The sequence below is a fragment of the Furipterus horrens genome, unplaced genomic scaffold (assembly GCF_987537825.1).
Source record: "Furipterus horrens unplaced genomic scaffold, mFurHor1.1.pri manual_scaffold_3, whole genome shotgun sequence".
NCBI lineage: Eukaryota > Metazoa > Chordata > Mammalia > Chiroptera > Furipteridae > Furipterus > Furipterus horrens.
The window spans coordinates 179,695,409-179,767,497 of NW_028327173.1; the positions used below are offsets into that span (position 1 = coordinate 179,695,409).

At 37.0% G+C, this 72,089-nt stretch overlaps 1 protein-coding gene and 1 pseudogene across 1 annotated transcript; both read right to left on the bottom strand.

Annotated features, from left to right (window-relative positions):
• Window positions 1-2,846: 2,846 nt before the first annotated feature.
• CUNH14orf39 (chromosome unknown C14orf39 homolog) lies at window positions 2,847-55,784 on the bottom strand. Its single transcript, XM_090272066.1, has 17 exons — window positions 55,736-55,784; window positions 55,589-55,645; window positions 54,242-54,368; window positions 51,454-51,543; window positions 40,233-40,420; window positions 40,095-40,137; window positions 30,523-30,643; window positions 29,521-29,618; window positions 27,165-27,298; window positions 26,370-26,446; window positions 18,200-18,255; window positions 18,051-18,109; window positions 15,014-15,075; window positions 13,540-13,715; window positions 11,452-11,590; window positions 7,323-7,380; window positions 2,847-3,021 (listed from the first exon to the last, which is right to left on the bottom strand). Exons 1-17 carry the CDS (start codon window positions 55,782-55,784, stop codon window positions 2,900-2,902), a joined length of 1,656 nt encoding a protein of 551 aa, XP_090128192.1. The 3' UTR covers window positions 2,847-2,899.
• LOC150016865 (phosphoglycerate kinase 1 pseudogene) lies at window positions 19,623-20,967 on the bottom strand (annotated as a pseudogene).
• Window positions 55,785-72,089: the final 16,305 nt, after the last annotated feature.

The following is a 72,089-nucleotide window of genomic DNA, read 5'->3' on the forward strand; positions in this document are numbered from 1 at the left end:
GTCACATATACTCCCTACCTCCACAAATGCGTAACTTTCCCCATTATCAACATCCACCACCGGAGTAGTGCATTTGTTACAATCAATGAATCTACACACTGGCACATTATCACCCAAAGTCTGTAGTTACATTAAGGTCCACCCTTTGTGTTGTATATTCTATGGGTTTGGACAAATTAATAATACATGTATCCATCATTACAATATCACAGAGTATTTTCACCACCTTAAAATCCTCTGTGCTCTGCCTGGTCCTTCCCTCCCTCCTAACGCCTCCTAACCACCAATCTTTTTACTGTCTCCATAGTTTTGCCTTTTCCAGAATGTTGTACAGTTGAAGTTATACAGTATGTAGACTTTTCAGACTGTCTTCTTTCCCTTAGTAATATGCACTTGTCTCCTGTCTTTTCATAGCTTATTTCTTTTTAACACTGAATAACATTCCATTGTCTGCATGTACCACAGTTTACTTATTCATTCACCTACTGAAGAACATCTTGGTTGCTTTCAAGTTTTGGCAATTATAAATAAAGCTGCTTTAAACATCAATGTTCAGGTTTTTGTGCAGAAGTGTTTTCTTTTCCTTTAGGAATACACCAAGAAGTGCTATTACTGGATCATACAGTGGGAGTATACTTAGTTTTGTAAGAAACTGCCAAAATGTTTAAACGTAGCTATACCATTTTGCATTCCCCCAGCAATGAATGGGAGCTCCTATTGCTCCACGTCTTTGTTACCATTTGGTGTTGTCAGTGTGCTGGATTTTGGCCATTCTGATAGGTGCATAGTTGCATCTTGGTGTTATTGTATTTTAACTTACATTTATGATGACATATATTGTAGAGCATCTTTTTATATACTTATTTACATATCTGGACCATTGTAATTACCCCCTAATTGGTTTAACTTTAATTTTTCCTTTGACTGTATTGTCAATTTAATCTTTCTTAGCTAATCCTTTTCTCTTGCAGCTGTGGCATTTAAGATGAAAGTTCCTTATTGGCCTCAGAAATCAAGTTAAAATATTTGAAGATTCTTTATATATCAGTCTTATCATATCTCTTAAACTCAATTTTCTACTCATACTCTTTCCTCCAGCTAGGCCTATTCTGTATTTCCTCCACACATACTAAGTTTGTGGTTGCATTTTTCTTTGACTCATATTATTCCCCTTACCTAGAAAGCTCTTCCTACCTCCTTTACCAATCCAGTCAATTCTATTATTCAACAATCACTTAATGACATCCCACTAAACACTTTCCCCTAAGTTAGGCAATTAAAAAGTGCAAAGCTAAAAAAAGGCATCCATCTTACACTGAATAATTTTACAACCTATATACCTTTAAAGTCCTAATTCAAATTCTATCTCCTTAATGACTCCTTCTTGGCTTTCCATTCCATGATGACCCTTCATTTTCTGATTCTTAAAGCACTCAATCTCTTCTCTACCACAGACCAAGTTACAAATTATCAAATTTGATTACAAACTACCTTATTGCAATCTTTTTGTTTCATGTTTTTTTTAATACAATTTGATATGTTGTGAACACCTTGAAGAAGTAAGATAGATTCTCATCCAAAATTTGCCTCACATATTGAGATATAACACCAAACACACTCCAGTAGGGTATGAAAAGTCTTGTTACTTGCATGATAATGTTCTTCTGGGGAGTGAAGGCCAGGCCTTCCAAAGTGGTCTGAAAATGGCTTGAGAGAGCAAGGAAAGATGACTGACTTCAGGTTTTTTTATCATTAGGGGTGGGGCCGGGGCAAGAGTTTCCATAGATGGTTTTAACTTGGTGTCAAAGGAGGGAACAAAGGGGCTTTCTTATTACCTTGACCAGATGTAGGGGAGAAGGGAAAGAAAACAGGGTGAGGCTCTTAAAATTCAAAATATGGAGTCATATTCATTATTATTTAATAACTCAATACAACTAATTAAAAGACACAAACTACAAAGATATCGAGCAACATGTTTGTAAAATTTTATAAAATTTTGAATATCTTCATTTAAGCTATATAACTGATTAACAAGCAAATACTGCATAAAATATATTTCTGTTGCAGACAGAAAACAAAATTTTAAATGTTCTTCAAAAAAGCTTAAGCAAAAAAGAAATACTGTACATTAACAGTATCACCTTCAAGATAACAATCCAATTTTCAGAAATTGGTGTTTCACATTTCATTTTCTTCCACTAAAGATATTGGAAAAACCAATAAAATTAGAATTTTATCTCTTTTGTATTAGAAGACAACATATTATACACTATCAGTAACAAATTATTTGAGATTATTAAGATTTTACTCTTTATGTTTCAACAGTAAAGCATAAGTGAAACATAATAATTTTAAAAGCACTTTTTAGTAGCTAAAGAACTAAGTACACCTCAACATTAATTCTGCACAGTTACTGCTAAAAGGTCTTCTGATGGCCTGAAGGAGTTCTTGTTCTTATCAAAGCTCCTAAGACATTACCGTAATGAAACTTAGGTTCTGTGGAGAAGCAGACTTAATATTTATAATAAAGATTAATGGAAAAAGCATCAAATTCTATTAAGATTACTAAAAGTTCTGCTGAATATGGCTTGCAAAATAAAAACCAAAATAATGATAATAATAGCTAATACCACAGAAAAAATGAAATTAAATGACGTAGGCTTAATTTCCTTCAATATTTAAATAATATAATCAAATATAGAACTATGATAACCCATTATTGCTTTAATCAACAAAAAGGTAGTCTTCATACTTTAATAAGGAAAATTTATGCCCTAGAGGATTACAGAGCAGTAAAATAATTCAAGAAATTAGTAATTAGTTCAAAAAAAGTAAATTGAGTTGTATTTTGTGAGGAAGATGAAAAACCTTTTACAGAAGAAGGTGTTGAGTTTTGATCCTATTCAAATGAAAATGGAAAACTAAAATCATCTTTTCCAGCTCCAAATGTATGAGTTGAAGAATCTGATGGAAAAGAGAATGTAAAGGCATCTTCTCCTTCTGGTTTCCCAAATAAGTTTCCTGAAGAAAATATATATACAATATCATGCTATTTATGTTACATAATTTGTATAATCTACTATATTATAGTATATTGCATACAATAAATACAGTAACATTGGATCATTTATCTATCATGCAGATATTTAACTGTACTCCTCTTTTGTCCTTTGTACTATGAAAGGTTATACAGATTCAAACTTAAATTCTACTTTAACTTTGAACTCAAGTATAGATAGAACTAGTATCTAAGGTAGAAGGAGGGGTCAAAACCTCAAGTGGAGAGCACAGCACAGAGGCACAGAAACAGGTGTGCACTGGGAACAGGTATGCTCCTTGTCAGGACCAGTGAGAATAATAAAGAGTTATTAAAAGGGAATTAATGAAGGTGAGCTTGGGAATACTGCTGAGTGTCCAAACATAGAATCTGGACTTTGTTTGGTAGGTAACAGGAAGCCATTAAATATTTTCAAGCAGAGATATGACTGGATTTGTACTTCTTTACAGAAGGGTTATTCAGAAGAGAACATATAGAAAGATGGGAGCAGGAAAGCATCTAGAAGATGGAATAACAGAAAAAAAAGGATGAAAGCTTGCCTTACCTACAATCAAGCAAAGGGAACAGAGAAAGAAATAGTGGATCTAAGAGACATGGCATAAGTCAAAATTATTCAACTATTATTTAATGAATAACTACAATTACTGTTCATGACATTGTTCCAGGAAATTGACAGAACAGTGAAAAGGGTGCTATAGTTTTAAAAAGAATTTTAAAAATCAACTTTACATAAAAAATTATTTGGTTGATGAGTCCCAGAATTGCTAAGGAAAAATACTGTTTTTCATTCATTTTATTATTTAAGAATATATTTTCAATACCTTTATTATAATTTTAATTGTTAACTTAAATGTACAGTAATCTAAAGACTTACTTGAAACATGTTTTTTAAAGCACCTATATTTTTCCATAAAGAACCAATTGAATGAGTATATTAAGCAAAACAATTCACCTTATGCAACTTAAAATTTCATATAGTTTTTAACATCTGTTATTTCACCCTAAATAAATCTGAGCCAACCAGCAGTAGGGTGAATGGATTGATTACAAATACTTGAGTACTTGCTCTCCCCCTTTCTCACTTTATTTTCCATTGAAGTAAACATGATTTCAAATAACCTGTGATTAGAAGAGATTTTATATACAAGGCCTGTCCAGAAAGTATCCAGCCATGTAATATGAAAAATAGAGGCATTTTTGGAAGAAGATACAAGATACAAGAAACATTGTACATAGGACAATGATGCCTCAGTCCCCTTTGAAGTAGGCACCTTGGGACCTCACACAGTTCTCCCAGCATCATTGGTAGCAGTTTGAATTAAGTCATTAGAAACTGCAGCATGATATTCCTTCTGCTCTGGTAACAAAAGCTGCAGAACCAATTTTGCCATGACATGTTTCATGCCAAAATCCTGCAACAAAATCTCAGACACAGTAGTTTTTGGAACCCCCAGATCAGCTTCTAGTTCTCGCACTGTCAGTTTCCAATTTTTGTTGATTGCAGCCCCTACACGTTCAACACTCTCAAGTGATCTGCTTGTTGCAGCCCTTCTAGGCATGGATCACTTTCAACAGATTCTCGATCATCTTTGACATGTTTGTGCCACACTTTTATTTGTGCTGCACTCATTGATTTGTCCCTGAAAACCTTCTGAACCATCTGAAACGTTTCCCTGGAGGATTGTTCAAGCCTAATGCAAAATTCGATGCAGATTTCTTGCTCTACTTGCTCATTTTTAAAAAAAATTATTTGTTTATTTTATTTTTAGAGAGAGGGAAAAGGAGAAAGAGAGGGAGAGAAACATCACTATGTGGTTGCCTCTTACTCGCGCCCCCAACTGGGGACCTGATGTGCAACCTAGTCATGTGCCCTGACTGGGAATCGAACCAGCAACACTTGGCTTGCAGGCTGATGCTCAATCCACTGAGCCACAGTAGCCAGGGCTTACTTGCTCATTTTGAATGCAACAGCCACACAGTATACATGCTCACTCAATAGCGTGTACGGTTGTCCCTCGCTATATCGCGGTTCACTTATTGCAGCCTCACTGTATTGCGGGATTTTAAAAAATATTATATTTAATTATTTATCATGAATTTTTTGCTATATCATGGGATTTTGCTGTACTGTATACGTATGTTGTTAAAGTTACGTAAGTTTAAGAGTGTAGAATAAATGTAAGGTTCCTACTTCACAGGGGGGGAGGGGTCTGGAACGTAATACCCACGATAAGTGAGGGAATACTGTACTACTGACTAGTACAGTGAAGTTGTCATTGTTCATGCATGCACATTCCAGTCTGTTCTCCTTGATGCCAGATTACATTGATGTTGTACAAACTATTCTTGTTATGTTAACAATGGCTGAACATTTTTGGACAGACCTTGATAAATAATGACAGGTGGTAGAGGGTAAAAAAATATTTTAAAAAGAATAATTTTCAGAAAAGTGAAGGAGAGATCTTTTTAGAATAGAAGGTTGAAGAGGAAAATGAAAGATTTTTATGGAAGAAATCTGGGTCTTGAAAACATGGTTAGAAAGAGATGAAGTTGAGGATATCAGGAAGAACAAAGTGTAGACATGTTTGCTTTGCAATGAGTTCTTCAGTCTGGACAAAGTACAGATTACTCTTATAAAAAACAGTATGTTGGAGCTAGGTTAGGAAAGAAGGAGCATAAGTTGATACACCATAGGAAGTCACTAAATGTATTTAACTAGGAAGTGAGGTGATCAACACTATGCAAAGGAAGATTCATTGGACTGTGATCTATAGGTAAAGAGAAAGGATAAAAACACTAATTACAATGTTACTGCAATAGCCCAAGTGAATGGTAATAAGAGTTTGAAATATGATTTCAATGAAAATAGAAAAGAATGGAAATAAACATTTCAGAGAGAATTAATAAACTTGATGACTAAGCTGAATGCAGTTCACAGACATAGACAGAGTTAAAATATCATTGATGTTCTAAGTCTTGGCAACTAGAATAATGGTAGATCAGAGAATAAGTTTGATTTCAGATACTCTGAGTTTTTTTTTGTTTTAATTAAAAGTTTTTTCAATTACAGTTGACATTCAATATTATATTAGTTTTAGGTGTTCAGCACAGTGATTAGACATTTACATAACTTAGAAAGTAATCATCCTGATATCTCTTGCTTTCACCTGACACCATACATAGTTAGTACAATATTACTGACTGTATTAGCCCTGGCTGGTTTAGCTCAGTGGATTGAGCGTCGGCCTGAGCGTCGGCCTGCGAGCTAAGTGTCGCTGGTTCGATCTTCCAGTCAGGGTACATCAGAGAAGGAAAACTCTGACTCCAAAAAACCTCCGCTGCCTTGCGGCATACCTCTTCAGGGGAAAGGCTAAGGGAGTAAACCCCGACAGAAAATCCGGAGCCGGAGTCCCTAAGGCGGTTTGACGTTGTAGTCAACACCGGCAACTCCTGCGGCGCACCTGAAGCCAAGCTGTATTGACTCCGTCTTTCCCTTGGACCCTTCAGCTGCGAAGAGAGGGGGGGTCTGCTGCATGGGCAACAGCAGACCCTCCATATCACCCTGCCCAGGCTCTGTAGCTTCAGCGTCATCGCAAGATGTCGATTCAACACGGGAGGAGACAGATACCATGTCACTCCCGAGTCGGACTGCACAGCCATTCTCGGCGGTGCAGATGGACTCTTGAGAAGCTACACCATCGTCTCTCGAGACGGACGGCTGCCGATGACGACGACTGACTGTATTCTTTGTGCTGTACTTTATATCCCTGTGACTGTTTTACAACTACCAATCTGTACTTCTCAATCCCTTCACCTTTTCACCTAGCTCCTCAACCCTCCTCCCATCTGGCAACCATCAGTTTGTTCTCCATATCTATGAGCTTCTTTTGTTTGTTATTTTGTTTTTTAGATTTCATATAAAGGTGAAATCATATGGTAAATAAGTCTTTTTCTGACTTATTTCACTTATCAAATATAATGAGTTTTTAATACCAACAGATATCTTAACTATAAAGAGATATCAATAAAACAATCAGAAATAAGGTCAGATGGCTTCACTGGTAAATTTTAGGAAACATTTAAAGATGAATTTATGTCAACCCTGGCAAAACTTCCAAAAAATCAAAGAGGCAGGAACACTCCCAAACTTGTTTTGTAAGGCCAACATTACCTTGATACGAAATCTAGAAAAGGACAATACCAGAAAAGTAAAGTACAGACTAATATCCATCATGAATATAGATGCAAACTACAAATCACTTACCAACTTCTTGTTGTGATGAGTGAGGATTTAAATTTTCTGCAGAACAGTGTTCATTAAACTGAAAAATAATTTCCATTAAACATTACTCATGAAATCAGTAGAACAGTATACATAGCATTTATATTTGAATCTAACACCTGGTTCTTCCAATAAGCATAATTACAGTAGTTAAAATGGCAACATTCTATATAGTACACTATTGTACTTAAAGATCGATCTTCAAAATCTATCATTTACTTATATTAAAATAAGGCTTATTGATTAGATTCTGGCAATAGATAAAATATTACTAGGTAACATGTATTTTACAAAGGGAGTTTCTACTTTGGAATATTAATATAACCTAAAATTCTAGTTAACTTTTATTTTATTCTGAAAGTTTTTTACAAATCAGGTTCTTAGTATTGTTTTTCTGCCTATAAAAATATGATAGCTTCATGTCACTTCAGATCAAGTTTTGCTAGCAAAGCCTGTTTTCTCTGTAAAATAGGCTTTGAAGAAAGGGAATCATGACAACATAGTTTTCTGTTTTGTTTTGTTTTTAATCTTAATATTGCACTATGAGCATTTTTATGTCATCATTCTTTCAAAACCTGATTCTTTTTATGGCATTTTAATATTCCTCCATATTGACATACCATACAGTTTCAATCATTCTTTTATTTTGGATATTTGATTCCATATCTTTTTCTAATACAAAACACACCTGAATACTGTTAGTGCACAGATTTATTTACATTTCTTTGACAATTAAGGAAAGCTATATTTTCCCCAGAGATCTTATAAATCATTTGAATTTATTTTTCAGTGAATTATCTATTTACTATATGGATTTTGTCCACATCTCTATTGAGGCAGTAGTTTTTTTCATTGGTAGATATAAGCTCTTTACATATTAAACATTAATTCTTTGTCATACTATTACAAACATTTAATATCACAGTTTCATTTTACCTTTAAAGTTTTTAACATATAAAAATTTGTATGCAACTAGGTCCAAACTTTAAAATTTTTCTTTGGGCTCTTCCTCCATTGTTTTTGTACTTAGAGAATCCTTCCTCCTCTTAAAATCTGGTATTCATCTACATTCCCTCTGAAAAATTTTATGTGTAAGCACTTTTTTATTTAATGAATCTATAACTTCTGCTGTACAATGTAAGATGAGTGCTCAATTTATTCCTGCTCTTCTGTGATTTCATACTTATCACATCTAAATTCTTTTGTTTCATGATTTTCTAGCCCATACCATTGATGAATCTATCAAACCTTGACCCATTATCATACTATTTTGATTGTTCTAGGTTTATAGGAATTTTATTATGTTAAAAAGTGACGTTACCCTCAGCAGTGTTCTATTTCATGTTATTCTCTTATTATTATGGTATTCTCTTTTTCGTTCCTAATGTAGGTAAATTGTCTTATCTTTCTGTCAGTCTAGTAAGGAGTTTATGAATTTTGTTAATATTTTTCAAAGAACCAACTTTGGGCCCTGGTTAGTGTGGCTCACTTGGTTGGAGCATCATCTGGTAAACTGAAAGGTCACAGGTTTGATTTCTGATCAGGGCACATGCCTGGGTTGCAAGTTCAGTCCCCTAGTCTGGGCATGTTCGAGAGGCAACTGACCGATGTTTCTCTCTCACATTGATGTCCCCCCTCTCCCCCTTTCACTAAAATCAATAAGCATATCCTTGGGTGAGTATAAAAAAACAAACAAACTCTGGCTTTGTTAATTTTCTGTATTTGTTTTCTAGTTTTGATTTCTCCGATCTTTCTTATTTTTTCATTCTATTTACTTAGGTTTACTTTGTTCCTTTTTCTAGCTTTTCAAGGTGGAACCTTAGGTCACTAATTTTAGACCACTCTTTTTTTCTACCTATTTAATTATTAAAATTATTAAAATTATTAACTAAAGTGACCATTTTGCTCTGGTTTTGGCAGCATTCCACAATTTTTTATATACTGAATGTTCATAATCCTTTATTTCAATATTTTCCTAATTTTTCTCCTGATTTCTTCTTTGATACATAAGCTAAATATTTAGGATTTTCCTAATAGCTTGCTATTGATTTCTAATTTAACTATTGTGGTCTGAGAATATACTCTGTATGATTTCAGACCTTGTAAATTTATTAAGACTTATTTTATCGCCCAGGTTATGTTCTGTCTTGGTGAACGCACCATCAGCACTTGAAAAGAATATATATGCTATAGTTGCTGGATATAGTGTTCTGTAACCATAAATTAAGTCAAGGGGGTCAATGCTTGTTCAGCTTTTATAAAAGATATTTATTGACTGTTGTCTAATTCTAGTAATTCCTGAGGGGGAATGTTAAAAAACCTGCCTTAATTTTGTCAATTTTTGTTCTGTATTTTGAATCTGCTTTTAAGCATGCACACATTTGTGACTGTTATATCTTCCTTAAGAATTGACCCTTTTATTCTTATGAAATACCCCTCTTTATCTCTGTCAATATTCTTTGTCTTGAAGATTACCTAAAATGATATTAGTATAGCCATTGTGACTTTCCTTTGCTTAGATTTTTCATGATATATCTTTTCCCATTCATTTATTTTCAACCTGTCTTTGTATATTTAAAGTGCTATCTTATAGATAACTTATAGTTGGGCATTGCTTTTTATTCATTCTTATAATCTCTGTCTTTTAATAAAGTGTTCAGACCATTTATAGTGAATGTAATTATGTTAAAATTTCATATTTTCCTTAAACATTTTACTATTTGTTTTCTGTTTATTAGCTATGTATCTTGTTACACTGTTCTTTCTCTGCCTTCTTCTGGGTTAAATGTTTTTTTAGAATTCCATTTTAATTTATTACCAATCTTATTTTTTGATAAGCTTAGCAATTATTTGCCAATCTCGTTCCCCAACCCCACCACTACAAGATCAAAGCAAAAAAATTAAAGATAAATCAGCTTCCTGGGACGCCTATTAGAATTGATTTACATTTATAAATTATTTGGGGAAGAAATATATATTTACAATATTTTCTTCCTACAGAGGTATTTCATATATCTTTTGATATCATTTTTTCAATATATTTTTTCTTCATCCAAATGTACATGTTTCCTGCCCAGTTTACATACATTTATTTAGCATTTATGTTACATTGTAAATGAAAATTAAGTAAGTAAAGTCTATTTTTCATGGCCAGTACATGCCTTCTAGGAAGTACCTGTTTTTGAAATAAGCATTTAAGATAAAAATTGAGATAGACATTGAAGACATAAAACACTACAAAACGTACAATAATACTATATCATCCATCAATAAATTTATAATTTCAACAACTTAATATTATGTGGTAGATGTAGAAATATTCGAATCCACATAAAATTGGTTAACTGTAACTAATTTAAATGAGCAATAGCAATATATTATTTATATTATATTACATTGCTACTTATGGCATTAAGTGGTTAGAACTTTTCTAAGTGTTTTATGTACATAAACACATTTGATATTCACAAACCCTATGGTAAAAATTATTATTTCCATTTTACACATAAAAAAGAGAGTTACATACCCAAAATCCCACATCCAGTATACACCCAAGTAGTCTGGCTTCAGTACATAGTCTTAACCACTACGCTACGCTCTCTTTACTAATCAAATATTCTTAATTTTCAGTTTCAATTGCTAAATACAGAAATAAGTACTATATCATGATTTCTATCACTGAACAGGAGAAATCACTATTAGATGGAAATTCTTTAGGCCTTTTAAAATTAACTAATGCTAATGTTGCTATATATCACACATGTAGATGAAAAGACCAACTAATAACCTAGAGTTTTTACACTAAGAATATGGAAAACTTGTTTAGAAGTTAAACACATGAACTATAAAGCCAAAATAATTTTTAAATTGCCCTTAACTGCAGTTCAAATCATTCCTATTCTGAGATTCTGTTTTTAAAAACAGATGTCAAGTTGGGGTGCCTGAAGTTGAAAACAAGAAGATAATGGGTAAACTTTGCTGTAATATCAATATTCAGAATCTTTTAAAAAACTGCCAGTGCCCCAAGATAGTTTGGTACTAAAGAATTAAAATTACTTGAGATTCCAGTGTACAATTTTTTTAGAAATAAAACTTCAGTTTCTCATATTACCTTATCTGATGAGATTCCAGAATCAAATATAGAAGAATCAAATAAATTCAATCCAGGTGATCTAGAAGTATAACTCATAAGAAAAGAAACCCCAGGGGATTCCTTTTGTGTTTGATCTTCAGGCATTGTATTTCTGTTTCTGTTACAGAGAAATAAGTAATCATCAAAATGTTAAAAAATATATATCACTAAATATTGCAAACTGGTAAGTACCATAAGAAATGGCATAGAGCAGCAATTTTCAACATTTTTCATCTTATGGCACACATAAACAAATTACATACTAAAATTCAACAAATTACATACTAAAATTCAACACACCAAAAATACATTTTTTCCCATCTGACAAAAAATAGGTAGAATTTTGATTCTTTCACACCAGATGGCTATTGTGTTGGCTTTTGTCATTTTTTTATTTGACAATGTAAGGGGAAAAAAGTTCAGTGCCCCTGACTAAATAATCAGGTATTGCACGTTTTAAAAATTATTGCAGCACCGAAGTTGAAAATCGCTGGCATAGAGGTACAAATTGACACAGTAGGGAAAGGGAGAAGGTAGCTATTGATGTGACAAATCTATGGAGAAAAAGATGGTTTAGGTGGAGAATAATGTTAAATAAAGTAGAGTAATTAATTGTGGAATGAAAATAATTAATTCCTACTGAGAATACCCTATCAGGATCTATTCTAGGTATTTCCATCACCACTAACTTTATTAAAATAATCCTATGAAATAGGCACTATAATTATCACTTCCATTTTACAGAAGAGGCTTTTAATGCATAGAAAAGTAAATGATTTGTTTAAAAGAATATAAGTGCTAGAGTTGGGATTTGAATGCTGCAAACCAGATTCAAAGTCCAGACTCTTAACTGATTCTATAGGTCTTGAGAGGCAGTCACAAAATTTTAGTCTTGATGAGAAGCCAGTCATTACAGATTATTGAATAAGGGAGTTAAAAAATGAAATGATTTGGAAAAAATAATTAGACAAGACAGTATATAACACAGTGATTAAAAGCATGGATTCTGGAGGCAAAACTGCCTGGGTTTGATCTCAACTCTAATACTATTGAGTTGTACCATCTGGAATTCTGTTTCCTTATCTATAAGAATTGTAAGGTACTTATATCTCATAAAGTTGTTGAGACTTAAATTAGCAATGTTTATAAATTCAGACACAATGCTATTGTTTGTTAAATATCACAGAAGCCTGACAATAACTTCCCTAACTACCTCCATGACCATTAGAGTCACTTAATAGATCAATTTTCTCATCCATAAAAAGAGGTTTTAGAATATGACTGCCACATTCTTTTACAATTTTCAGATTAATGATGAGTTCCACTTTGAACATGCTATGTTTGAGTCAACAGCATTACATTCATATATATAAAACTCTTATTAGCAATTTAAAATATAGCAGTAGAACACAGGTGAGAGATTCCTAATAAAGTGAAATCTGTTTAGCATATGTTCTAGATAAACCTCAGGGGTCAGCATTAAGAAGGGGAATGAACTAAACAAAAGGGTCAAAATGGAGCACTATTTTCTTGGCTGCAAACTACAAATCTGTAGTTTCCAAAGTTAAATAATCATTTTAGAAATATTTATGCCTACTTAAGTTACTTAATAGAAAAGCAATTCTTGCTTTAGACACTACAATGGAAGGAAAAATGACTGCTGGAAGATTAGTCGATAATGTCCAATCTACCACATGGGATAGTAGCTTTTTAGCTTGGCATTTAACATTTTTCCATAGTATTTTTTTTTTATCCTTTGGAAAATCTTAAATATATAAACTATTGCACTAGGTAGGTACTCAGGATCTGTGCCATCTTTAACTATGCTGTAGGAAAAATGGGGAACAGGATATATGAAACAAGAATGGCAGAATGTTAATAATTGAATAATTGTTCAAATAGGGTATGTACATAGGTTCATTACACGAGTATCTATCTCCTTTGTATATAGAAAATATTCCATAATAAAAGCTTTTTAAAGGTACTGGGCATTTTATTATTCCTATCAATTATTTATATAACTCAATACATATATTCTTTAATTATAATTATTAATTAAAATCCTACATTTCAAATGGGGGAGTTTTAGGAAACAGTAATTTCTCCAAAGATTCAGGTGTTTTCACAGATTCAGAAGTTCTTAAAAATGACGGAATTTCAGGAGTTCGTGAAAAATTCTCAGCCATTTCTTCTACTTCATCATTATTATCTATCGGTTTCCCAAAATGTTCTTCATATGTAACCTGCAAATTCAAAGTAACAGAAACTATAAAAATGAATGTTATTGCATTAGTTAATGCATATATATATATAATGTGTGAGGTGGAAAATACCATATTAACGTACGATGTTATCATTTCCTAGGCAAAATAAGTAAAATAAGAATACTTGATGAAAGTGATACCAAAATATATCTGTCAAAAAAACAGAAAATATTTTTAATTTCTAACTTTTCTTTTCTTTCCAGCTCCACCTCTCCTACTCCTACCTGAAAAAGTAAACAACAACCAGAAGAAAAATGGTTAGGAATAACTTTTCTTTTAAAATTTCCACATCATGCTCTGGGTCAGGAATTGCATATGATTATCTCCTTGAAAGGGAGAAGTTATTTATTTCTAAGCAATCTTGCTTTCATTGGTTATGTTCTTTGCATTTTTTGCCCCTATATATCCATTATACTACTTTCTCTGCAAAGATTGAGCACTTGAATAACTGATTTTCCTTCATATTATTTCGTATTGCTACCAATGTGGTTTTTAAAATGTTTGTTATACTAAATCTCATTACAGAAACAGTTTGAATCATTTCACCAAAAAAATTTTAATGTACTTTTTACCTGTATTTCTTTACAGCAAAATACTACTACAATGTTCCTTTTGTTATATTTGATTTTTAATTATTCTTTATTTTTTTTACATATTGGTTTCCGGTGGTTAGACAATCATATACTAGTATTTCCCACAATATTTCCAGTATCCCAACTGGCCAACTGGTACCATATATAGTTACTGCAATATTTTTGACTATATTTCCTATGCTTTACTTACTTCCCTGTAACTGTTTTGTAACTGCCAATTTGTTTCTCTTGTTTTAACCTCTAGTATGGTGAAGTTGGTATACATTGTCTACACATATCATCATTAAAGATTTCTATTATTAAAAAATATTCTGAAGATATTTTTATGGTAACTACTGGTCTTGAATTGTTCAATATTACCAAACAAAATTGTTTTCTTCAGTTATGATTTAGTTTTGATATATATACACATACATATATACATATATGTATATACACAAATATATATTCAATTATTGATAACTGTGTATTTTCATGTAAACTTTTTGTAGCTTAATTTTTCAACCTAAAACTTCTCTAAGGAATAGATTCTGTAACATCATAGCAACTTGATTACTAAGCTAATTAACATCTATCTACACCTCACATAATCTTCATTATATTAAATCTGAAATTAAAATGTAAACAGAGCTATTTTAAATTGGAATGTTTTGCTGAGAATGAGAAACTAAACATTTGACTTACTTGTGAAGTGCATTTTGATTCTTTCAATTGTCTTACTGTCCCTTTATTTCCGCATTCAGCATCTGTTTGTTATATGAGAAAAAACTAAATTTTCTCTTCGCAATTTAATTGGAAGTAAAACATGTTAGTCAGACCATATGAAATTGCCAATATTGAACTGTTTTTGACCTACAAAATGGCAATTTCATGTAACTTAACTCAATACATAGAGAATAAAACTTACATGAACAGTTAAAATTATAACAAGAATACCCATGTAACAATCACCCAGGTAAGAAACAGAAAATTACAACTACAGTATTCCCTCACTTATTGCAGGTATTATGTTCCAGACCCCCCTGCGAAATAGAAACCTCACATTTATTCTACACTCTTTTTTAAAAATAATTTGTTTGTTTGTTTATTTAGAGAGAGGGGAAAGGAGAAAGAGAGGGAGAGAAACATCACTGTGTGGTTGCCTCTCACTCGCGCCTCCAACTGGGGACCTGACGTGCAACCTAGTCATGTGCCCTGACTGGGAATTGAACCAGTGACACTTGGCTCCCAGGCCGACGCTCAATCCACTGAGCCACAGCAGCCAGGGCTTTATTCTACACTCTTAAACCTATGTAACTTTAACAACATACGTATACAGTACCGCAAAATCCCACGATATAGTGAAAAATCCCCAATAAATAATTAAATATAATATTTTAAAAATCCCGCGATGCAATGAGGCCGCGATAAGTGAACTGAGATATAGCGAGGGACTGCTGTATTCCAAAAGGCCCTATATTCTTCATATGCTTCTCCTTGTATATAACCACTATCCTGACTTCTGTAATAAGCATTTCCTTGATTTGCTTTATATATCGTCTAAGCAACAGAGTTTACTTCTGCTCTTTTAAAGTATTACATGATGAAATAATAATATATGTGATCTTTATCTTACTTTTGTTTAGCATATGCTAGTGAGATTTATCTGTACTGTTACACATAGATATAGTTGCTTTAGTTGCTTACTTTACTAATGTAAGTATTCCATTGTCCAAACACAACACTATATAGCTATCCATTCTACTGCGAATAAGCATGAGGTATTTCTGCTTTGAGGCTATTACAAACAATGATATTACAAATATTCTTTTACATATATATGCGTGTACATATTTGCATTTCTCTAGGTATATACCTATGAGTGGAATTACAGGGTATAGGGTTTGTGTATATTCCGTTTTACCAGATGTTAAACTATTTTCAAAGTTTAGTTTCCAAACTGTTTACCAATTTTTGTTGTGGCAACTGACCATCCTCAGCTAGCTACCCTAGGAAGTCATTCAATTTCAGCAAAATTATTAGCTCCAATTATAATTTAGGTGTGGTATCAATATATGGTTGTTCCTAATATGGTATCAATTATAAATGGTTGTTCCTAATGAGTTCCTATTGCCCTACATTCTCATCAACACTTAGTATTGTCAGACTTTCAGAATTTTACTAAAATGGTGGGTATGTAATGATATCTCATTGTAATTTTATTTTTTAATTTCCTGATTTGCTGAGCAACTTTTCAGATGTTTATCTGCCACAAAAGTTTCTCTGTTTGAAGTGCCTATCTGTGTATTTTGTACATATTTCCAATTGGATCATTTGTCTTTTTCTTGGTTTCTGTAAATTCTTTATACATTTTTGGAAACTAGTCTTCTGGAAGTTCTAAATCATCTTGCCTTCCATTCTTTTTATAGTGTCATTTGATGAACAGAAATTCTGAGTCTTATTATATCCAAATTTATCAATCTTTCTTTTATGATTGGGATTTTTAATTCTTATTTAATATAAATTCTTCCCTATCTTGAATAGATATTTTTCTTGCCTCTTGCATTTATTTTTACCATATATTAACTTCTTCAAAAATATGCTTGGAAATTACTGAACAGAGCCTTTTTTTCTTCTAAGATAACTATATGCCTTCTTAGGTATGAAGCCTCAACATATCTGCTCAATGGCAACTAGGAATACACCAGATATATGTATTTCCCTGTATAAGTGTATTAGCAATGTATTGTTTCTAGAGATTAAACATCCTTTCTTGTCTAACACTCTGTCAGTTGGGCATATATAGAGGATTACAAACATGTGGAACAGATCACCTGTATAGATAAGATATATTTCTTTATTTTAGAAGAAAGCAGGGAGAATATCCACCTACATTAAATAAGCATATTGTACTGGCTGAATCCTATATTGAAAGTGAGAGAAATAGTATAAGACCATTCTTAATATGCATGTATTTACAGAATTTTTATACTGCCAGAATGAACCATTTTTAAAACTTGAAAATAAAAGTCAGTAATACCCATGTTACAGACAAGAAGAGGTGAAGACTTTTATATAGCCTATGAGCGGAATAATTATTATGTTACTGGGTTACCAAAATATGCATATATATGTGTATGATATAGTATACACACACACACACAGGGAGAGACAGAGAATGAATTAGTATTTTCAAGGGTATGTCAAAGTTCCAACAGCTAGTTGTCTCTATACATCCTGTGACCTTCCTATGATTTTATTCAAAGATAAAAATCAAAGAGAAAAAGATTTATGTAAAAGAACATCCATACAATGGAATATTATACAGTCATTACAAATAAATTCTACTGAATGTCAAAAAAATATCCTCAACAATAGTATATCAAGTGGAAAGAAAAGGATACAAAATGATATACATAGCATGCTTCCAATTTGTGGGAAAAATGTAAATGAATAAAACATACATATGCACATGAAAAAAGTCAAGAATATACAGTGGTATGTATACAGTTGGTTATGCTGGGTGGTGGTATTTTTGTATCTTTTATGTTTTTCTATGTTTTCCAAATTTTCTACAATGAAATGCATTTGCTTTATATTTCGGAAAAATATATTTAAAAACCAGGCATGCATGGTCAGTTAACCAGAGATGCAAACAATCCAAGTAGTTTTTTTGAATGGTATAAAAACCTGACATAATTTATTACTCCCAATTCTTAGAAAAAATATAAATAGCAAATACCTGTATCTCCTCTTTCAAACCATTGATTGAAATTTGACGAATTCTGTGGGGTTAACGATCTAAAACATAATAAGTATAATTTTTATATTATTTGCTGAGTTTATAAATTATTTCAGAAATTAAAGTATTTTGTTATTTTTAAAAGTTACCTGAACTGCATAAAATTCTGTGAACTTTTAATAGCTGTAACAGAGTCATTAAATACCTGAAAAAAAAGAAATTAAGCATCACAATTAGCTACAAAAAAACAATAAAATGTTTTGGCTTGCAATGGCTACTTAGAGGTCTCCAAGAGTATTGTCACCCTTGTCATTACCATTGTTTTCAACAACTTACTAACATTAATTGAAACCATTACATATGAAACGTTATATGAAATACTGGGGAACAAAAAAGATATAACTCTCAAGGAATTTAATGTTTGTGACAAGTATAATAACTATGCTTGGCAGTATCTCTCCATTTAAGATAAACTTTTTAGTATTTTATCCCATATTCATGGCTAATCAAGTAAATCTTACCATTTGCTCAACCAATTACCTGATTTCTGTATCTACTCACTATAACCTCTCAAAATGAACACAGGAAAGCAAAACAGCAGGTTAAAAGAATAAAGCCTGAGACTTTTTTTATACATTTATGAAAGAGCTAGTGTTTCATTTTTAACTTTAAATGTTATTTAATATTAGTATTTAAACCACTGCTTTAGTAATGTTTGTATAGTCTGTTTCAAGTCTTTACTTCTCCCTGATTCACTCATTTTGAAGAGTTCCTGATTTTTCTTATTTGACCCAAAATGAAAATATCTTTAATAGAAAAGTTTATTTCATTTATTTTTGTTTAACAGCCACTGGTCTTAATTTGTCATCTTGATGTGCTTTCAGACCATAGAAAAAGACTTTGTCCTTTAAGGAACACTTGTCCCTTGAAAAACAAGTGTTCTTCTGATGTGTGTTTTAAATAATATACATGTTTGTATATGCCTCCTAGTACAAGTATTTATACAAGTATTTTGTTCACAGTAGAAGCCAAGAAGTGACACTGCTGAGTATGTGAATTTTTATTTTTAATTAGTACTGTGAATCTATCCTCCAAAGCAGTCATACCAAATTATACCCTCTAGATATTAGCAAAATGTTTTTTTTTGTTTTTTGTTTTTTTTTCCCCAGTTTCCACGAATATTTTTATTATTTATTTCACAGGTCTCCACCTTCATCTCCCTCGCTCCTCACCTCCAACTGGGGGGTTGCATCTTGTTTTCATGCCCAGTAGCAAAACAATGACAGAACTAATTGGAGTAAGCTACTCCAAGAACAGAATTAAGCTAACAGTTTACTTTAACAGGCAAAATATAAATATCTGCGCTCTAGAATGCACAACGGTTTAGCCACTAAGAAATTCAGCTGGGATCCTGAAGAACGTAGTCAAATCCAGGCTGCAGGAAAGGTGAGCTGATACGCTGCTGGGCAACTGTGTTAAGCGTTCCCGGGCTGCATCTCTGGGCCACTGGCTGAATCTTGCAATGGAGGAAGATCTGAGCTAACACCAAGTACAGATACTAAGCCAAGTGAGGTGATGCGCACAGGAACCGAAAGGCAGGAAAGTACTAAACATTGCTGAGAGCGTCCACCCCCGGCAGGACTTTACCCTCCAGGAGCTCTAAGCTGGCACCACCCCCAGTGCTGACATGGCTGACTTTGTCCTCCGTGTTCCATTTGGCACAGCAAGTGGCAGTGTCCCCGCCACCTATGATGGTGATGCAGCCCCGGGAAGTGGCTTTCACCACCTCGTCCATGAGGGCTTTGGTCCCCCGGGCAAAGGCTTCCCACTCAAACACGCCCACAGGCCCGTTCCACACGATCTGCTTGGCCCTGGTGACAGCCTCGACGTACTTCTTGCTGCTGTCAGGCCCGCAGTCCAAGCCCATCCAGCCAGCGGGTATGCCGGAGGCCACGGTGGCTTGGCCAGTCTTGGCGTTCTCATCAAACTTGTCAGCGGTGACAAAGTCCACCGGCAAGGTAATCTTCACACCGTTCTTCTCAGCTTTGGACATCAGATCTTTGACAATCTTGGCTCCCTCTTCATCAAACAGAGAGGTGCCAATCTCCATGTTGTTGAACACCTTAAGGAAGGTAAAAGCCATTCCACCACCAATAATCATCTCGTTGACTTTGTCCAGCATGTTATTGATCAGCTGGATCTTGTCTGCAACTTTAGCTCCGCCCAGGATGGCCAGGAAGGGTCGCTCCGGGCTTTCCAAGGCCTTGGCGAAGTAGTTCAGCTCCTTCTTCATCAGAAAGCCTCCAGCCTTCTGTGGCAGATTGACTCCCACCATAGAGCTGTGGGCTCGGTGCGCAGTGCCGAACGTGTCATTGACATAGACATCCCCCAGCTTGGAAAGCGAAGCTCGGAAAGCTTCTATTTTAGCTGGCTCGGCTTTAACCTTATTCCCGGAAGCATCTTTTCCCTTCCCTTCTTCTTCCACATGAAAGCGCAGGTTCTCCAGCAGGATGACAGACCCCGTGGCCGGGTCGGCACAGGCTTTCTCCACTTCAGGGCCCACGCAGTCCTTCAGGAACAAAACGTCCTTGCCCAGCAGAGATTTGAGCTCCACAGCAACGGGCTGCAAGGAGTACTTGTCAGGCATGGGGACGCCGTCAGGCCGGCCTAGGTGACTCATGAGAACAACGGACTTGGCTCCATTGTCCAAGCAGAACTTGATGCTTGGGATGGCGGCCTTGATCCTCTGGTTGTTTGTTATCTGGTTGTTCTTCATAGGAACATTGAAGTCCACTCTCATGACGACCCGCTTCCCCTTCACATCCAGCTTGTCCAGAGTCAGCTTGTTGGAAAGCGACATATTGGCAACAGAGCAGCGCAGAGAGCCCGAAGGACCACACAGCGACGGAGACAGCAGCGAATGTCAGCAAAATGTTTTGATGTCTGAAAACTGATAGGTAAAACCATGTCTCGCATTGGTTTAATTGCATTTCCCTGTAATCCTGAGTCGGCATCAGGTTACGTTTAGAGACCCTTTGTCTTTCCTTTTCTGTAAACCACCCTATCGTTGGCCTATTTTTATTCTTTTTTTTACCAATTTGTAAGAATTCTTATGTATTTCTTTACATATTGTACATTCTGGATACCAATCCCTTGCCCACTTCATCACTATTTTTAACTAAGTATATCTTATCAAACAGAAGTTTTTTATTTTGATGTAGTCCACTAGTAAGTTTGTCTTTTCTTATTCCAGACCATTTGGGGATGATAAAAATGTTCTGGAGTTAAGACAGTGGTGATGGTTACACTGTCTTGTAAATATACTAAATCCCGCTGAATCCTAACTCTTTAAAATAGTGAACTTTATGTTATGTGAATTATCTCAATAACAAGAGTAAAAATAAACATTATGAACATTTTGACATCTGGTAGTATGGGTCTCCCTAACATTTTTTTTAAAAGTCTCTTATTTTAAATCTTTATTTAAAGTTCTTATTAATCTGTTAATGTAGTGAATCACCCTAATAGATTTTTTCTAATGCTAAACTATCACAACATTCCTTGAAAAAAGTGAAGACAGCTACTTTTTATAATTGGTTTAGCTATGCTTTTTGTTATATTAATTGGTCAATTTTGGTGAATACTGCAAATGAAAATTTAACTGAATTCTGTGTATGTTAGAAACCAAATTTGCTAATTGTGTTATTCAGCTCCTCTATATCCTTACTTATTTTTTACCTTACTTGTTTTTCCAGTGTCAGAAACAGACAGTTTTCTATCCTATTCAAAATCTGCTTTCCCTTTGTGTTCTGATTTAAAAAACAAAAAGAAAAACAAAACAAAACCAAAACCACCTTTGTTTCTCAACCTTTCCCCAGAGAGAGGACACCGTATGACAAAGTTCTGGCCAATGAAATATTATTATAAACTGTTTAAAGAGTTTCCAGGAAAAATCTTTAAAAATGGGGCTGGATCGGCCAGACTTTCTCCCCTTCTTTCCTGATTATGAAGGTAGATATGATGACAAAGTTGAAATGGTTGAACTTCTGACCATGATGTGACCTTGAGGCAGAAGCTTAGTATTTAACGATAGCAGGAAAAGAAAGCATAGATAGAGCTTGAGAAATAATGAAATTGTGGAGATAGTGCTATCAGCTCTGATAGGTGTACCTGAGTCACTTACTTTAGAATTTCATGGCAGGAAAGAGAAAATTAAGTGTTTATCTTGTTTAACATTATTATTTTGTGGTTTGGTTTGATATTGTTTCACATATAGCCAAACTCAACCCCCAAACTCAGTCAGCACTTTTTTTGATAGAGTTATCCTAACTGTGGATTCAGTGGTTTCTTTGATATTCTATCAATTTTTGCTTTATATATTTTGAAACTATAATTTGATGCAGCATAGTTATGGCTTCTTGGTGAATTATTCTTTTTAAAAATATGAAATATATTTATCCTTACTAATGTTTCTTAAAATCTTGAACTCTACTTTATATGGCATTGTTACATCTGCTTTGGTTTCGTTTGCTTTGCCTGATGTATATTTTCTATCCTTTTATTTTTAGCTTTCATTTGTCAAGTTGTTTCAGCTGTTCTAAAAGTATATAGCTGTATTTTGTTTATATATTCCATAGAAGCACCTATGTCACATTTTTATTATTACTGATTTGTTCAGAACTATTTTTGGCACCTATTTGTTTTCTATTGAAAATGCTTTCCAGCTGTTTTATTTTTCCCCATTCCTGCCTTCTTCTAGACTAATTTTTCTGTATTTCATCTTTTGTTCTAGTGTTTTAAAACTTACACACTCCATTTCTCTACTGTTGGTTACCCTTAAATGTTTAACATATGTGCATAATTTTACATTTTTCCAACAATACGGAGTTAACCATTATTTCTATCTTCTCCTTACTTCCATTATCTAACAAAAAAGTACTTGAGTAAACTCGTTTCCTTCATTTATCTTCCCACCTTCATCCCATACGGATATCATCTGAAATTTTAGTACTAGACTTTTTAAAATTATATTTATTATGTTACTACAGTTATCCTGACTTTTTCCCCTCTGCCCCCCACCATGCAGCACCCCTCCCTCCCTCAGGCAATCCCCACACCATTGTTCATGTCCATGGGTCATGCATATAAGTCCTTTGGCTACTCCATTGCATATACTATACTTTACATCCTCATGGCTGTTCTATAACTACCTGTTGGTACTTCTTAATCTCCTCACCTCTTCACCCATTCCCCCATATCCCCTTCCCATCTGGCAGTCATCAAAACATTCTCTGTATCCATGATTCTGTCTGTTCTTGTTTGCTTAGTTAGTTATTTAGATTCGATTGTTGATATGTATTTTTTTGACATTTTATTGTTCATAGTTTTGGATCTTTTTTCTTAAATAAGTCCCTTTAACATTTCATATAATAATGGTTTGGTGAGGATGAACTCCTTTAGTTTTTTTCTTGTCTGGAAAGCTCTTTATCTGCTCTTTGATTCTAAATGATAGCTTTGCTGGATAATCTTGGCTGTAGATCCCTGCTTCTCATGACTTTGAATATTTCTTGCCAATCTCTTCTAGCTTGAAAAGTTTCTTTTGAGAAATCAGCTGACAGTCTTATGGGAACTCCCCTGTAGGTGACTAACTTCTTTCCTCTTGCTGCTTTTAAGATTCTCTTTTTTTTAACTTTTGGCATTTTAATTATGATGTGTCTTGGAGTAGGCCTCTTTGCATCCATCTTGTTTAGGACTCTGTGCTTCCTGGACTTGCATGTCTATTTCCTTGACCAAATTAGGGAAGTTTTCCTTCATTCTTTTCTCACACAAGTTTTCAATTTCTTGCTCTTTCTCTTCTTCTCTGGCATCACTATTATGCAAATGTTGGACCTCTTGAAGTTGTCCCAGAGGTTGCTTATACCATCCTCAGTATTTTGGATTACTTTTTCTTCTTCTTGTGTTCATTGGTTGTTTTTTGCTTCCTTAAATTCCAAATCATTGATCTGATTCTTGGCTTCATAGACTCTACTGTTGTTTCCCTGTAAATTTCTCTTTATTTCAACTAGTGTATCCTTCATTTCTGACTGGATCTTTTTTATACTGTTGAGGTCCTCACTAAGTTCCTTGAGCATCCTTATAGCCAGTGTTTTAAACTCTGTATCAGATAGATTGCTTATTTCCATTTTGTTTAGCTCTTTTGCTGGAGTTTTGATCTGTTCTTTCGATCTGTTCTTTCATTTGGGCCATGTTCCTTTGTCTCCTCGTTTTGGCAACCTCCCTGTGTTTGTTTCTATGTATAGGTAGAGTTACTTCGACTCTGTTTCTTGGTAGTGTGGCTCAATGTAGTAGGTGTCGTGTAGGGTCCAGTGGAATAGCCTCCCCTATCACCTAAGCTGGGTACTCAAGGTGTGCCCTCCATGTGGGCCAAGTACATTCTCCTCTTGTAGTTGAGCCTTGGTTGCTGTTGGCAGGTCAATGGGAGGGATTTACCTAGACCAGTCAGCTGCAAGGACTGGCTGTAACCACTGACCACCAACCTTGGCCCTCTGTGGAGGATCAACTATGCAAGGGCACTGTGGTGGTACTCCAATGTGGTCTGTAGCTGTCCACTGGGTGCACTGGCCCTGCAGTTTCCTGGGTGGTGCAGGCCAAGGTCAGCGCCCACCTGTGTTTTGCCTGGGGCCAGCCCGCCTGAGCTATAAAGCAATCTGAGATAGCTACTACTTGTGCTGGGCTTGGAGATTCCCAGGTGAAGCAAAGCTATGAACCCAAGCTGGCTGCTGCTAGTGCTGGGACTATGGCTCACTGAAGCCAGCTGTTGCTTGTTTGATAGGACTTAGGTAGTTGTGAAGGATGAGCCAAGAACAGCCATTCATATGGAAAAGCAGCTTGAGTGGGCCCATAAGTTGGGTGGGGCAGAGCCTCTGGGGATCTCCAAGGTGGATCCAACTGTGTTAGCCAGGTTGATGGGAGTCTCAGATATGGCACCAGCTTGCTGGCTCTATTGGGGGAAAGTTTAGAAAAGGGACAATGGTCTCCTCTGGCCTTGATGCCAGACACTTCAGCCTCTCCTCATATGCCACTGGTGCCTTTCACGCGCCTATTCTGATGCTGGAGCTCAGAGGAAGTGAGTCTGAGTAGGTGAGTCCATGTGTGGGTTAAGCTAAACTGCTTGGGGCTCCAACAGTTTCTTTCACAGACTCAATCTCTGCTGGTTTTTGCAACCAGAAATTGTGGGTACTTATCTTCCTGGCATAGAACCCTGACCTGGGGAGCCTGGTGTGGGGCTGGGAATCCTTGCTCCTGAGATATCCCTCCTGAATTTTTATCCACCACAGGTGGTTGACTGACTAGCATATTTCACATCTGCATTCCTCCTACCTGTCTCGATGGGTGTGGTTTCTTTAATTTTGTAGTTGTCAGACTTCCATTTAACTCAATTTCTGATGGTTGTGAGTGATGGCTGTTCTACATTTTTGTTGTAATTTTGATGTGATTGTGTGTTGATGTCTGCCTACATCAACATCTTGATCGGAAATCCCAGGTTTTTAAGATTTTATCTTTAATACATATTTAGAATTAACAAATTTCATCAATTACTTTGCTCACCCTTACTCTATATCATGTGTATTAATTATGATTTAATGGAAAGCAATTATATTTTTCATTGATGATTGTTTCCCTCTGGACTATTTTCAGGAAGAATGAAGGAAGAGAGATATGTCACACTAGAAGCTAGCTTTCTTGCTGGTATGCTCTTTGTTCTTCATACAAATCAAGAATGCCCAGAGTACCATCTCTCTAACCTAAACTCCTATACTCACTGCTTGCACTTGGAGACAGTCACCCCATTACTGATGCCTGGCCAAAGGCAGAAGGATTATAAGATGAACAGGCACTAACTAAACTGATGACCACTGAGGTAATCCAATCAATTGATCTCTCCATTGCTCTCAGGCCTATAACTTGTATAAGAGTATTCTCCAATACAAGTCAGGCCACAATTTCCCTCTTCAATCCAGCCCTGTTTTCCTCCTTCAGAAATGTCTCGCAGGTTTTGGTTTACTGTGTACAGGGCTTAGTATTTTAAAATATCTTTTCTATTATTTTTAGGAGTATATGAGAAGGCTGTAATATATGCTTAGGCTGCCATGTTGAAACTCAAGTTTTATTAGACCCTGAGATTGTACTAATGGCTGGTTTAATATATTTATAAGAGACACACCCACACATACACAGAATGCCCTAAATGCAATACATTCAGTACCTCATTTAATGTAAGCAAGTACTTAATTTATACTATTAAAAAGAAATACCTACCTGTATATTCTTTTCTTTTTGTTTGACGTCAACGTTGGGAAGCTTTGACTGCTTCACAGAACTGTCTTCTTTTTTATCTATGTTTTAAATTGTACAACTTCCAGTCAATTCCAGAGAGAGAATCAAATATCATACCCAACATTTAACCCTACCTTGTGATTTAAAAAAATCAAGTCACATGAATACTTAATTTAAATACATAGTTATGAAATTATTACAGAAATATTAATTCTTCCCTATATAATAGTTATTATAATAACTATGACTATAAGTGGAAACCAGCTGGCAAAACTATATCTTTAGAATAGGAACCAAAGATAGAGTGGTGATATTAATAACTAGAAGGCAAAAATAGTCTATGTACTTAATCTAATGCAATGTAGTTATTCTAGTCTGCACATCTATTGAATGAATCATGATTCAAATATCTCAGTGACTAAGTCACAAATATCATTAACATAAGTCTGCTACCTATTTTTAATCACATATAACACAACTTCTCAAATGAAAAAAATATATAATTAGTCATCCTCCTCTGATGACTATGTAATCAGACCAGGACACTTTCAAATGTAATATGAGTGATTTCTCTTTCCAAGGGAAAAAGTTAAATATAAAAGGTATATATTGTTTGCTATCAGAAAAAAATCAAAGTGGTACTTTCCTGAGTCTATAGGTCTCTAGTATTGTTTGTTCTTCGTTACACCAAATAACTAAAATTGCTTTTTCTATTTCTTTTTCTAGGTGTTTGCAAAGAAAAATAAGTTTTTAAAAATAAATATTTAGATACTGTACCTATAACTCTTGGTTTTGAAGATAAAATATTTATTGGTCTGACTGCTTTCTGATATTCATCTGGAAGAAATAACTGACTTTTCTGAGATGTTTTATTCAATACAAAAACGTGTTGTTCATCTTTTTCAAAAATTCTAAAGAGAAGAGTAATTACAGTAAGTATTAGTGAAGTGAGAAATTAACATATATTTATGGAAGGAGACTTGACTGGGCGGTAAACACACAGTACAATATACAGATGATGTATTATAAATTTGTACACCTGAAGTCTATATAATTTTATAAACCAATGTCAGCCCAATAAATTCAATAAAAAATTTTTAAAAGACATTCATATATATTAGAGCTAGGAGAGACATTTAGATACCATATAGTTAAAACTCCTTATTTCACAGATAAAACTTGAGTTCCAGAGAACTTAAAAGATCTACCCAATATTATTAAATTACTTAACAGTGTGACAGCTAAAACACCCCTTCCTGATTTAATTCCAGTGCTCTTCTCAGTATACCTCATTCTCATTTTAAGAACATAATCACATTTTTAAATATTTTCTAAACATGTAAAAAATATTGTAAATGAAAACTACAAACAGCATGCTTTAGACTTTAGAATACTTGAAACTTTAAAGAGACTTATTTAGAAACAAATCAACTAGTTTGAATATAGAAACCATTAAAGCAATATTACAATCACAAACAAGTCTTTTAAGTTTTTTACTGGAAAAATAATTGTACTGAATTTTTCCTAAGTTAAATAAACAATTTAATCATCAATGGTTAAATAATTTAAATAATTATATTATTTGATAATAACTATCAAATCTATATTAAGTAAAAATGACTAGTTACATTAAGTTCCTCTCAATATAGAGAATTTTATAATATTAAAAATATGTCAATAAAGTGAAATTCTGTAATTTACCTATTTTTCTAATCAATTTGATTACAAAATTAAAGATACATTACCATGAATGTCAGACATAGTAGTGGGGGAATCAAGAAAGTAAAAGATCCAAGAAAGCAGGATCAGGGAAATTAACTTGGGAGTGTGTCACAAAATCAGAATAAGAGCAACCGAGCCCAAGGAGAGGAATTTAAGAAGAATCATAAAGGATATAGGCAGAAGAGAAAAACAGAAAGTTTACCAGATACAGCAACTGTAATAGATCTATTTTTCCATCACACAGTAACAGAAAAAATCAAGTAAAAAAAAATGCCTCCACCACTGATGTCTATTTTATCACCATTAGGATGAATGACAAGGAAAGGTATGATGCCACAATTCAGTAGCATCTTGGCTCATCTTCACTCTCTGTGGCAAAGGAAGAACTGGTCAAACTGGTGACAAGGTGATAAAAGGATAAGTACACTCCTCTTCCAAAAGCAACCAGAAGTGACCTCTGAAAATGGTTCACTATTCACTTGACCCAGAAAACCCCACAAAATCATGCAAATCAAGATGTTAGAATCTTCGTGTTCACTTTAGGAACACTTGTGAAACTGCCCAGGACATCAAGGGTATGCACATTCGAAAGGCCACCAAGTATCTGAAAGATGTCACTTTAAAGAGCAGTGCGTCCCCTTCCATCTATACAACAGGGGAGGTAGTAGGTGTACCCAGGCCAAACAGTGGGGCTGGACACAAGGTCGGTGACCCAAAAAGAGTGCTGAATTTTTGCTGCACATGCTCAAAAATGCAGAGAGCAATGCTGAACTTAAGGGCTTAGATATAGATCCTCTGGTTATTGGGCATATCCAGGTGAACAATGCTCCCAAGGTGCAGCACAGAACTCACAGAGCTTGTGGCAGATTCCATACATGAGCTCTCCCTGCCACACTGAGATGATCCTCACTGAAAAGAAGCAGATCCTTCCTAAACCAGAAGAGGAGGTCACACAGAAGAAAAAGATATTCCAGAAGAAACTGAAGAAACAAAAGATTATGGCCCAGGAGTAAATTCATCATAAAATAAATACTAATAAAAGTAAAAGCAGAGGAAAAAAAAAAGTTAAGTACATTGCTACTCCCCTCAGTGTTCTTATTGGTGACTCATGAGGGAAAACTGAATGAAATATACAACTGACAGTTTCCAGAAAAGTGAATATACTACTGCTACCCTATTTCTCTCTACAAATTGTCCTTGGCCTTACTAAACAACAAGCAATTTGAAAATTAGTCCATAACATTTAAAAGTATAAATTAATATTTCTCTTAAGAAATTAATAGAAAATAGACTGCATACACAAAAAAATGTGTATCAATACTGTATAAATATTAGTGGCTTGGGACAGAATATAGAATAAAATTGTAGAGGCATAGTATTTGTTCACATAAAATCACATTTTAAAGTTTACCTATAGCTTTCTTTCAATTCCTCTCTTTTTTCTGTATTTTTAGTTTTTTCTTCCAGAGTTTCTGAAAGATTCTTAGTTTCATAAAGTCTTGCAATCTGCTAAAAAGAAAAATGATAAAGCAAAACAATGACCTGAAAAGTATTAAGGAACATATGCTTCATCTTAACTAATAAATATGAGTTTTCTATATAACCACAAGATTTATATTTTTGGTAGTATTAGCTATTGTTTAGTGAAAGTTGCTAAAACAAAGTAAAATTAACAATAAATCCTACTCCTTTAACTTCTTCTTACAACTCCGTTAGCAAACCTAGATTTCAACAAGCTTCCACCTTTTTAAATAAGGACAGTCAGAAGAAGACATTGATTCCCTACATAAAGACAGTTACCATATATTAATACTTTAAAGGAAGTCAAATCCACTTTCTTGGCATTACCACGAATGATAAATATACCAACTCTAACACAATTTTTCATAACATTCAGAAAATTAGCTATCAAATTTTTCTCAAATTTGGGAAATTTTGGACTTTGATGGGTCCTCACACCTGTCAATGAAAGCCACCACATTTCAATTAATGGCACTAAAAAATGTACTCAAGAAAATATCATGTACCATCAATCTTAAAGGCTAAACTAGTTCTAGCTCTATAAAGATTATAGTCATAAATTTTCAAGATTAAGTTTTTTACTGTCTTGTTCTCTCTTTTAAAAACACTTGTAGCTCTTTTAATGCCTTTAAATTCCTGTTATAAATGTCTTGTTCATTCATCATCTTCTTCTTTAGTCCACAAAGAAAGTTAAACAACTCCCCCAAATCCAGAGTTGAATATACTCAATACCCACATTTTGGCTCCAAAGAGAATCTGAGGCAAACAAATTATCATATTTGTCCACATTCAGGCTCTTTAGAAATAGCTCATCTAAGACAGTCAAGTAACATACCATTACACTTATTTATACATTAATATTGATATTAGAAACATATAACAAAATATATACCTGGTTTAAATAATTAATTTCTGTTTCCACTTCATCTACTTCTTTCTTCAGTTCACATGAAATTCTGGAAAAATTGCTGACATGTCTAAGAATATCTTGTGTTTTGCATCTCAGATTAACCCTTAGATGTTAAGGAACTATGTTATGCAAACAAATTTTGCATTTATAATATATGTACTATATCAGAAATAATATCATGTAATATTATTTACATTTGTTCCACATAAGCAATAACCAATATTAATAACAGTTTCTAAAAACAGAAGTTAGAATAATATAAACATCTGGCAAACTAATAATTTACTGTTTATCTATATAATACAATATATTGAGCTTAAAGATAACATGTCATTCAAAATACTTAAGATCTTTTTCTTTCAGTTAAATATTTTTTTTTTTTTTTAATTTTGGTTTTTCAATTACAGTTGTCCCCTTTTCCCCCAATTTCTCTCCCCCACCCAGCCCACCCCCTCTCCCGCAATCATATCCCTCCCCGCTGTCCATGTCCATGAGTCCTTCATACAGGCTCTTTAATTAAACCCTTCCCTTACTTATCCCCCTTCTCTCCCTCTCCCCTCCCCCCTATTGACTGCTACTCTGCTTTTTGTTCTATTTAGTTCCTTTGTCTGTGTTGTTCTTTAGTTTCCTGTATTAGGTGATATCATATGGTATTTTTCTTTCTTTGCCTGGCTTATTTCACTAAGCATAATTCTCTCTAGTTCCATCCATGTTGTTGCAAATGGTAGGAGTTCCTTCTTTCTTTCTGCTACATAGTATTCCATTGTGTAAATGTACCACAGTTTTTTGATCCACTCATCTACAGATGGGCACTTAGGTTGTTTCCAGCACTTAGCTATTGTAAACAGTGCTGCTATGAACATAGGGGTGCATAAGTTCTTTTGAATTGTTGTTTCAAGATTCTTCGGGTATAATCCTAGTAGTGGAGTCGCTGGTTCAAAAGGCAGTTCCATTTTTAATCTTTTGAGGTAATTCCATACTGTTCTCCATAGTGGTTGCACCAGTCTGCATTCCCACCAACAGTGCAGTAGGGTTCCCGTTTCTCCACATCCTCGCCAGCACTTGTTGCTTGTTGATTTGTTGATGATGGCCATTCTGACTGGTGTAAGGTGGTATCTCATTGTGGTTTTTATTTGCATCTCCCTGATGGCTAATGATGTTGAGCATTTTTTCATGTGTCTATGGACCTTCTGTATGTCCTCTTCGGAGAAGTGTTTGTTCAGGTCCCTTGCCCATTTTTTAATTGGGTTGTTTGTTTTCTTGATGTTGAGTCGTATCAGCTCTTTATATATTTTGGATATCAGTCCCCTGTCTGTGATGTCATTGGCAAATATGTTTTCCCATATGGTTGGTTTCCTTTTCAATTTGCTGTTGTTTTCTTTTGCTGAGCAGAAACTCTTCAGTTTGATGTAATCCCATTTATTTATTTTTTCCTTTATTTCTCTTGCTTTAGGAGATGTATCCGTGAAGAGATTGTTACGTGAGATATCTGATATTTTCTTGCCTATGTTTTCCTCTAGGACTTTTATGGTGTCACGGCTTACATTTAAGTCTTTGATCCATCTTGAGTTTATTCTCGTGTGTGGTGTAAGTTGGTGGTCTAGTTTCATTTTTTTGCAGGTCCCTATCCAGTTCTCCCAGCACCATTTGTTAAAGAGGCTCTTCTCACTCCATTTTATGTTCCTTCCTCCTTTATCAAAGATTAGTTGACCATAGAGGCCTGGGTTTATTTCTGGACTCTCTATTCTGTTCCACTGATCTATATGTCTGTTCTTATGCCAGTACCATACTGTTTTGATTACAGTGGCTTTGTAGTATTGTTTGATATCTGGTGTTGTGATTCCTCCTGCTGTGTTCTTCTGTCTCAAGATTGCTTTTGCTATTCGGGGTCTTTTTTGGTTCCATATGAATTTATGGAGTATTTGTTCTAGGTCTGTGAAATATGTCATTGGTATTTTAATAGGGATTGCATTGAATTTGTAAATTGCTTTGGGTAGTATGGCCATTTTGATGATGTTGATTCTTCCCATCCAAGAACATGGTATTTGCTTCCATTTATTTGTTTCTTCCTTAATTTCTTTCTTCAATGTTATGTAATTTTCAGAGTACAGGTCTTTTATCTCTTTGGTTAAGTTTACTCCTAGGTACTTTATTTTTCTTGTTGCTATAGTAAATGGTATTTTCTTTTTTGTCTCTGTCTCTGCTATTTTATTGTTGGTGTACAGAAATGCCTTGGATTTCTGTATATTTATTTTGTACCCTGCGATTTTGCCAAATTCACTTATTATATTGAGTAGTCTTTTAGTGGAGTTTATAGGATTTTCTAGGTATACTATCATATCATCTGCATATAATGAAAGTTTCACTTCCTCTTTCCCAATTTGGATTCCTTTTATTTCTTTTTCTTGTCTGATTGCTGTGGCTAGGACTTCCAACACTATGTTGAAAAGGAGTGGAGAGAGTGGACATCCTTGTCTCGTTCCTGAGTTCAGGGGGAATGCTTTCAGTTTTTGTCCATTGAGTATGATGTTGGCCTCAGGCTTTTCATATATAGCCTTAATTATGTTAAGATATGCTCCCTTTATTCCCATTTTGCTGAGTGTTTTCATCATAAATGGGTGTTGAACTTTATCAAATGCTTTTTCTGCATCTATTGATATGATCATGTGATTTTTGTCTTTCATTCTGTTTAGGTGATGTATTATATTTATTGATTTGCGAATATTAAACCATCCTTGCATCCCTGGAATGAAGCCCACTTGATCATGATGTATGATCTTTTTGATGTGTTGCTGGATCCTGTTTGCCAATATTTTATTGAGGATTTTAGCATCGATGTTCATCAGTGATATTGGCCTGTAGTTTTCTTTCTTTGTTGTGTCTTGACCTGGTTTGGGGATTAGGATAATACTGGCTTCACAGAAAGAGTTTGGGATTTTCCCTTCTTCTTGGATTTTTTGGAACAGTTTGAGGAGGATAGGAGTTAGTTCTTCCCTGAATGTTTTGTAGAATTCGCCTGTGAAGCCATCCGGTCCAGGGCTTTTGTGTGCCGGGAGATTTTGGATTACTGTTTCAATTTCCTTCTTTGTTATTGGTCTGTTGAGACTTTCCACTTCTTCTTGATTCAGTTTTGGAAGGTTGTATGTTTCTAGAAATTTGTCCATTTCTTCTAGATTGTCAAATTTCTTGTCATACAGTTGTCTGAAGTAATTTCTAACTATCATTTGTATTTCTGAGGTATCAGTCGTGATTTCTCCTCTTTCATTTCTGATTTTGTTTATTTGTGTCTTCTCTCTTTTTTTCTTGATTAGACTGGCTAGAGGCTTGTCGATTTTGTTGATTTTTTCGAAGAACCAGCTCCTAGTTTCGTTGATCTTTTGGATTGTTTGTTTAGTCTCTATGTCATTTAGTTCTGCTCTGATCTTGATGATTTCATTCCTTCTTCTTGCCCTAGGCTTTGTTTGTTGTTGTTGTTCTAGTTCTTGTAGCATTGTGGTTAGGTTTTTTATTTGAGATTCTTCTAGCCTTTTCAGATATGCCTGTATTGCTATAAACTTCCCTCTCAGGACTGCTTTTGCTGTGTCCCACAGGTTTTGGGTTGTTGTGTGCTCATTATCATTAGTTTCTAGAAATTTCTTGATTGCTTCTTTGATGTCATTGTTAGCCCATTCATTATTTAATAGCATGTTATTCAATCTCCATGAGTTTGGGTGTCTTTGATTTTTTCCTCTGAGGTTGATTTCTAGTTTCAAGGCATTGTGATCTGAAAAGATGCTTGATATGATTTCAATTTTCTTGAATTTGTTGAGGCTTGTTTTGTGACCTATCATGTGGTCTATCTTTGAAAATGTCCCATGTGCACTTGAAAAGAATGTATATTTTGCTTCTTTGGGGTGAAAAGTTCTATATATATCAGTTAGATCCATGTGGTTTAGTGTATTGTTCAATGCCTGTATATCCTTGGTGTTTCTTTGCTTTGATGATCTGTCTATTGTTGATAATGGAGTGTTGAAGTCCCCTACTATGAGTGTGTTGTTGTTGATATCCTTTTTGTGGTCTTCTAGTATTTGCTTTATGTATTTGGGTGCTCCTATGTTGGGTGCATATATGTTTATCAAAGTCATATCTTCTTGATGGCTTGTTCCTTTAAGTATTATGAAATGTCCTTCTTTGTCTCTTTTTATTGTCCTTGCTTTGAAATCCATTTTGTCTGATATGAGAACTGCTACCCCGGCTTTTTTTTCCGGTCCGTTTGCTTGGAATATTTTTTTATATCCCTTTACTTTCAGTCTGTGTAAATCTTTTGTTTTGAGGTGTGTTTCTTGTAGACAGCAAATATGTGGGTCCTGTTTTCTTATCCATTCCGTTACCCTATGTCTTTTAATTGGAGCATTTAATCCATTTACATTTAAGGTTATTATTGACGTGTATTTATTCATTTCCCTTTGTACCTCTGTTCCTCTCCTCTCTTGTTTTTTCCTAGAACAGTCCCTTTAGCATCTCTTGCAATGCTGGTTTGGTGGAGATGTATTCTTTCAGTCTTCCTTTGTCTGAGAAACTCCTTATTTCACCTTCTATTTTGAATGAGAGCCTTGCTGGGTAGAGTATTCTTGGTTGTAGGCCTTTGTTTTTCATTGCTTGAAATATTTTTGACCATTCCCTTCTGGCTTGTAATGTTTCTGTTGAGAAATCAGTTGATAGCCTTATCGGAGCTCCCTTGTATGTTATTTGCTGCTTTTCTCTTGCTGCTTTTAGGATTCTCTCTTTGTCTTGGAATGTTGCCATTTTAACTATGATGTGCCTTGGAGTGGGTTTTTGGGGGTTCCTCTTGATTGGAACTCTCAGTGCTTCTTGGACTTGCATAGCTTTTCCTCTCATCAGGTTCGGAAAATTTTCTGTCACTATTTCTCCTATCAGATTTTCAATTCCATGTTCCTTTTCTTCTTCCTCTCGTATTCCGATGATCCTTAAATTATTTTTCCTAATGCTATCCTGTAATTCCCTTACATCTTGTTCATATTTTTTCAATCGTTTTTCATTTTGCTGTATTGTCTGGGAGTTTTTCTCTACATTATCTTCTAACTCACTAATCCGATCTTCTGCTTCGTTTAGTCTGCTTTTGACTGATTCTACTGTGTTTTTCAGTTCAGAGATTGTATTCTTAAGTTCTTCCTGGTTCTTGTTAACGATTTCTATGTCTTTTTTTATGCTGGTGTAGTTCTCTGCCAGTTCCCTATAATTTTCTTGGAGCTGCTGGTAACTTCCTTGAAGGTTGTCATAGTTGATTTTAAGGATGTCGAGTATATTGAGCTTCTTTACCACCATTGTTTTGAATTCCATGTCTGACATTTGGGCTATGTCTATTTCGTCTATCTCTCTTTCTGAGGATTCCTCTTTTCTTTTCATTGAGGGGTTATTTTTGCGTCTTACCATGTTGGATTCTTTTTGTTTTTATTTATTTATTTATTTATTTATCTATTTATTTATTGGGGGGGTAGTCTGCTTTGACTTCCCTCCTTTGTGGTGTAATATTCTTTATCGAAGGTCTGGGAGTTTCAGTGGTGCAGTCTCTTTGATATCCTGAGCCTGATGGTCTTAAGTTACCCTTTATGTCGTTTGTTTATGCTGTTCGGTTATATTTCAGATGTTCTTTGATAGGATCTTCCTTCTGGCTACTTGGTTGAGAGTCACTCTATCTGCTTTGTCTTGAGTTCTTTTGTGGATATGCTGTTAAAGACATAAACACACAGCCCAGGCAGGAGACCCACACCCTCAGAAAGTATCCCCCACTCTATCCTGCTATCGTTAGCCAACTAGCCCGTATTAATATAAATGTAAAGAGATTTGAGCTTTTATACTATAAGAAGAATAGATACGAGTTGTTTTTGGGGAGGAAAAATATAATTTTTGATAGAGGGGTTGATAGATTAATAATAGTTGAGACTGTGCAAGCCAGTTAGTAATATTTACATTGTATGTTAAGAAAAATAGAAGAAAAGGATAGAAAAATACTTAGTATAGTAAGAAAGTGGGATTGTATTGTATTTGGGTTTATATAGTAATTATATTGTATTATTTAAAGTAATAGGGGGGCTAAGCTAGACACACAAACGAATAAACCACTATTAAAGAGAAAGGATGAGAAGGAGAGGTTATATGCAACACGTTAGAGATAAAGTTTGTTATTATTGGAAGAGGTGGAGGAAAAACACTCCCCCAAAAAATCCCCAAGAAAATAGGAGAAAGAAAAGAAGAAAGAGAAGAAAATAAAAAATTTACCACAACCCCCCCCAAAAAACCCCAAAAGGTTAGCAAGAAAGGAACAAAGAAAGATAGAAAAGAAAGAATACAGAAGAAAGAAAAAAGAGAGAGAAAAAAAAAATTGAACCAAAAAAAAAAAAATATATATATATATATATATATATATACCCCCCAAAAACCCCCCCAAAAAAAACCCCAGGAAAAGAATAAAGAAAGAAGGAAAGAAAAGAAATTATTAAGAAGAAAGAAAGAACAAGGGAGAAAAAATTTGGGAGAAAAAATTTGGAGAAAAAAAAAAACGATGTTTTTACTCCGTTTTAGCCTTGGTGTGTTGCCTTCTTTTTCTGGGTCCGCAGCTGGTCTAGTGTGGCAGGTCAGAGGTTCTTGTTCTTTTGCCGGACTGGTGTGCGCACCCGGTTGCCGCTATGGTGCGCGCCCGCGATTGCCGGCGCGGCGCGCTACCTTGCTGCCCGCTGTAGCCAGTTGAGGTGCCCTTGCGCGTAAGCCCCTGCGCGCTCTGACGGCCCGAGAGTTTGCCCCGCGGTTGGAGCCCACTGCTGCCGGGCCGCGGTGGTTCCCCGTTCGTGCCAAGGTGTCTCTGTCCGCGCGGGCGGCCCGAGCGCTTTCCCCGGGATTGGCTCCTTCTTTCGCTGGGGCGCGGCAGTTCCCCGTTCGCGCCGAGGTGACCCTGCCCGCGCGGACGGCCCGAGCGCTTTCCCCGGGATTGGCTCCTTCTTTCGCTGGGGCGCGGCAGTTCCCCGTTCGCGCCGAGGTGACCCTGCCCGCGCGACGGCCCGAGCGCTTTCCCCGGGATTGGCTCCTTCTTTCGCTGGGCCGCGGCGGTTCCCCGTTTGCGCCAAGGTGACCCTGCCCGCACAGGCGGCCAGAGAGCTCCCACTGACCCCGGGCTGAGGTGCTTTCACGCTCGCACGCTGCCCCGTGCCCTCAGTCCCGCTGAGCCGAGCTCCGGGAGTTGGTCTCTCGCCTCTTAGGGCAGGGCCAGGGACACTTGCGCTCAGTGGAATCGAGCGTCCGTGGGTCGCCGCCTCTCGCTGTTCCCGTGCTGCAGCCGCCCGCCTTCCCTCACTCGTCTGGGCGGGCACAAACAGAGCCTGCGCTAGTGGTCTGCTTTCCGGCCTGGGGCCCTACGCCCACGGGAGCTGTCTAGGGGTGTCTGTGCACAGTCCTCTGCGTGTTCAGTGGGCCCTCCCTGTGCCCGTTGGGGCACTGATCTTATGTCCGTTGGGGAATGTCCGAGGGACGCCTGGACTCACGGCCCCGCGCACCTGGGCCAGTGAATGAGAGCACTTCCCTATGTGCGCCCCCGCGACCCAATGGTAGGGTTGAGGAGTGGATTAGCGCGCCCCTGCGCCTGGGCTCCTCCAGAACGGCCTACCCCACCCAAACTTTCCTCCCGTCTCCACCATCCACTAGAGAAAAATATAAAGGAGAATTATGTTCTCACTTGCCCGGTAGCACGCTGTCTCCTGTCCTTCAGCGCCAATGCCACTTGGTCGAGTCCCGTCTCTGCCAGCGGGCAGAGATCCGCTCTCCGCCTGACTCCTCTCTGGGGTAGCCTGTGGTCGCCAAAAATCCTTTGTGTGCTTCCCGCCACAGCTCGGGCAGCCGCCCCAGTCAGGAATCCCGTTTCGTCCCCTTTTTCTCCGCTATCCTCACTAAACAGGTTGTTCCCAGGTGGATTTTCTCTAATCCAGCAGTGCCTTGGCTCAACTCCCGCCAATGTCCAGCTGCTCACTGAGATGTTCTGTCTGCAATTAGACCAAACTGTAGACGGGTCTCCGGAGCCTAAAACCGCAACCTCTCCTCACTCCTCCGCCATCTTACCTCTCAGTTAAATATTTTTACAGCATGTTTTTGTAAGTTTTTTTTTTTACCTGTTCATTATGTCATTTGGCATGACTAATAATATATAAGCAATTCAAGTCCAAATTTAACTTCCCGTGTTTCCATTATTTATTTTTTCCAAAGTCAACATTAAAAATTCACCATTTTCTTGCTCTAGAAGGTTCATCAGTGTACCCTACAGAACTCAGAAGAGAGATAGATCTTCTATCTGGACTTTCTGCTTGAACTGAATTTATACCCGATTTCAAGAAGGAAATTTCTTAGCTGTTACTAGACATCCTGCATGGTTATTAGCTACTACAATTTCTAAGTTGCTCTACAATCCATTTAGGAGAATTTAAAAATAAATAGGATAGTGAACAAGAACTCTGCAGAAAATCTGTCAGACCTTTTTCTCTTCTGCCTTAAAATATGACTTATTTGCTAGAGCATAAAATTTCAGATGAACATTATTTATAATGCTATGCTGTTATCAAAAGTATCAATTTAAAATTTTTAGATATAGACATTTAAATACTCTCCCTACATCTATCACTCTTTTTGTTTGCCATGGATTCATACATCTCATCCCACCCTACAACCAATTCCCTAAACCACTGCTGTACCTTCTGCATCTACCAACCTCTACCCCTTCACATTGAGAAGTTAAAACACAAATGGGCAGCAAATGAACAACTAAGAACAGAATAATCTAAAACACAAACATGGAGAGAAAAAGCGGCAAAAGAGTAAAAGGATAATTTAGGATGAAGCAGAATGAAGAAAGGCAGAATGCAGGGATAAAGCTTAGTACAAACAGTGGAGTTATAATCTGATAGGAAAGCATATGAAGGATTGTGGAAGTTGGAAGAGGATTAAAGTTCCAAGTTCATTACCAGGGAAGATCTTGACAAACAAATTAAACTTAGACCAATTAAGAATTGCTTTACCATCTAATACAGTGCCACTATATCAGAATTATTTACTTATACATCTGTCTCTTCTACTAAAAGCTCCTTGCAAGAAAGTTTTATCTTCTTGAGTATTGCCTGGCACAAGGCAGGTAGGTATCCAATGAGTTTCTATAGATTAATGAATAATTGTGACTCACCTCCTTATCACCTTTCATTGTAACAAGTAATAATCAACTGATTTAATTGGAATTCTTTCTTTGGTAAGACAGGTCAAGATGACTTTTTCATTGGTTTGATCGCTAAGATATGCCACTTAAAGCCAGATACATATACCACTTATTTCTTATTAAATTTGCCTGCTTTGATCACATGCACACATATGAAAACTAATCCCAGATGACCTTTAAAGTAAACTCTAATTTTTAAAAATTAAACAAAAAACAAATCCATGTAATTCTCATAGGAGAAATACAATAACAAAACAAATAATACTTATCCAATAAAAATTCTAAGTAGAAATACTATTGTGGATACATGTGTAATGTCCATTTAGTAAGTGATGGAAAGGGAGCAGGCACTGAAAAACAAAATCATATTTTAGATTGAGTAATTATAGTCTTTATATTTCATTATAAAGATACCACTATTAATATATAATAGAAATGTTAATACCTAGAAATTCCATAAAAATAGTTTCATTCATTTTTAGTTGTTCAGTACATGCCAATACTCTTTTTTTAATTTCTTCATGTTCTCTTTTCTTCTCATAATATTCACATGAAAGAGGTATTTCTGAGTATTTTAGTTTGTATTGCTTCAAAACATCTTTATACTGACATACATAACCATCGTACATTTTCCTGTAAAAATTTTTAAAAATGATATTATCACAACAGTGTATCTAAAAAAAACTTTCTAAATATCACTTGTTAAACTCTACTAAATAAACCTAAAAGGCAAGTGAAATACTGTATCTACTTATCCCTGCTTTCCTCAATACTGTTTGTCCTTTTTCCTTAACTCCATCACACTTTCCAACTTACACACCTTTTCTTTACTACCTTAGTTATTCACTCCTGTATCTTTCTCAATTTAACTTCCACTCCCACCATTCTGGTGAAACTACCCTTTCTAAGATCATCAATGATCTAATTTGTCCAACTCAGTGATCTCTTTTTAGTTTTCTTCCCAATTGACATTGAAGAACCTGGTACAGCAATCCCACTTCTGGGGGTGTGTGTGTGTATGTATATGTGTATATACATACATATATATATATATATATATATATATATATATATATCCAAAGGAAATAAAATCACAATCTCAAAGAGATAGCTGCACCTCCACATTCATTGAAGCATTACTCACAATAGCCAAGACACAGAAATAACCTAAGTACTATCAACAAATGGATAAAGAAAATGTGATCTATACATATATGGATGTAGATAGATTTATGGATGTAGATAGATTTATGGATATATAATGGAATATTACTCAGCCATTAATGAAGGAAATCCTGCCATTTGTAACAACATGGATGGTCTTGACAGTATTATGCTAAGTGGATAAATACACACAATCTAAGAAAAACTGAACTCATAGGTACAGAAAGTAGAATGGTGGTTTCAAGGAGCTGGTGGGTGAGGGAAATGGGAAGATGTTTATCAAAAGGTACAGACTTCCAGTTATGAGGTGAATACATGCTAGAGATCTAATATAAGCAGGGTGAATATAACAATATTGTATCATATGTTTAAAAGTTGCTAAGACAGTAAATCTTAAATGTGCTCACTACCAAAATAGCAGTTATATGAGGCAATATGTGTTACCTAACATTATTGTCATAATCATTTCACAATATATACATGTATCAAATCATCATGTTGTGAGAGAACACAAGATGGCGGAGGAGTGAGTGTAAGCTACACTAACCTCCTCCCAGGACCAAGCTGGAGTACAACTAAATTAAAGACAAATCATCCAGAATAACCAACTGAACACTGGCTGGAGAGAAGCCTTATAACCAAGGTGATATGGAAGAAACCACTTCACCACAACGAGACTGGCTGGGAGTACAGAGGTGGAAGAGAGTTGGCTGGGCTTCCACAGGTGGCAGCTAAAGTTCCAGAGGGACATTTCAGTGGCTTGGGGTTCCCCCTGAGAAGTGAGAGGTCTGAACCCCAAGCTGGGCTCACCAGCCTAAAGCACCAGAACCAGGGAAGGAACCCAAATAACATCTGGCTGTGAAAAGCAGCAGGATTTCTGTTCACCAGGGAGAAATGGCTACAGACAAAGAGAGTCTCTTAAAGGGCCAATGCCCAGAATTTTGTTTGCAGCCACTTACCCCAGGCTCCAATGGAGGGAGGGCAGAGTGGACTAGATTCACATGAGGAGAGTCTGGGGTTGGTGGCTCTGGAGAGAGAGCTCAAGGGTCAGCTGCCAGGATCACTGTATTCAGACATCCCCCATACTACAGAAGCCATCTTTCTCAGGCAGAGCACTCCCCTCCAAGCAGCAACAGCCTGGGGGGAATCAACAGCCTCACCCATAGGTTCCCTCTCACCCTATGGAGCTTAAGCCCTGCTGCTAAGGAGTACACCTGGAGGCTCTTTCACTGTTCAAGCCTAACAGATAGCCTGCAGGCATAGGTGGGTCTCTGGGAGCTATAAGACTTTAGCTGGCCCTCCCTGAGGCACAGTGCTGGTAAAAGCTAACGTTGGTGCACAGCCTGGTTCTTCCTGCACATACCCACTGCAGCAGAGTGAGCCACAAACTGTGGAAAGCTGATAGCTCCAAACAGGTTGCCCAGGGCCAGTCACATACAGTGTCTGACAAAGGAATGAACCAGAGTCTTTGCAGATCTACCTAATATACAGAAACAAATAAAAAGAGGCAGCCAAAATGGGAAGAAAAGAGAATTCACCAGAAGAACAAAATGAAATGGAGGCAAGCAATTGATCAGATACAGAGTTTAGAGTAACAATTATAAAGATAATCAACAGTATGAAAAAAAACATAGAAACCATAAATAAGAACCAGCCAGAAATAATGAATGCAATATCTGAAATAAATAATACAATGAAAGGAATAAACAATAGGTTAGATGAAGCAGAGGATCCATCAGCAATCTGAAAGACAAGGTAAAAAAAAAACACTCAAGCAGAAGAGCAAAGAGAAAAAATAATTTTATAAAAAGAGGAGAGTTTAAGAGCTCTTTGGGACAACATGATGTGTAACAACATCTGCATCAAGGGGTTACCAAAAAGAGAAGAGAGTAAGCAAGGGATTGAGAATCTATTTGCATAAATAATGACTGAAAACCTTCCTAACATGGTGAAGGAAAAAGACACACAAGTCCAGGAAGCACAGAGAGTCTCAAATAAGATGGACCCAAAGAGGCCCACACCAAGACACATCATAATTAAATGGCAAAGCTTAAAGACAAGGAGAGAATCTTAAAAGCTGCAAAAGAAGAGCAGTCAGTTACCTACAAAGGAACTTCCATAAGACTGTCAACTGATTTCTCAACAGAGACATTTCAGGCCAGAAGGGATTGGCAAGAAGTATTCAAAGTGATGAAAAGCATGGACCTACAACTTTGATCAATCTATCTGGCAAAGCTATCATTTTAGACTTAAGGGCAGGTAAAGTGCTTTCCAGACAAGAAAAAGCTAAATAAGTTTGTTACCAGCAAACCAGTATTGCAACAAATGTTAAAGGACTTACTTGCAGAAGAAGGAGGGGGAGGGGGAGGGAGAGGGATGGAGGAGAGCAAGGGGTAGGGGGAATAACAGAAGAGGAGAGGATGGAGGGAGTGGTGAAAGAGTGGAATAGGAGGAGAAAAAGAAGATGAAAGATGGGAAAATATTTAAAAGTAAATGGCAATAAATATGCATCTATCTATAATAACATTAAATGTAAATGACTTAAATGGTCCAATCAAAAGACATAGGGTAGCTGAATGGATAAGAAAATAAGATCCATATATATGCCATCTTTAAGACACTCACCTCAGAATGAAAGACACACACAGACTAAAAGTAAAGGGATGGAAAAGAATATTTCATGCAAAAGGAAAGGAAAAAAAGCTGGGGGAGCAATACTTATAACAGATAAAATATACTTTAACAAAAAGGCTATACTGTAGTAAGAGACTAAGAAGGACACTAGATGATGGTAAAGGAAACAATCCAGCAAGAAGATATAACCCTAGTAAACATTTATGCACCCAAGATAAGAGCACCTAAATATGTAAATCAAATCTTGAAGGACATAAAGGGAGAGACTGACAGAAATCCAGTCATAGTAGGGGATTTTAAGACCCCATTGACTTCAATGGATAGCTCTTACAGGCAGAAAAATAAACCAGGAGACAGCAGCCTTAAATGACAAACTAGATCAAATAGCTTTGATACCTTCAGAGCATTTCAACCCAAAGCAGAAGTATATACATACTTTTCATGTACAAACGGAACAGTTTCTAGGATACACCACATGTTAGGACACAAAACAAGAATCGATATGTTTAAGAAGATTGAAATCGTAGCAAGTATGCTCTCTGACCACAACTCTGTGACTCTAGAAATCAATCACAAGAAAATTGAAAAACACACAAACGCATGGGAGCTAAATAACATTAAAACAATGAATGGGTCAACAATGAGATCAAGAAAAAAATCAAAAGATACCTTGAAACAAATTAAAATGAGAACACAACCACCCCAAAACTGTGGGATACAAGAAAAGCAATCCTTCAATAAGAGGGAAATCCACAGCACTGACAGGCCCATCTCAAGAAACAAACAAAAAGTTCAAATAAACAATCTAACTTTACACTTAAAGGAATCTGAAAAAGAACAATAAACAAAGCCCAAAGTGAGAAGGAAGAAAATAATAAAGATGAGAGCACAAATAAACCAAATAAGAGTCTTAAAAAAGATACAAAAGATAAGTGAATCCAAGAGCTGGTTCTTTGAAAAGATAAACAAGATGGATAAACCTTTAACCAGACTCATCAAAGAGAGAGAGAGAGAGAGAGAGAGAGAGAGAGAGAGAGAGAGAGAGCGCTGAAATAAATGAAATCAGAAATGAAAGGGGAGAAATAACAACTGACACCAAAGAAATACAAAAGATTATAAGAAAATATTATGAGGAACTATAGGCCAAAATTGGACAACCTGTATGAAATGGATAAATTCTTAGAAACATACAATCTTCCAAAACCAAATCAGGAAGAATCAGAGAATCTGAATGGACAGATTACACCCAGTGAAACTGAAATATTTTTAAAAAAACTCTCCAACAAACAAAAGCCCCAGACCAGATGGTTTCACAGGTGAATTTTACCAAACATTCCAAGAAGAACTAACACATCTCCTTCTCAAACTATTTCAAAAAATTCAAGAGGGAACACTCTCAAGCTCACTTTATAAGGCCAATATTATCGTAATTTCAAAACCAGATAAAGACACTACAATAAGAGAAATTTATAGGCCAATATCTTTGATGAACATAGATGCTAAAATCCTCAACCAAATATTAGCAAGCCGAATACAGCAATGCATCAAAAAAGATCATACATGGTGTGGCTCAGTGGATTGAGTGCCAGCCTGTGAATCAAAAGGTTGCTGGTTCGATTCCCAGTCAGGGAACATGCCTGGGTTTCAGGCCAGGTCCCCAGTTAGGGGTGTGCGAGAGGCAACCAACTGATGTATCTCTTGCACATCAGCGTTTCTCTCCATTTCTCCCTCCTTTCCCCCTCTCTTTAAAAATAAATAAATAAAATATTAAAAAAAATAAAAAGATCATGCATGATGATCAAGTGGGATTTTCTCTGGGGATACAAGGTTGGTATAACATTCACAAATCAATAAATGTGATACAGCACATAAACAAATGAAGGATAAAAATCACATGATCATATCAATAGACGCAGAAAAAGTATTTGATAAAATCCAGCATCCATTTATGATTAAAATTCCCAGCAAGTGGAAATAAAGGAAACATACCTAAACATAATAAAGGCAACCCCGCTGCCAGCATCATATTCAATGGGCAAAAACTACAAGTGTTCTCCTTAAGATCGGGAACAAGAGAGGAATGTCTGCTTTTATCTCTCTTATTCAACATAGTACTGGAAGTTCTAGCCACAGCAATCAGACAAGAAGAAGAAATAAAAGGCACCCAAGTTGGAAAGAAAGAAGTAAAACTCTCATTATTTGCAGATGACATGATACTGTACATAGAATATCCTAAAGATCCCAAGAAACCAGTAGAACTGATCAATGAATTCAGCAAAGTAGCAGAATACAAAATTAATATCCAGAAATCAGTTGCATTTTATATGCCAATTTTGAACTATCAGAAAGAGAAATTAAGACTTCCGGCCAAGATGGAGGCCTAGACAGACATGCAGCGTCCCCCTCCACAACTAAGAAGGAATACAACTACCTCAAAACTAGAGACAATCAGAAGTTCCAGAAAACTGAGCTACATGGAAGCCCAACAAACAGAGATATAAAGAAGAAATACTCATCCAGACAAGTAGGAGGGGCAGAACCAGGGTGGAAAGAACATGGTATGGTGGCAGCAGCAGTGGCAACAGCGGCAGGCCAGCGGAAAGCACAGTCACGTTTTTAAAAGTAGGGAGGGACATCTGGGGAGCACTCCCAGCACCAGACCAGGTCGCGCAGCTCATGGTCTCAGTGCCAGAGAAAACAAATCCTCATTGCTTTTGACTGGGAAAACCAGTAAGGGTTGGGGCAGAGGAAGAAACTGCCGGTCTCTCAAGAGTTCGCTTGTTTAAAGGGCCGCCACAGTCTTAGAAGGTCCGAAGACCCGCCTACTCTGGAAACGATGAGACAGCTAGAGAGGCACCAGTGGGAGAACTAAGTGATGAGAAGATAAGTCAACCTAACAAATGAGGAGATAGCCAAGCTAACAGATGTAGAGTTCAAAACACTGGTGATAAAGATGCTCACACATTTAACAGATATGCTTAAGTATGGCAAATGCATAAGAGAAGAAGTGAAGGCTATGCTAAATGAAACGAAAGAAAACCCACACAAAACCAATGGTGAAGGGAAGAAAACCGGAATTCATATCAATGATTTGGAACATACTGAAGAAAAAAACCGTCAACCAGTACAGAATAAGGAAACAAGAACTCAAAAAAATGAGAAGAGGCTTAGGAACCTCCGGGACAACTTTTAACATGCCAACTTCCAAATTATAGGGGTGCCAGAAGAAGAGGAAGAGCAAGAAATTGAAAGCTTCTGTGAGAAAATAATGAAGAAAAACCCTCCAAATTTGGTAAAGGAAATAGACATACAAGTCCAGGAAGCACAGAGAGTCCCAAACAAGCTAGACCCAAAAAGGACCACACCAAGACATGTCATAATTAAAATGCCAAAGGTTAAAGATAAAGAGAGAATCTTAAAAGCAGCAAGAGAAAAGCAGAAAGTTTCCTACAAAGGGGTTCCTATAAGACTATCAGCTGATTTCTCAAAAGAAACTTTGCAGTCAAGAAGGGACTGGAAAGAAGTTTTCAAGGTGATGAAAAGCAAGGACCTACAACCAAGATTACTCTATTCAGCAAAGCTATCATTTAGAATGGAAGGGCAGACAAAGTGCTTCCCAGACAAGGCAAAGCTAAAGGAGTACATCACCATGCCATTATTATATGAAATGTCAAAAAGACTTATGTAAGAAAAAGAAGATCAAAATTATGAACATTAAAATGACAACAAACTCACAATTATCAACAACTGAATCTAAAAAATAAAAACAAAATCCAAGTAAGCATATCAGAACAGGAACACAGTCACAGGTGTGGGGATCATTTGGAGGGTTATCAGCTGGGAGGGGGAAGGGTGAGAAATGGGGAAATGGTGCAGAGACTAAGAAGCATAATTGGTTGGTACAAAATAGACAGGGGGGAATTAATAATATAGGAAAGGGTGAAGCCAAAGAACTTATATGCATGACCCATGGACATGAACTAAGGGGGTGGAACTGCTGGATGGAAGGGGGGTACAGGGCAGAGGGGAGCAAAGAGAAAAAATGGGACTACTATAACAACATAGTCAATAAAATATACTTAAAAAATTAAAAAAGAGAGATTAAGAAAACAATCCCAGCCACTGCAAGCTATAAGGATGGCAGGGAGACAGGAGCCAAGGAATCTGGGAAGCTTCTAAAAGCTAGGAAAAAAGAAAAAAAAGAGTAAGATTCTCCCCTACAGCTTCCAGAAAAGAATGGAGCCCTGCCTATGCCTTGATTTTAATCTATTAAGATCCATTACAGACTTCAGACCTCCAAATTGTAAGATAATAAATTTGAATTGTATGAAGACTCTAATCTGTGATAATTTGTTTCAGCAGCAATATGAAACTAATGTAATCTAGAATAAGACTGTGTTTACTCCAATTATTATTAAATAAAAACTAGAGGAGATCCAGTCAAGATGGCAGCATAGGTAGATGTGACTCACCTCCTCACATAACCACATAAAAATTACAACTAAAATATAGAACAACCATCAGCTCTAATAATCAGAAATCAAGTTGAAGTCTGACAACTACAGAATTAAAGAAACCACACCCATCGAGACAGGTAGGAGGAATGCAGATGTGAAATATGCTAGTCAGTCAACCACCTGTGGTGGATAAAAATTCAGGGGGGATATCTCAGGAGCAAGGATTCCCAGCCCCACACCAGGCTCCCCAGGCCAGGGTTCTATGCCAGGAAGATAAGTACCCACAATTTCTGGTTGCAAAAACCAGCAGAGATTGAGTCTGTGAAAGAAACTGTTGGAGCCCCAAGCAGTTTAGCTTAACCCACACATGGACTCACCTACTCAGACTCACTTCCTCTGAGCTCCAGCATCAGAATAGGCGCGTGAAAGGCACCAGTGGCATATGAGGAGAGGCTGAAGTATCTGGCATCAAGGCCAGAGGAGACCATTGTCCCTTTTCTAAACTTTCCCCCAATAGAGCCAGCAAGCTGGTGCCATATCTGAGACTCCCATCAACCTGGCTAACACAGTTGGATCCACCTTGGAGATCCCCAGAGGCTCTGCCCCACCCAACTTATGGGCCCACTCAAGCTGCTTTTCCATATGAATGGCTGTTCTTGGCTCATCCTTCACAACTACCTAAGTCCTATCAAACAAGCAACAGCTGGCTTCAGTGAGCCATAGTCCCAGCACTAGCAGCAGCCAGCTTGGGTTCATAGCTTTGCTTCACCTGGGAATCTCCAAGCCCAGCACAAGTAGTAGCTATCTCAGATTGCTTTATAGCTCAGGCGGGCTGGCCCCAGGCAAAACACAGGTGGGCGCTGACCTTGGCCTGCACCACCCAGGAAACTGCAGGGCCAGTGCAACCAGTGGACAGCTACAGACCACACTGGAGTACCATCACAGTGCCCTTGCATAGTTGATCCTCCACAGAGGGCCAAGGTTGGTGGTCAGTGGTTACAGCCAGTCCTTGCAGCTGACTGGTCTAGGTAAATCCCTCCCATTGATCTTCCAACGGCAACATAGGCTCAAGTGCAAGAGGAGTGTGTACTCAGCCCACATGAAGGGCATACGTGGAGTATTCAGCTTGGGTTATAGGGGAGGCTGTGTCACTGGACCCTATAGGACCCCTACTACATTAGACCATACTGCCAAGTCACAGAGCTCTACCTAATACATAGAAATAAACACAGAGAGATTTCTATATTGAGGAGGCAAAGATATATGGCCCAAATGAAAGAACAGAACAAAACCCTAGAAAAAGAACTAAATGAAATGGAGATGGCCAACCTATCATGTGAAGAGTTCAAAACACTGGTTATCACAATGCTCAGAGAAATGATTTGAGTACAACCACAAAATAAAGGAAGAAGTGAAGGTTACACAAAGTGAAATAAAGAAAAATATGCAGGGAACCAACAGTGAAGGGAAGGAAGCCATTATTCAAATCAACGATTTGGAACAAAAGGGAGAAATAAGCTTTCACCCAGAGCTGAAAGAAGAAACAAGAACTGAAAAAAACAGGGAGAGGATTAAGAAACTCTATGACAACTTTAAACTTTGAACATCCAAATTACAGGGGTGTCAGAAGAAGAGGAAGAGCAAGAAATTGAAAACTTAGTTGAAAAATAATGAAAAAATTTCCCCAATTTGGCAAAAGAAACAGACATACAAGTCTGGGAAGCAAAGAGTCCCAGACAAGCTAGACTAAAGAGGATCACACCAAGACACATCATAATTAAAATGCCAAAGTTTAAAAATAAAGAGAGCCCTGCCTGGTGTGGCTCAGTGGATTGAGTACCAGCCTGTGAACTGAAATGTTGCCAGTTCAATTCCCAGTCAGGACACATACCTGGATTGCAGGCCAGGTCCGCAGTTAGGAGCACATGAGACAACTGATCAGTGTGTCTCTTGCATATTGATGCTTCTCTCCCTCTCTTCCTTCCTTCCCCTCTTTTTAGAAGTAAATAAAATATATATTTTTTAAAGGGTAGAAATCTGGACTTCTGGTCAAGATGGAAGTGTAGATAGACATGCTTCACCTCCTCATGTAACCACAAACAAGAATTAAATCTCAAAACAAATAGCACCCAGAACTGTCAGAAAATTTAACTGTACGGGAGTCTGCCAACCAAGGATTTAAAGAAGTCACAATCATCCAGAAGGGTAGGAGGAACGGAGATGTGGAGATGATGCTGAGAGGTGGCAGTGGCAAATGGGCACAGGCTGTCACATGTTCACATGCGGTAGATAAAAACTGGGAGGGATACCTTAGGAGCAAGCTATCCCAGTCCCAGGCCAGACTGCACATCCCAGGGTTCAAGCGTTGGGAAGATAAATCCCCATAACTTCTGACTGTAAAAACCTGTGGGGGTTAGGGCAGTAGAAGAAACTACCAGTTTTCAGGAATCTTCACTTAAAGGGCCCTCATGATCTTAAAACATACATAAATCCACCCAACTGGGATTCAACACCAGGGCAACAGCTGGAAGGGCCCCACTCACATACAGGGAGTGGGTGAAATGACTGGGAATGGGGAGAATGCTGGGCAAACACACAGAACACAGGCAGCAGACCAGTCTATTCTCCAAGCCCCTTGTCCCCAGTAGCCACAAAGCAGTGAAGAGAGTTGCCCCACCTGATGATTACCTAAGGCTCTGCCCCACACAATTTATAGGTGCCTTTTACAGGGAGTCAAAGCAGCTCTACCTAATACACAGAGACAAACACAGGGAAGCTGCTAAATTGAGAAGACAAAGAAATATGGCCCAAATGAAAGAACAGAACAAAACCCTGGGGAAAAAAACTAAACAAAATGGAGATAACCAACCTATCAGATGCAGAGTTCAAAATACTGGTGATAAGGATGCTCAGAGAACTCATGAGTACAACAAAAGCATAAGGGAAGAAATGAAGGCTGAAATAAAGAAAATCACAGGGAACCAACGCTGAAGGGAAGGAAGTCAGGGTTCAAATCAACTAATGGAACATAAGGAAAAAATAAACAGTCAACCAGAACAGAATGAAGAAATAAGAATTCAAAAAAACAAGGAGAGAATAAGAAGACTCTAGGACATCTCCAAAAAAAAGAAATTCATTAATTAAGGCACTCTGCTATAGTAATTGCTACTAATAGTTTCTATCTAAGGACATATCTAAACAAACCCAGGGTTTGGTAGAGCTATATAATAAATAAAGAGCTCTCCTATGGCACCCCAACAGTCCAAAACACCGACTTTGCTTTAAAATAAACAAAACAAAAAAACTCCAGTATACAAAATTTCTACATTTTTAATCTACATTTTTACAAAGTATATCCTATTAATACTAACTTATTGAATTAATAAGCTTAAATTAATATATGTACTGTACTTGTCTTTTTCAATTGTTTCTTGATAAATAGTAAATTGGTCTTGCATATAGTCTTCGTGTTTATGAAAAACTTCACATATTGGCTTCCAGCTATGAAAAAAATATATTGTAATTAGCATCTCAGAATGACAAATTGTAAGAGATAATGAAAATAAATGTAACCATTTAAATATAAACAAATCTTTCTATTCCTGGAGAAAACAAACTTCCATCAAGAAAAATATCCCCATCTCCCATCACCACCACTCTACCCTTCATGCAATCATACATATGCTCAAATATCATTATCTGTTAATTTTTACATAAAACTGTTTTGGAACCATGACTAGGAAAGCAGCAACTGTAACATGACTGTACTGTGTAGTGTTATGGCATTTCTAAAATATACTCTGCAACACTGCAACATCATCCTTCTAAGATCTTGGTTAAGAAATTATTTTTGGCCCTGCCTGTGTGGCTCAGTGGGTTGGGCACCATGCTGCAAACCAAAGGGTTGCCAGTTTGATTCTCAGTCAGGGCACATGCCTAGGTTTTGGGCCAGGTCCCCATTTTGGGGCATGTGAGAGACAACCAATAGATGTTTCTCTCTCCCTCGCTGTCTCCATCCCTTCCCTCTCTCTCTAAAAATAAATAAATAAAATATTTTTTCAAAAAAGAAATTCTTTTGGAGTAAGCATTCAAAAAGCTAGGATAAGGGCTAAAGAGAGGCTTTATTCTCCTTTGAAACTTAATTAAAAGTCAGGTTGTTACACTCTCCTAAACTAAGAAAGAAACTAGGCCAAAATGAATTATAAAATCAGATAGTAAGAATAAAATAAATATTCATCTTATACATTTTTGTTTATTACATGACTTGAAAAATGTTACCAATGTGAAAAATCTATAATTAGCATACTCTATGACAGCTTCCATTCTAAGTATTGTTCAAATATTTCCTCTAGTTCTTTTGTCTACTTTTATTATTTTTAGATTCAAAAAGTGTAAATGTCTACTTTGGAAGCACAGAAAATCATCTATATTCTCAACACTGAAAAATAAGTAGTTATATTATATCCTTTTGCATTTTATATCATTCTGGGTGCTTTTCTTGTTTAATCTGTATGTAGTCATATTTACCCCTTTCCTATGTGATTTCTACTTTTGGTGATATACTTAGAAAGGTTTTCTTCTCTCAAAGATTATATAGCCACCTATATTTTCTTCTAGAACTTTCATGAATTCACATTTCACATTTAACTTTCTAAACCAGCATGCTGACATCATAAACAACTAGTGCTCACAGTATTAAAATCAACAGATCCTACTAGCTGTCCTCAGAACACAGCAGAGATTAAATTGCATAAAGTATAGTGTATTTTGGATACAGTAGGTTCTAAGGGGAAACTATAAGTTCTTTTCTGGCACCCACTTCAGCTCCTTGTGGAAACTACTGGTAAAACCTACTACAATAAGAACTGAAATAAAAAAAAGTTCAACAATACTTAGTTCCTTATTGATCAGATAGCCAAAAAGTTTAAACATTGCTAAATCCTGTGTTGGCAAGGGTGTGAGGAAATAAATTCTCATACATTGTTGGTGGGAGTATAAGTTAGTATAATCTTTTTAGAGGGCAGTTTGGCATTATCTACCAAATGTTTAAATGTGCATACTCTTTGATCTCGCAATTCACTTCTAGAAGTTCATTCTATAGCATAGGTCTATAAATGTGGAAGGATACCTGTACATGTTGCTTATAATAGGAAAAAACTAAAAACCACCTAAATGTTTATTAATAGGAGAATGGTCAAATAACTCAGGATACATCATACTATAAAGTACTGTGGAGCTGCTAAAAATGAAATCTATACATAATCATTACATATACAATACCATTTATATCACATATTGTTAAAGTAAAAAACAAGTTGAGAAATAAGTATGGTATGATCTCATTTTTGTAAAAAGGAAAACTATACAGATAAATGTATATGTAAGTATATGTAATAATGATGTTGAGTATTTATTAAAAAGGTCTGAAAGGATACTCACAACTGTTAAGAGTGATACTACAAGGAAGAGGATAGGGTGGGAGTGGGGGCTGCAGGCAGGGAAAAGCTTTTTACTCCATACATTTGTATAGTTTTTGAATTTTTATATTAGGTATGTGTTACTTTTATAAAATTTTAAAACAAGTATAAAAAAGTAATGGATTAAAAAAAAAGACTTGTTAAAATTTTGAATAACAAAATATTTTAAAACAAATGATTCTAAAGTGTAGTACTTAATACAATGACAATGGTCCACATAAAATTAAATACAAAAAAACTAACACATTTTATTTTTTAAGTATTTGTAACATACAATAAAGTTCCATTAACAAGTTTTTATTTCAAAATATTTATGTCTTATAATGAAGTTAACTACTAAAATCCAGAACCTGCAGCCATGTCAAAAGAATTCTTAACATATTGTATACTTTTATTTTGAAAAGCTACTAATTTTAGGCAAGATTCCACTAGACAAAAATAAGATCTTGAAAATTCTTAGATGTAAATTATTTCAAATTTATTTATGTAATAGAAAATTTACATACTGAACCCAATGGGATCTGAATTAGAGAGATCTTATAGCAATTCTATTTTTCTTTTGAACCTCCTGAGAACCTTTCTTACAAGACAATTTAAGACTTAATTCTTCATTGTGCTAATATAAAATACTATTTTAAAAGAGCAGTTTCTATAAACTCAGAAACCTTGAATAAAAAGATCTAGTGACAATTACTGGAAGCTTTTTTCTTTCAGATACTCACTTACTACAGTTGTCTTTGATTTCCTTACTATGTTTACAGTAATAACCAATCTCCTCATCTGTTGTATTTATAGTTTCCTGTATCTTACAAATAGTTGCTCTATTTTGTTTAATATCATCAAAGCTTTCTGAAAAGAGAAAATATTTATTTTCTTAAGGTAGCAATCATAAATTAAAATAAACAAATGAAGTAGAAAAAAGTGTTATGGCAACTCACCTAAAAGGAAGACAGCCAGAAAGTGGAGAGGAGATAAGCTTTGAGATTGGAAGGGCCCTATACTAAAATCACAGAACCAAAGTCAAGCTTGCTCCAATACCCAGAAGCAAGGAGTTTGTGCTTAGGATTGAAGAGAAATTAAATGTCCTCTTTACTATAAAAGTCTAGAGTAACTGATACCTAAGATCCATGGCATCTTATGATGCCATGAGTTCATGTAAATATTTACTCATATGTGATACTAACATAAGAGTTTTGTTTTCAACAAATGTGAAGTTTCTATTCACCAATTCAATGTCAAGTAATTATTAAATGCACCTTCAACTGTCTTCTTTTTACTAATGACTAAAACAAGATAAAATTATAGTTTCATAAAAAGATTAAAGTAAAATTTGAATACTCTGTATTCATTTTTGTTGCAGAAAAGATAGCCAAATTCTACCTTTTCAGAATCATTAAGAAATTAATGGTTCTATTTTTTTGATAGTTTTTCTTTTGAATCTTGAAATACTATATTTATGTAATTTGCTTTGCCATTTCACTCAAAATATTATTTTCACTATCATTATTCCTGAAAAACACGTCATCCATCAATCCTAGTCCCTGACTGAATCAAATATTTGAAATAACCTGTGTTAATTGAGAAAAATAACATATTTTCAACTGCACTTAGTTAAAAGGTCATTTCAGCTTAAAGCAAAATTCTTCAACACAAATTAAATACTGAATATAGAATTTTATTATTGAAAAACCAGTACTCAGGGATAAATAGTTCATTATTAGGCCCTGGCTGGTGTGGCTCAGATGGTTGGAGCCTCATCCCACAAGTCTGATGCCCGGTCAGGGTGCATACCTAGGTTGCGGGTTCAATCCCTGGTCAGGGCATGTCCAGGAAGCAACTGATACTATTTCAATGGCTCTCTCCTTCTCTCTCTCCCTTCCTTCCCCTCTCTCTAAAATTAATAAGCATGTCCTCAGGTGAGGATAAAAAAGTAGATTATTAGGTACTAAACAGGACTGGCACAAAAATTATTATTCCAACTGTAAGTTACACTAAGCAAGTCAGCAACACATTACTTTATATGCCATAAAAGTAAAAAACAAATGTTTTTATTGTGCAAAACTACTTACTATTAGTTCGTAGAATTATATCTTCTTTAGTACTTATATCTTGCTCATACTGAAAAACTAAAATAAAGAATTTTTTGACTTCACTTCATTGTTAAAATAGCAAATTAGAAATAGTTACGTGCGTCTTTATTTTTATTTTATACCTACCAAATTCTAGCAAAAGTCTGTCCAAACTGGCAAAAAGGCTGTCATTCATCGTGGATACTGTGTTTAAAAAAAAAAAAAAAAAAAAAAGTATGAGGATTTTCTGAGATCGTATGCAAAACAGCACATATTAAGTAACAACTTAACATGGCAGGCTGACAGAAAAATGTGGATGGAGCAACAACTGCGGAGGGGAAAGGCCTGTTCAGCTCAGGACTGGGCGCAGACCTAGTAGGCACTTGAGTCAGTGCTTGTCGAACACTGCTGCATGACAGACTTCTGGGGGAGCCTTCAAATTGTTAATACGGGCTAGTCACTAAATATTCTGGAGGCCACAGACACCCAGATTTCTCAAAAGGATATGCCACATAAAATAAATATCTCTGGATACGTCCTTTGTCGGCCTGTGTCCTACTAGGAGTAGCAAGATTCCTAGGAAAGTCCTTCAACAGCCTACAGGACCGGTGCAACTTCACACTTAGGAATTTACCACCAAGAATCCAAAAGTGGAAGTTCTCACGGAACTGCCAAGTCGCTTCACAAACGCGCCGGCGGCAGGCTTCGTCTCACTGCTCGCCTGCGGATTCCGGGAGCCACTCCTCCCTCGCGGTCTGAGGTGGGAAGTTCGCTCGCTGGAGGGCTAACACCCTCACAGCCTCCTCACTCGCCTCCCTTCACCGGAGCCCGCCCCCCCACGCTCCAGCCACGCGGTGCCCTCCGCTTCGGGCGGCACTGTGGCGAGCTGGCCACGCGCGTGGAAGCCCCTAGTACGGGCCCTCCAGTCGTTCTCCAGAGACCTGGCCCACCGGCTGGCCCCAACCCCCTCACAGCCGCCTGCCCAGGGAATAACCACCACACACGGCTCCCTTTTCCACATACGCAATGGCCCCTCTGGAACCCGAACGTCCACTCCCTTCCTTCGCCCGGTCCCAGAACCCACTCAGAGTCGAATTCCAGGGAAGCGAAGACGGACCCCAAAAGCTAACGGCCAGCCCCGCCTAGGCCCGCGAAGCCGACGGCAGATCGCGCGGAAGAGCGAGATCTGAGTCCCGCGAGACCAGCACCGCGGCTTTCACTCCCTCCGAGCCACACGTGAACTCAACCCTTTAGAACGTGCTGGCGTCGTAGAGGAGTCCTAAGTGGAGGGGTGGGGAACCTGTCAGGGACTCTCCTGTTTTCTTGAAGAAAGTGGTATTTTAAGACTGCTCGTTCTTCTATAACAGTTTAAACTTTTGGAGGACAGCAATAAAATTGTCATTAGCTTTAACATGACAGTAAAAAAAAACTTGAATCAATCATCAAAATTCAATTTTGCATTCAGCATGTTAAAAGTTCTTGAAAAACAAGCATAAGATGTCAAATACATTTTCATTCAATAGACAATTTGAGAGTCATTTGTTTTGAATAAAATGCACATATAGATTCTGTTCAAAATACTGTCCTTAGATAATTTATGCTCTTAGACTTTGCATCTCCAACGTGAAATAAAGAATGGAGAAAAAATAATTTAAACAAATCAGCCCCCCAATTGCAATAATTATTGGTTATTTCCAGTCAAAAAACTTTTAATACTAAATGATCTAAATAATTGCCTCAGTTCACCACAACCTAAGTTATTTCACAGATTATTAAAATGAAAGAGAAACCTTCAGAAATTTTTTCTTGCTCAAATACCTCAGATGAATATGCATAACCAAATTTATTATAATGCAATATAATGTTACTCATTAGTTAGCATTAATGATAGTGAGCCATCAAAGCCTTAGTAAATTTGATGATGTAATAAACTTAGCGTTATTAATATACTTGTTTATAATATCTTTATTAACTACCCCTTTTAAGGAAGGCACAAGAGAATAATATAAAGTCTTGTTGGCATTACATTGCTATGACTGTTGAGAAAATTGGATGGATCAAAAGAGTTGATCCATTTCAACTTAACAGTAGATTTTCCTATAATAATTGTGGCTACCTAGAAACACCAGCTTACTAAGATCTGGACATCAATTTATTTGCATTTAAATTCACATCTATTTATACCCTAATTACTCATAAAAATAAACCTGAGTTCTACCAACACCTCTACCACCTATCCCATTCCAAAATCCCTTCTGGAAAAGCAATAAAGATGAAGATGTTCCATTTACTGGAAAGTTTGAAACAATACATTTCATTCTCCCCTATAAATTCTCCCAATGAAATATAGTACTCCATTTGAAACAAATATAGAACATTGACTCAGGTAAACATTTTTCCTAACAACCTTCTGAGAAAGTACTCCCATAAAAGTCTCTCCCTAACTATTATTATTAGTACCTTCCCCTCTTGCTCCATACATGCAAATCAGAATCTAAAGAAATTACTTATTTAAATCTGCTGCTCCTTCTAATTACTCTTTTCCTTTTCTTTTACTGCTAAACTTATCCAACAGAGAGCATGTTTCCTGCCTACAATTCCTTTTCAATCCTTTCCTCATTGATTTTTTCAACCCAACTGCTATTGCCATCATATTTAACCACTTTCTCGGATAATCAATAAAATAATTTTGCTCCAAATCTAGTAGTCTTTTCTCAGTTTCATTCTCCCTGCCCCCTCTCTCTTTTTTTTGTCTAATCCTCTTCTGTATTTGGTTCCATTAAAAATTCTCTGCATCCCTGACTTCCAAGATACTACTACTCTCTTCTAGTTGTCCCACACTCCTACGTGCCCCTCTGATTTTGGCTTATATTTCTTTCCCTCTCACTGTCACTACCCAAATACAGGCTTTTATCAAAGCTTTTTCTTTAATTCTACTCTTCATCCCCTTTTCTTTGCATTATTCATCCATAACAGCTTCAGTTCTCACTTCTGTGCTTAAAAGTCCTAAACCTTTACTTCCAGTTCTATTCTATTATCTGAAAATTATTCAAATATTTACATTTACATGCTTTGCCATCATTCTGCATTTAATGCTCTATTCCTTTTTCATTTAATAACCTCATAGTCATTCTTCAATTCTCAAAATTCATGTACTTACTTTTTTTAGCTTTTAACTTTGTTATAATTCTATATTATTTATATAATTATTATATAAGTATCTATCTTACCCACTATATTCCATGAGAACAGGCCCAACCTCCTCTGTCCCCTCTCCCCACAACACTCACAAACACCTTGGCAGACACAATGAATAGGTTATAGCAGTAGTTTGTCGCAATGGCTATAATCCCAAATCAATGCACAAGCAATTCCAACAAGGTAATAAATGCCATTTCATTCTAAAAACAGTCCTTACAGGAAAAACAGTCATAGAGAAGGAAGTAAAGCAATGTGAATATGCTAACACAACTTTATTCACATGAATGGCAATAAGGTCAGTGGGAAAAACAACAGGCTTAAAGTGTGCTGGGATTTTCAAATATGCATGATTGAATTTATGTATTAATATTATTATAAAACAAAAACTCCTTCTTTGTTTCCTCCTTTGATTCCCTGTGTTGGAATTAGTGCTGCTTACTTTCCTGGCCACCTACCTTACCTTACCTTTATCACCTACCAAAGCCATAAAATATGGGTAGTTGTTTGATAACTCTGCTGTCCTTTCTTGGCAATAATCCTCCTGCTAAGTAAGTGTGTCCAAACCACAGTAGGCAAATGCAAAACACCCAGCCTTTTTTGTTCTTGTAGCTCTTATAGATACCATTTAATGTTAATAAGATCCATCCATTGTTTTATTGTTCATAAATACACATCTTTGATTCTGTTTTTGGTGCAAACCTGCTTCCCTCAAATATGTCTACTACTCTAAAATCCTATTAAGTAGGATTTAAAATTTTAATTTACTCCCTATTTTATTGTTCATTTATGTCACATAATTCTTTAATTTTATTTCTTTTTTGCTTACCTATATCCCCAGCATCTAGCATGGTGCCTGACACATGATAGAAACTAAACAGATCCTTAAGTTAATGAATAGATAAATAAATGAGAGGTACTAAAAAAATAGTTACATCATTTCACATCTGGAGTACTGTAATAGACTAGGAATAATCCCTTCCCTTTGACCTATCTTATAGTCTTCTTATCCATTCTATAGCAATACTGATTTTTCTTACCTCTATTTCATCATAGTTCTCAACAAAGTCAAAAGAAATTAAAGATTATATTTTCTCTGCTTCAAATTAAAATACCTCTGCTCTATTTTAAGACCTTTTATAATCTGACCTCAACTTTATTTACCAACAAAACCTCTCATATTAAGCGAGCCAGTTCCCTCGCTGATCCATGAAGACACTGTTAAGTTTTATGGCTTTGTGTTCAATGTTCCCTTCAACTAGAAGGTTTCTTCTTGATCCAATCAAGATTTATCCATTCTTCAGGGTTCAAGTCCCAACTTCCCTAGACAGTCTAGCCTGACTATCAGAGGTATCCCCTTTCTCTGAAATCTGTGGTACTGTCTCTGAAGTCAACGCAATTGTGTAGTACATAAACCTTGGGGTTATGAAGGTGAAGAAAGTCCTTGCTCTCAAAAACCTCTCCATTCAACTGTGGAGACAGATACTGATGGTAAATACTATAATAGAGATATACATATGTGATTGGGATTATAGTCTAAGGATATTAAATCAATGACCTCAGTGACCTTTAGTTCAAAGTCAGTCAGCAACTCTATATCAGTCAGGGTCCCATGGGGCAGTAAACAAACTCACCCCAGATGACCCAAGTGATAAAACCTTAGTGAAGAGACGACATATAGAGGTATGGGCAGGGGACAAAGGATATGGTGTTTCACTCCAGAAGGTAAATGTCTAGAAGCCCAGGTTCTAGTAATGGGTTTCTGCACAACACTCCAAAAGGCCTTATGGGGGCCAATCCATACTATAAAACCATTCATTCCACAGCAGAGATGAGAAAGGATCCAAAGAACACCAAATGTATCCAAGCCCCATCTATCCCATCATGAAGTCATATGACACATCCCTATAAAAGATATTTTAGAGAGGCAGAGGAAAGCAGAGGAAATCTCAAAGATTTAGCATTTATCTGATAAAGACTAAATTATCTAAAAGAAACTTAAACTTGCAGGAACTAAGATATGTCTCAGAAGTTTAAAGTTGTTCCCTTCATACCCCATTGCTTCTGGTATTCAGCAAAGCACAAACTCACAACGAAGAAGTTAGAGAGAAATAAAGGCTCAGGATGTTCAAGAGTCCCTCCTCCAACAACAGAATTCCATTTTCTTAACAAGAACCAATAATATGTATCCAGCTCCCACAGGGTTCTGATCTCAGGGATGGACATGTGACCAGGCCAAGAATGGCTGGCCAATTACAACACTCCATCAATGGAGCCAGTTTTTCCTTAAACAGTATGTGTTGAATGGTAAAAGAAAAGTGTCTGTCTGAACTGGTGAACTCCAAAAAACCTTGTAAAGCTGGAGCAGTTGATAATTATCTTTCTCACCATATGGAAAAACTTGCCTTATAATAGAGGCAACACAGATAAAAGCAGAAGCAAGACATAGAGGAGTCAGTTATCCCTGCACTTTCAGTTCCGTAAATCAATAGATTCCATTTTTGTTCAAGATAGTGTAAGTTGGGTTTCTGTCATCTGCACTTATAAAGTCCTTTTAAATACACAAAAGTACAGATGATGAAATTTTGTGTTACGATACATGCCATTTGAAAACTTACTTGCATTGAATGTCCAGGAATCAAAGTCAATTAAATTTTCACCAGTTATCATAATCATGCCAGGCTTTAGTTTGTTTCATATTTGAGCCATTATTTCTGGTACAGATTTTGTTTTTCCTGGAGCTTCTAGTTAGTTATACTTTTTCTTCCCTTACACAGAAAAATTATCTATATTCTTCACCATATCATTAAATCCTTCAGGCTCGCTACTAAGTGTTGAATGCACTAGTATAATTTCTAAGCCCAGAGTAAGCACAAACATCCACTTTGAATGATCTATACCTTTCAAGGATAATCATCCAATTTCATTAAAGACTATTTCTTAGGTTGTAGTCTGGATGCATTTACAGGAGTACAGGGGGATAGAAGAGCCAGTTATCATGGCCCTACTTTACACAATTCTTCAAGCTCTAACCTCATTTTCTGCTCCCCTTCCCCTTCCAATTATCTATATCTACCAACTCAGGGGGACTTAACGGAAAAACTTCCTCATTCATTTTAAATAATAGTAAATGTTAATTATTGTGCCATGCTGTAATACAATGATGCCTTCGAAATCTATGGAGTTGTATAGGACTTAAGATTTTTATAATAATAACCTCAATCCATGATGCTTTTTCAGTTATCCTGTCTGCTTTTCTTATATAAGAAAACTAGAAAATTTTAATGAAGGACATTCAGATAAATGAGAGCCATTTCGTGTACCTGAATGTGAATATTAAACGTTGTAAAGATGTAATTTATCCCAAATTATTTATGTAATTCAAGTTATTGAGGGAGGTCATCATGAGGACATAACCTCCAGTTGACCTACAAGATAGACCCTGGCAATTAGGGGCTTCTCACCCTTTCTCTTGCCTTAGAATGTATGATCTGCCAATCATTCCCACAGTGGGAGCCATTTTCAAGGATGTATCCTTGAAAGAGTAAGTTGTGAGCCTATCTGGACAAAATACATGACTGAAACCAGTTAAGGCCTCTATATGCATGACTTTTAAGATTTGGTGGGCAGTTGTGGAAATCCATTCACTTTACGGCCACACAAAACAAGCCTTGTAATTAGGTTCCCGTATTAAACTTCCAACCTATCAATCTGGAATCATCTTCTTCTTTCTTAGGTCTCTCTTTGCCTTCCAGGTACAAGGGCCAGTTTGCAAACTGACAATGAGTGAGCCAGCCAGGAGATTGAAGAAATGGGTCTTGGAAAAGAGGTCTCGTTGGGTAAAATCCCTAGTTGGTTACTGACTTCTTTGTGAGAAGGAGCGGCCTGTATGTTAAATGCTTGTGAACTGCCATGTGAGTCTGGGGATTCCCCCAAAATGTCAGCTGCTCAAATGCATTGGAGAAACTGAATGTAGCACATTATGGCAAAGAAAGAAAATGAATGCCCAACTAGAGGCTGAAGCTTAAGTTAGAAAGTTGGAAGAAGAGCTGAAGTTAGAGAAGGACATGCAGTTGTCCATCACTCGGCTAGCTTCAGGGCTGGTAAACAGGGTGGAAGAGCAGAATAATAAATTGGAGACCTTACTGTAATGTTTTACAAAGCTGGGAGGTCATAAACTGCCACAGACTAAGGTCTGAGTGCTTGTGATAAAGCTTTATTAGGATCCTGAGATATAGAATTCCCTGAGAAATTGAGGAGAGCAAAAGGAAGGATGTGGTGGTTAACAATAAGATGGACAGAGTGCCCCATGCCACGGAAGGACTTTTGGGTTCACCTGCAAGAGTCTGAGGCAGTACTAACTGTCTTTCTCATTCTGACTCATAAGGCACTGATACCCTCTGGCAATCAGAAAGATGATGCCCTACCTCAGGCACAAACCTTAGCAACGGACTCTTCAGGAGATACAGCAAACTGGGTACATAGAAAGAGTGGCCACCACAGCACCCTAGTGGGATGGTGTATTGCCAAGGATGCTGAACTGCCCTTGAAATACAATGACTTGGTAAATGCAGCAACAGCATATTCTATGTGTTCTGAACAATGTCTGAGGCAATTACCAAAGGAGTCTGGGGACATCCACCAGAGTTCTTAAACTTTAAGAAAAACTGTTTATATTGGCACCCTCCCTCTGAGTTGAGTGAAGGTTCTAAGTATGCCTTAGTTTGTGTGGACACTGCATCTGGCCTAACCCAAGCTTTTCCCTGTCACTGCACAAACCAGACTGCTACCGTTAGGGGATTAGAGAAGCTGAGTACCATGTACAGATGCCATTTTCAAACAAACAGTGATTGAGGGTCACATTTCAAAGGTCATAATATGCAAGACTGAGCAAAAGAACATGACATTAAATGGAGGTCCCATCTCTCCTATAATCCACAAGCAGTGGGGTTCGTAGAAAGGAAAAATAGACTATTAAAGCAGCCAATTATACTACTAACAGGTAAAACTACCGTGGCCAGGTGAACTCAAGTACTGTCCCAGGCTATAATACATTTCAATAAACAACCAGTAGTGCCTATTACCCCATATGTCAGACTAGGAATGCCTGCAGGACACCCAATATTATAAAGGCATGGAAATTGCAGGAACAGTCATTGCCTTGACTCTCACCATGGATCAATGTGCTATGTTCCTGAGAACACCAAAGCCCCATGATACCTGGGAAAAGTGTCATTTACTGAAATTTTCAATGGAATGGCCTACTAGGATGGCCAGATAGCTGCCAAACAAGCCACCTCCATGCTAATGAAACCCCTTCCTGACTACTTAGAGCACATTGTGAAAGGAGGCTTGTGTAAGATTATAATACCCAGTCATGAGGGGTGGAGTATTGGAGTTTCTCAAAATAACTTGACTTCCAATTGACCCACAAGTAGGACCCGGGCAATCAGAGTCTCCTCACCACCTCCCCTGTCCTTAGACTATATGCTTTGCCTACTATTTCCATAATGGGAGCCACTTTCAAGGATGTAGCCTTGAAAGAATAAGGTGTTGTTGAAATCATCTGGGCTGAATATATGACTGAACTCAGTTGAGGCCTCTATATGTATAAGCTTTTAAGATTTGGTGGGAAGGTATGGTGATCTATCCATCTTGGCCGCCCAAGACAAGCTGTGTAAGTTACCTTGCTTATTAAACCTACTGCCTACCAATCTGGAGTGGTCTGCCTCTTTATTTGGTCTCTTCCTGGCTCCACATATGGGACCAATTTGTGAACAACATAATTCCATGGAAATTCCCACAGGACTTCTGGTGGTGGTGAAAAAGACACTCAACAAAAATGAATAAAAAGAACAAACATCCCAATCAAGGGATATAATTGGAAGATTTTCAAGATAAGAAATATAAATGACCAATAAATATGTGTAAATGTATAACCTTAAATAAAAAATGCCTACTTTTTAAAATGAGAAATCATTTTTTCACCTATCAAGCTGGCAAAGATGTAAAAGAAAAAAATGGCCAAGATATGGGGATAATGGCACTCTTGTATAGTATGGAAAGATGTAGAAATTGGTAAAAATTCTTTTGAATTACAATTTGGAAATATGTATCAATGTTTTAAATGTATAAACCTTTTAACCCATTTATTTCACTTCCAAGAATTTGAAAGAAAAAAAATGGACAATGTATAAAGTTATTCATTGCTTCATTGTTTATAATGGTGAAAAACTAGAATCAGTTTAAACAAACATCAATAGGGACTTGTTAAATAAATTACCGTATGTATGCTCTGGAATATAACACAGTCATTCAAAATGATCACATGTATTTATTAGCAGGAAAAATGTTCACAAAATTTATCACAAAAAAGAAAGTTATAAAACAATATGGATATTGCCCTAGCCAGTGTGACTCATTGGCTGGAGCATTGTCCAGTAATCAAAAGGTTGCAGGAGCCCTTTCCAGTTAGAGCACATACCTAGGTTGCAGGTTCAGTCCTCGATCTGGATGCCTACATGGGAGGCAATCAATTGATGCTTCTCTCCCTCCCTTCCCCTCTACCTAAAAGCAATGAAAAAAGTGTCCTTGGGTGAGGAGTATGTGTGTGTGCATGTGTGTGTGTGTGTGTGTGTGTGAGAGAGAGAGAGAGAGATAGTCTGTCCAGAAAGTGTCCAGCCATGTGATATGAAAAATAGAGATCTTTATTGAATAAGATGCAAGCTACAAGAAACATTGTACATAGGGAAATGATGCCTCAGTCCCCTTCAAAATAAGCACCTTGGGACCTCACACTGTTCTCCCAGCAATTCTTCCACTGTTCAAAACACTCTACAAAACCCTTTGTTGGAATCACCATCAGCTGACCTGTCATATTTTCCTGAATCTCATCGATAGTGGTCTGAAATCTCTTCCTTTTCAAAGGTGATTTTAGTTTTGGGAAAAGTCAGAAGTTGCAGGGCGCCAAATCTGGGCTATAGGTGGCTGAGTCCTTGGGTCACCAATTTTTGCTGATGCAGTCCATACACGTTCAACATACTCAGGTGATCTGCTTGTTGGAGGCCTTCCAGAACATGGATCACTTTCAACAGATTCTCGACCATCTTTGAAGAGTTTGTGCCACACTTTTATTTGCGCTGCACTCATTGAATCATCTCTGAAAGCCTTCTGAATCATCCAAATAGTTTCCATGAATGAATGTTCAAACTTAATGCAAAATCAATGTAGATTCATTGCTCTACTTGCTCATCATTTTGAATGCAACAGCCACAAAGTACACATGCTCATTCAACGGCATCTACTGCCCCCACTGACAAGTACAGTGAAGTCGTCATTGCTCACACATGTGCACTCCAGTCCACTCTCCTTGGCTGCCAGGTTACATTGATGTCACACAAACCATTCTCATTATAGTAATAAAGGCTGGACTTTCTCTGGACAGGCCATATATATGGGGGGGCACTAAAAAATAGAATTATTTCCTGGAGGGCAGGTCCCTTACAGTACAGGCTTCCCCTGCTAAGTGAGCATTCTAAGAGCCCATGTGTCCCAATGTACCAGCGGGCAATGTTGTGAGAGGCTGCATTTGGCTTCAGTGAATTTTTTTGAAGACTCTTTCAACACATTTGCCCGTTTCATGATAGGTGATTTATGAGCACACCTGCCACATTGCACTGAATGTTCAGCAATTTTTGACCAAAAATGGCATGACCCCCATGTCCCACACTCCCATTCACTGATCTTGCCCCAAGCTTTTTTTTTTTTTTTTTTTGGTTTCCCCAGGTGAAAAAACCCTCAAAGGGAAATGTTCTGCTGATGTGAAAGAGGTGAAACAAAAAACAACAGAAGCACTAAAAGGCATCAAAAATCAACGAGTTCAAAAACTGTTTTGAACAGTAGAAAAAACTTTTCAATAGGTGTATTGCATCAAATGGAGAGCACTTTGAAGGTAACTGAAGTTTAAACATGTAAGACTAAATATACAATCTTTTATAAATAAATTCTGGGGGGGGGATCCTCTCTCGTGTGTGTGTATAAATCTTTCACCTTTAAAAAAAACAGTATGGATAATATGACAGTATTTCTGACAAAAAGAAAAAAATGTGTATCTGCGTGTGTAGAAAACAAAAGTCTATAATGATACGTACCAATCAATAGTGATTATCTCTGGAATAATGGCATTACAAAACAATATACTGTCACCTATGATTCTATATAACCTTAGTATTTGGATATTCATTGCAATGAGTGTGTATTGTTTTTACAAAAAAAAACAAAACAGAACAAAAAAAGTATTTCCAGTAGAGAAAACAGACTAGCAATCCAGATCAGGAAAATACATAGGAAAAGAATCTAAACATCAATAGGTAAACCAGAGCAGAAGGAAGAATGGAGAGAAATCTGTGTCTGTATGTGTATGTATAATAAAAACATACTGTCCTGAACTATGTGACACACTTTTAAATAGTATTCTTGAAACAGAAGGAACACACTCCAGAGAAAACTCTAGGTGCTACACCATTTCATAAAACTTTGGAATTGGGGTAACAGAAGTGGAGGGAAGTAGGGAAGTGAAAATACTCCAAAAGTCTGATCCTATATGTATGGGGAGAAGAATATGGAAAGTAGTGTTATGGTAGAAAAAATTGTGCATCTTGATAGAGGAAATATTAAGTATATTGTTTATAAATAATAGCAGAACCATATGTAACAAGTAAGAGAGCAGAGAAAGTAAAGAAAACCATTGATAGAACTTCCAAATTATTATTTCAGTTTAGTGAAATAAAGAAATATACAAATAGACGGCAAATTTCTTCTTATATCTGTGAGTTATACTTCTATATGACACAGTAAGCTTTCCTCTCTACTAAAAACATGCAGAGAGGTATGGAATCTTTTCTCCCATGAGATAAATTAACTACTTAAGTCATTAATTTCAGTTAATGTCCAAAGAGAAGTTTTAAAAGCAAAGCTCGGGAAAAACAAGACGGCGGAGGAGTAAGTGGAAGCTACACTAACTTCCTCCCAGAACTAGTCTGGATTTACAACATAATTTTGGAGAAATCATCTGGAATAACCAACCGAACACCAGCTGGAGAGAAGTCTTATAACCACGGAGAGACAAAAAAGGCCGCTACATCACAACGTGACCGGCAGGGAGTGCGGAGACGCGGAAGGGCTGGCTGGGCTCACACGAGTGGCAGCTGAAGGGACTGAGAAACAGCTCAGCAGCCGGGGATTCCCCCTGAGAAGGGCAGGGTCTAAACCCCCAGCCGGGCTCCCCAGCCTACAGCAACAGAGTGGAAAGTAAAATAGTATCCAGCTGAGAAAAGCGAAAAGCCACAGGGTTTCTTGCTAGCCGGAGAGAAACAGCTGGAGAAAAAGAGCTCTTAAGCGGATCACATACAAAAATATTTTGGCCTTCACTTACCCTGGGCTCGAGCAGAGGGAAGGCAGAGAGGACTAGAGACGCTTGGGGAGAGTTTGGTGTGGTGGCTTTGAGGGGAGAGCTGGGGAAGCGGCCCACCGGGTGGCAGTGCTGACTCATCCCCAGTGCTGCAGGCAGACCATTCCCGGCCAAGTGGCGTCAGCCTGAGGGGAAGCAAAAGCCCTGCCTACAGGAATTAAGCTGCCACACCCATGGTCCTTAAGCCTGACAGCTAATCACAGATTGAATAGATTAACAACTAAAGGAGACAGACAAAGGCAGTAGATCCCTGTAAGTCTCCAACAGGCTGCCTAGGCCCAGACTGGTACAGGATCTGATGCCACCAGGGGAAGACCCAGGAAGTGCAGATCATTCTAAGAAGCACCAACAAACAATAGGAGTCACAAAAATGGGGAGACAGAGAAACAACCCCCCATCGAAAGGAAAGGTAGAGTCCCCAGAAAGAGTGCCAAATGAAATAGAGGGGAGCCAATTATCAGATATGGAATTGAAAGCATGTATTATGGAGAAGCTCAATGAGCTCAGCGGAAACTACAAAGAACTCCAGAAAAACTACAGTGAACTCCAGAAGAACTATAAGGAACTTACTGAGAATTATACCAGCATCAAAAAGGACATGGAAGCTATCAATAAGAGCCGGGAGGAAATGAAGAATACCATCTCTGAATTGAAGAACACAGTAGAAGGAATTAAAAACAGGCTAGAGGAAGCAGAAAATCGGATCAGCGAGCTGGAGGACAATGTAGACAAAAACTCACAGACAGTGCAACAAAATGAAAAAAGGCTGAACAAGACTGAAGAGGCTCTAAGACAGCTGCAGGACAACATGAAACGTAATAATATCCGTATCATAGGAATTCCAGAAGGAGAAGAAGAAGAGTAAGGAATAGAAAACCTCTTTGAAAAACTAATGACAGAAAACTTCCCTAACATGAAGAGAGAAAGAATCATGCAAGTCCAGGAAGCACAGAGGGTCCCAATGAAGATGAACCCCAACAGGCCCACTTCAAGACACATCATAATTAAAATGCCAACATTCAAAGACAAAGAGAATCCTAAAAACAGCAAGAGAGAAACAACTAATAACATACAAGGGAGCTCCAATAAGGCTATCATCAGATTTCTCAGCAGAAACACTACAAGCCAGAAGGGAATGGCAAAATATATTCCAAGTAATGAAAAACAAAGGCCTACAACCAAGAATACTCTACCCAGCAAGGCTCTCATTCAAAATGGAAGGTGAAATAAGGAGTTTCCAAGACAAAAGAAGGTTAAAAGAATACATCTCCACCAAACCAGTATTGCAAGAGATGCTAAAGGGTCTGCTTTAAGAAGATGAAGAAACAGAGAGAGACAGAGAGGAACACGAGTACAAAGGGGGAAAATGACAATGAATAAGTACTGAAAGAAAGAAGGAACTTCTACCATTTGCAACAACATGACTGGAATTAGAGAGAATTATACTTAGCGAAATAAGCCAGGCAACAAAAGAAAATTACCTTATGCTATCACCTGTTAAAGGAAACTAATGAACAACACAAACAAATGAGCAAAATTGAACCAGAGGTATGTAAACGAGGAATAAACTAACAGTAACAAAGGGGGAGATGGGAGGGAGAGAAGTGGTAAGAAGGGGAAGGGTCTAGTCAAAGAACATGTATAAATGACCCATGGACATGGACAACTGGGTGGGGACTGAATGTGGGAGAAGGGAGGGACAGGGTGCAGAGAAGCAAGAGGGGGAAAAAAGTGAGACAACTGTAATGGAAAAACAAACAAACAGAAAAATTTTTAGTGGGGGGAAAAAATAAAAATATAAAGAATAGAAATGCAAATTCAGTGAATATTAGAAGGACAAGGATTTTCCTTCACACTGTATATATTTTCTCCCTATCTGATCCCTCCAGAATTTGGCATTCTAAAGAAGTAAGTAATGACCTAAGTTTCTTTGCATAAAACTAATAAGACCAGTTGTTAATAACGATTTTTTGACTAAGACTTTGACTGGAATGTCATGCCTAAAGGAGACATGATTGGGCTTTGGTTGTTACCAAAAAGCCCTGAGCAACTGGGACTGACTTTCAAAGGTAATAAAAGTCCACAAGATAAAAGGCCTGGTACCTTGGATGGATGAGCGGTCCATAGCAATCTTTCCAGGGAAGGAACGAAGGTTGTTTTCCTGAAAGATGGCTAGAAGGGACGTTAAGGCACAATGGAAAACCAGGAGGACCTGGAAAAGACAGGTGTTTACAGGCAAGGCTGAATGCCAGGTATGTGGATCTGCTTCTGTGCCCTGAAGGGCAGACTGAAGGTCACCCTAAATGTTCCTTGCGTAAGTTCCAGCAAAGCAGAACTAAAGATCATAAGTGATCATTTGCTGCTCTTGTTGTGTTTATGCAAATGAACAGAATAAATTAAAAATGAACTTAATGCAGCCCCTTTAATGACAAGGAGGGTAATCTTAGGGAGAAAAATCAAGATTCAAGGAAGATCACAATGCCCAGTGGTAGACTATAAAGTAGTGCAGCTAACCGTCTTTAAAGTTTCTTTTCATTTAAAATTTGTTTTCATTTGAAAGTTAAACTATGTCTGTGGCATTATCAAAGATGTTTAATTTACAGGCGAGAAGAATGTCAAATGCCTTGCAACTGGATGTCTTTCCGATAAGACAGTCCTACAGATTTAGAGACTTGTATGTGGGTTATGTTACATAAATTAACATGTGTTTTCTGTTTTCAAAGGGCATAAGCCTACGATCTCATTACCTGAGTGATTGTCTGTACGTATAGGCCTCACTTAATCCTGTCTGCATTGCTGCCTCCTGAGACTCAATGGTTTGGCTGAACTAAGTGGCTGGGTTGGTGGAGAACGGGGTGGTCTGTGGGCTTCACTTTAAAACTGGTTTCTCTTTTCTATCCCAATGGCTTGGACAGAAAGAGCCCAGAGGCCTGAGAGGGGGGAAACCTAAAATATTTCCCTCAGTCCAAACTAAGTATAATGGGCAAAAGGGTTTTGGACAGGTGAGATGTACCTGGCATACCTTCCTCCAAAGAAACCCTTCTTTTCCCTAATGTGGGACATTGAAAATTTAATACCTGTCTTTTGTCATCTAGTGGTTACGGATTGAATGATGTCCTTTAACCCTGTTGCCCACAGAATACAACAAGGATGCCAGCCTGTTAAACCAAGCATGCCGTTGTCCAGAGACAGCCAACCAACCTGGAGTCTGCACGATCCTTCCCCTAGTGGGAAGGCCACCCTCCCCTCCACACCCCCACTCTTATTAGGGATTTCTTGACCCAAGGGTAGGTAGGACGACGACCATGTCCAGCTTGAAGCAGCTAGAAGAGCTCGAGACCTTTGTCCATTGTCCTTTATAAGATTGTAAAGGGTCTTAAGTCTGAGAGGGAGGGATTGTTATTTTTTATTGTTAAAATATTTAACTAGACTTCTGGCCAAGATGGAGGCTTAGACGGACACGCTAGGTCTCCCTCTACAACTAGAGAGGAATACAACTACTTCAAAACAAAGGATAACTAGAAATTCCAGAAAATAAAACTACACGGAAATCCAACATATGAAGTTATAAACCAGCGGTGCCATTTGGGCAGGTAAGAGTTAAAGAGGGCAGTGCTGTTTGCGGTTGCACCCGGAGCGGCGGGCGGCGAGGAATCCCGGCTGCGCAAGCCCCTGGCGGTGCGCGACCCCGGCGAGGAATCCCGGCGGCCAAGCCCCTGGCGGTGCGCGACTCCGGCGCTGGGGAGAGCGGCCGCCGCATCGCCTTGAACAGTGAGGCCCAGGGGGGCGGGAGGACGGATCCCGGTCTCCTAGCTGAATAACTGTGTGAATCCA

Excerpts from the sequence above, each read along its gene's own strand:
- CUNH14orf39 (XM_090272066.1), bottom strand. The coding sequence starts at position 55,784 with ATGAATGACAGCCTTTTTGCCAGTTTGGACAGACTTTTGCTAGAATTT. Across the intron at positions 30,644-40,094 it reads ACTAAATGGACATTACACAT|GGTTAATCTGAGATGCAAAA; the intron begins GTATCCACAATA and ends TTAACATCTAAG. Across the intron at positions 18,256-26,369 it reads AAAAAGAAAAGAATATACAG|GTATTTAATGACTCTGTTAC; the intron begins GTAGGTATTTCT and ends CTTTTTTTTCAG.